Below are 72,089 nucleotides of genomic sequence, written 5' to 3'. Positions count from 1 at the left end.
GTGGCCCATTCCCAATAGTTGACAGTTCACCCCTTCTTGTCCATCAATGGCTATTAGCCAAGGTGGGCAGGGATGCTCTGAAGTGTCCCTAACCTCTGTTTGCCAGAAGCTGGGAAGGGATGACAGGGAATGGATCACTTGATGATTACCTGTTCTGCTCATTCCCTCTGAAGCACCTGGCATTGGCCACTGTTGGAAGACAGGATACTGGGCTAGATGGACCATTGGTCTGACCCCATATTGTCATTCTTATGTTCTTAACAACCTCCTTTGATCTAACTCCATAATAAGTAATGCGTCATATATAAACACACAGAGACATGCTCCTTATTAACAGAAAAAATAAGAGCTATTTCCTAGTTTGTCACACATGTATTGCTCTGTCTTGACTTGTCAAAAACTTAACACTAAATCCTGGATCAGAGTTCCCAGGCCTCTTTCAACACATCTTACCACATGCTCATTGGAAAGCCAGTTGTACTGGTGCCACTACTCATTTCTTGTGAGTCATTTCAAAACTCTCAAATCTCAGCCAGGAACCTTAGGATGTAAAGGGAAGTATCTGAGTCTAAAATAAGACAGTCAGCCATCTGGGCTATTTGTTAGAGACCTTTGAGATTTTAAAAGAGGCAGAAAATACCTTTAGTTCTATTCCTCTTTTCTTAAGCAACTTTTCAAAGTCTACATGTGTTTATTCACCCGAGTTGTTCTATTTGTTTAGTTTGGCTTCTGTATTTGATAATCCTAGCTATTTCCCCCCCTGAGATAACAGACAGATACAATCCATGAGCCTGGTTCTGATATTATCCTCTTGGGGCTTGGCTACACTTGCAAGTTAGAGTGCATTAAAGCAGCCCCGGGTGCCCTAACTCCTGAGGTGTCCACACTAGCAAGGCACATAGAGTGCCTGGACTCTGCAGCTGGAGCGCTCCTGGTAATCCACCTCCACGAGAAGCATAAAGCTTGCTGTGCCCCAGCTGAAACACCCGGACGTCAGTGTGGACGAGGTGTTGCATTACTGCGGTGTGACTGGCCTCCGGAAATGTCCCATAATCCCCTGAAGTCAAGTGGCCACATTGTTTTGAACTCAGCTACAGGCATTTGGATATCCCCTTTCAAAGCTCCGTTTCTGACAGCCGGCATGCTTATCTGCTCCGGGACAAAGCAAACCATTAGTGTGGAATGCTGCTGTTGTGAGTGTGTGTGAGAGAGAGAGGCTGGGGGGAGGGAGGTCTGCTGCTGTCTGAACTTACAAGACAGCATGCTGACACACTCTCAGCCCCCCAAAACACACTGTCTCTCCCCCCCATACACACAACACACTCCCTGTCACACTCCACCCACCCCCGCCATTTGAAAAGCATGTTGCAGCCATTTGCACATGGGGATAGCTACCACAATGCACTGCTCTTTGTGGCATTGCAAGAGCTGCTAATGTGGCCAAGCTAGTGTACTTGCAGCTGACAGTGTAAACACACGGCAGCGTTTTCCCTGCTGCGGTCTCCGAAGGCTGGTTTAATTCCCAGTGCGCTACATCTGCAAGTGTAGCCAAGCCCTTGGTTTCTGAAGGGCCGTCTACATGCAAAATGTCCACATACAACTGTACCTTTTCAAGAAGAAGGCAGTCCACTCAAACCTACAAGTGTGGTTTAAAACAAACACATGGAGGAACTGACTCTGTAGATCAGGCCTGCACAACTCGTAAAGTGTTGAGGGCCATATTACTCCAAAGAAAACAGCTAAGGGTCGAACTCCCCCGGCCCCACCGAAACACCCACCCACCCCCAGCGCCGCCTGCCCTGCGAAAACATCTCCCAAAGTCCATCTGAGCTTTCCTGGGAACATTAAAACTAACATGTGAACAATAGCATCAGCCTGCAGAAAGCTGAATCATTCATGGCAATGTGACTTGCCCAAGTGGCTACAAACTCCATCTTGTTGCTGTGACTTTGTATAGAAGAACAAAAGGGTTTCTGCCCATGAGAGAGAATATAAAAGGCCCTGGAAGTCTCTCCATTTTGTCTTCAGCTGGCTCAAGAGATGACCTCTCCACCCCCCAAGAGATGCCTGAAAAAACTGGAACAAAGGACAGTAACTATGGGGCGGGGGGGGGGTTGGGGGTGAGTGATTGCTGGGCCCAGACTAAGAAGGAGTCCAGTCTGTGAAAGAAGCTTATTGGAACATCTCTGGGGGTGAGATTTCATCTGTAATCAGTTTCTTAATGTATTAGGCTTAGACTTGTGTGTTTTGTTTTACTTTGCTTGGTAACTTACTTTGTTCTGTTTGTTATTACTTGGAACCCTTAAATCCTACTTTTTATACTTAATAAAATCACTTTTGTTTATTAATTAACCTAGAGTAAGTAATTAATACCTGGGGGAACAAACAGCTGTGCATATCTCTCTATCTGTATTATAGAGGGTGGGCAATTTATGAGTTTATCCTGTATAAGCTTTATACAGAGTAAAACAGATTTATTTGGGGTTTGGATCCCATTGGGAACTAGGTGTCTGGGTGCTAGAGACAGGAGCACGTCTTAAGCATTTTCAGTTAAGTCTGCAGCTTTTGGGGCATGGGTCAGTCCCTGGGTCTGTGTTGCAACAGATTAGCATATCTGGCTCAACAAGACAGGGTTCTGGAGGCCCAAACTGGCAGAGAAAACAAGCTCAGAGGTAGTCTCAGCACATCAGGTGACAGTCTCAAAGGGGTTTCTGTGACCGAACCCGTCACACCCGGAAGCTAAAGATCAAAGGGCTAAGCTGTATAAAGGGAAGACTAATGTATGCATGGGTGTGCTTGATTTGAGCTAAAAAGTTATGAACTTGTAATCACAGGGAAAAAAACCTTTTGTGGGGTTTGAAGGACTGACTTCTCCCAGATCCCCTTCTGGAGTTGGGGAAGGAGGCAGGGTTATCTCTGGCAAGCTTAGTAGCATGTGTCTAGGTTCTTTTACTGTTTTGAATGTTTTCTCTGTAGTGCTTTTACCTTAAGAATAAATGTGCTTGCTTAGAAAGACCTGTTTGTGGTAATTTATAACTGTGGGCAGTTACACTGTTTATAGCCTCTGAAGAGAAAGCGAAGGGCAGGCATTCTGGTTTGCTGGGGATATCACAGCACAGGCAGGGAACTCTGCTGCCTGGAAAATTCCATATCTGGAGGTAGAGAGACATGCATCTCTACCCAAGAGGAATGACAGCTGGAAGCCTAGGAAGCCCTTGCAGGATCATGGGGGTGGGAGGGGGGGGGGAAGGAATGCAGTTGCCCTGGACTTTGACACCATCTCAAATCTGTTAAAAACATTGTTGGGGAAGAAAAGTTAGTATCTGATCTTATCGGCTCATTCTTTAACCAATGGGTGTAATGGAGGGCACATTTGGGATCATAATGTCCATAGAGCTAGCAGAGGACCCCTTCTCAGGAGGGATAATCAAGAGACAATAAGTAAAACCACTCTTACATTACCTGGTACTTAGCATGTGTTCATCCCTAAAGCAGTTTGGCCCCAGATCAGACCAGAAAGGTTGGGGGATCTCTCTCTCTCTCTCTCTCTCTGCTCCACCTGCCAGGGCGTGGAAAGTTAGCAAGACGCTCTCTTGCTGCTCCCACTGCGGGAGGGGGTGGAGGAAAACGGGCGAGCAGGTTAGGAGCCCCGTCTAGGGTGAGGTGAGCTGAGCCAGTTCCTAAACCGCCCTGCCGCGCTCCTCCCTCCTAGCTAGTGAGCTTGGCAGCCCAGCCCCGGCACCTTCCGGCATCGTGCAGGCAGCAAGGCGACTGTGCGGGGTCCGAGTCCCCCATTGCCTGCGGGATGAGCTGCGGAGACGGGGCGGCTGCTGCAGGCTGGCTGCTGACGCTGCTCACTCTGGCGGCCGCCCGGGGCGCTGCAGTGCAGCTGCAGGGCAATGGCTACGATGGGCTACTTGTTGCGATCAACCCGCGGGTGCCCGAAGACCAGAAACTCCTCGCAAACATCAAGGTAAGAGGCCCCACGTGAGGTCTCAGTTCCGCTCGAGCTCTTCCTGCAATACAAACCGGCTTCCCTGCAGCTTGAATCGTCCTACAGCTCACCCCCGTGAGTAGCACCAGTTCAATAAGGCAGAAGCAAGCCAGTGCAATGCTGGGCTGGAATAGTCCGTTTGTTGGCACACAGTCTCACTTTGGTTACACCCCCTGTGGCCTTCTCCTTCACCTTCCCTTGTGGGCTGCAGAAATGCTTGAGGGTTTTTTAAAAAGAGTCTGACCCCGCTAGGTTTTCACAAAGTGTTTTTCACTGAAAGCTGCAAGGAATTCCTTGTTGCAAGCTCACGGAATGAAGCAAACTCCTGATATTAATGGCGATGGGTATTTTTTAAAAAGCTATGTGCAGTAACACCCCACTAACTCTGTTTCTATTGATGAAGTTATTGTCAAGATTCAAATAATGAATGTGGGGTGGCCCTGCTGAAGCTGGGCATCTGCCCAAGGACATAGGGTATAACAATTTTTTTAGATAAAGATTGGATATTTTTCTAAGACATCTGCTCTAGGAATCATAGCGGAGAAGTTCTATGGCCTGTGTTTTAGTGGAGGTCAGACTAGATAATCACAATGGTCCCTTCTTGCCTTAGAGACTCTGTGAGTCTACAATGCATTTAGTATTTTGCTAGCATGTTGCTGCTACATTAATATCCAGGTGTTCATCTAAGAAGGTGTGGCCTTCAACAGGCCCAGAGTTTCAACATGAAAGGGAATCTGCAGTAACAGCTCCAAAGCAAGTTGTTCTCCTAGTTCCACTCCTGACTGATATTGTGAAAGTTATTATGGCAATTGTAATTGGCCAGACAAGTCCAGTGCAGTATGTATGTTTAACCTGTCCCATTAAAACTGAGCTTAAGTGAGATTGTTCAAGCATCGTTTATACCAGCAGGTTACACACGTTACGCTTTATTGTTTGCAATTGTATTTATCACCAAAAGATGATTTGACTAGTGGGTGAAGCTGAGGTGCAAGAATCAGATCTCCGTTTCTGGCTCTGACACTGATTCTCTCTCTAGCCTTGTTACGACCCTTATGTGACTCAGCTTATCAGCCTGTAAAGTGACAGTAACAACATTTAGTCGAACCTCACAAAGGTGGTGTGGGAGTTAATTCACATTTGTAAAGCACATTGCAATCCTTGGATGAAAACACTATAAAAAGGTGAAGTATTTTATTTTTTTCTTCTGATTATCCAGTAATTTTTTTTCTACAGCTCTCGCTGCGCATAGTAACATACACCACTAACCTAATGCCCCAGTGACTCCAGTTGGTGTGGCTACTTCCACCTTTTCATGTTTTCTGTATGTATAAATATCTTCTTTCTGTGTGTTCCATTCTATGCATCCGATGAAGTAGGCTGTAGCCCACAAAAGCTTATGCTCAAATAAATGTTAGTCTCTAAGGTGCCACAAGTACTCCTGTTCTTTTTGCGGATACAGACTAACACGGATGCTACTCTGAAACCAGTAAGTTTACTGTAATTTTTTAATTTCATTTTATTACTAGGAAATGATAACTGAAGCTTCTTTTTATTTGTTCAATGCTACACAAAGAAGAGTCTATTTCCAGAATATAAAGATTTTAATACCTGCTACATGGAAAGCAAACGGTTATGGGAAACCACAACATGAGTCATATGAAAAGGTAATATTTAAAGCCTGTCTTAGAAACTGAAGTACCATCATAAGCATGTTTTAAAAACAAATGTTCCTTTTACCCTATGGACATTAAACATCCATTTCCACCACTGAGTCTCTCCCCTCCCCATGCCAGATACACACTCCTCCTCCCCAGTGTACAAAAGCTACGTCACTGCACCAAGGCCCTGCTGTCTGCTCCTCTTCTTGCCCCCTTCTTTCACTCTTGACTATTTGGATGGCAAGAATGAAGACTCATTAAGGCATTTCTGGATTTGACTTCCCCTTGACTATCCTATCTCCAGCTGAGGATGCTGCTTACCTACAAAACCTCTGGACTATATCAGTATTCACAAGTAAAAAGTCACCCAGTGGGCAGGCTTGCTGTTCTGTAAATCCACCTTAAATATGTAGTTTGTGCACATTCCTTCATGCTTCTGGATAGCATTAAACCCAGAGATTCTCTGAATGTTTTTGTTTGAAGTTGCCTGTACCAACTGTTGGGGCAATCTGCCCTACCAGTGTTATACAGCAGTGATTCTCAACCAGGGGTCCAGGGCCCCCTGGGGGTTATGAGCAGATTTCAGGGGGGACCACCAATCAAGGCCAATGTTAGATCTGCTGTGGCCCAGGGAAGAAAGCCAAAGCGCAGGGCCCCAAGGCCCACCACCAGGGGCTGAAGCTGAAGCCTGAGCAACTCTAGCTTCACAGGGCCACCTGTGGCATGGGGCCCTGGGCAGTTGCCATGCTCGCTACCCCCGAATGCTGGCCCTGGCTTTTATATGGAGAAAAACAGTTATTGTGGCACAGGTGTGCCAGGGAGTTTTAATAGCATGTTGGCAGCGCTGAGCGGGGGCTCACAAAGAAAAAGGTTCACTGATCATTACTTTTGGCATATGTTTTCTGACTTGGGAGAAAATATTAGAGAAAAATAAAGAAAAACTTGTTTAGCTAATTATTTGAATGAAGGTTATCAATATTGGGCAAAAATAATGTTAAAATGATTTCCAAAATAAGTTAATGTGTTTCTACTGTCACAGAGCGATAGAATGTGTAAAATAGCACTTTTGAAAGGAAGAAACTGGCTACATACTAGAAAGGAAACAAGTATGAAGGGGGGATATGATAGAAGTCTATAAAATCATGAGTGGTATAGAGAAAGTAAAAAAGGAAGTGTTATTTACTCCTTCTCATAGTACAAGAACAAGGGACCACCAAATTAAATTAATAGGTAACAGGTTTAAAACCAACACAAGACAGTATTTTTTCACGTAACACTCTGTCAACCTCTGGAACTCCTTGTCAGAGGGTGTTGTGAAGGCTAATACTATAACGGGATTCAAAAGGGAGCTAGATAGATTCATGGAAGATAGGACCATCAATGACTATTAGCCAGGATGGACAGGAATGATGTCTCTAGCCTCTGTTTGCCAGAAGCTGGGATTGGGTGACAGGGCATGGATCACTTGATGATAACCTGTTTATTCATTCCCATTGGTCACTGTCAGAGGACGGGATACTGGGCTTGATGGACCTTTGGTCTGACCCAGTATGGCCGTTCTTATGAAAAGAGTATGATCAAGAAAACTGAACATGTTATAAAAGTATTTGCTGGACCATGGTGTCTCTGTTTATTGCTATATGTACAGGGACTGATTCTTATTTACCTTAAGGCCATTTTACACACTTTAGTCACGTAAGGAGGCCGGAGTATGAGTATAAATGTAATTTTCTTCCTCTTTAAGGCCCCTTTATTCTCCAGAAAGGTGTAATGTGGTCTTCGTGTAAATGAAAGTCAGACCCAAAATGTTTTTATGATTTGTATTGTACTAGCACTTAAGGGTCCCAGTCACAGACCGGGACCCCTCTGTGCTAGATGCTGTACTTACATAGAACAAAATATTACGACACTTAATTAATTAAACATGACATTTTTGTAATTTTAGGCAGAGGTCATAGTTGCTGCTCCTTATTGGAAACATGGAGATGAGCCATATACCCTACAATATGGAGAATGTGGAAACATGGGAAAATATATTCATTTCACACCTAACTTCCTAGTAAATGATTATTTGATTGATGTCTATGGATCACGAGGTAAATTTACTAAACCATTCTTAATTTTCTGTTTTTATTCTCCTTTGTGTTCAGCAAAAGAGGTGTATCTATGAGGACTCTCTGTATAATAGTTGCTGTCACTTTCACGCATGTAGAAGTGCAATTACGAAGTATGCCAAGAGTTGTCATAATACTTGGTACTTGTATTGCTCCTTCCATCTGAAGATCTCAAAGTGCTTTACTAATATTAATAAAGCCTCACACCACTGTGAAGTAGGTTATTGGGATCTCAACACTTTGCAGGATTGAGATATTTCTCCCCTGCCCCAAAATACACTTTATGTAGAGTAGCTATACAATAGTCCAAGTTTACCTCTCCTCAAATGTGTGGCCAAAAAAATCATAGAAATGTACATGAGGTCATAGATCTAGTCTATTCTCGCTGCAGCAGGGCATGCTTAAATATACCTGTACTATCCCTATTAAAAATCATATGACATGATGAAATCCAGAGACAAGGTGGGTGAGGAAATTTCTTGTACTGGACCAACTTCTGTTGGTAAAAGAGACAAGCTTTTTAGCTCAGGTCTGAAAAAGAGTTCTGAGGAGCTTGAAAACTTGTCTCTTTCACCAAAAGAAGTTAGTCCAGTAAAAGTTACCTTACTCACTTTGTCTTTCTCATATCCTGGGACTAAGATGGCTACAATAACACAGCAACCACTTGTGATATCTAATTAGAGCCCAAGTTGAACTTGGGTTGTTGTTTTTTGTTTTGTTTGCTTTTTGAGCAATTATTTTCTTAAGAAAGTCTGTCAATTGAATAATGGTGTCTGAAAACTGTGGAAATGATTGAAAACTTTTCTCCATTTCACTTTGGGTAAGACTGCTCCCCAAACACAGACATCACATGATGAGCATGGGGATGAGTGAGTACCCATTGCAGAGAGATTGACTGAGAGATTTAACTTTTCTGTGAGTTTCAGTGACTTTTTTCCATCAAATAATTCAAAAAAATTCAAATCCAAATTATCTCGGCAATGGGCCCATTTTCAGGGGAAAATATGTGCAAAATTTGCATGCAAGTACCATGTCTGAATTCATAATAAAATGAAAAAAATGGAAAATTGCATAGTTGAACCCTTTGCTGCAAATGTTTCACAGATGTCTCTCTAGCAAGGACTACTTGCAAACCCTATGTTAAAATTTTATAGGGATTTGCTTTTGCCCCATTCCCTTGGCATCTAAAGAACTCAGTTCACCTAAAAGAAAATCAAGGAACCAGGAACCTTAAGTCTTTAATTACGGTTCATTGTGCACCTTCCTATAATTTCAATGCATATTAAAAAACAAAAACAAACCTCATTGCCCATCTGTGTCACTATAGGTTTAGTGCAAGCCCAAATATATAGTAAAGTTAGATAGTAATTTTCAAAGAAATAAAAGCCAAGGTTTTCAAGTGAGAGTGTCTAACGTTAGCCATATTTAAGCACCAATATAAATGGCTTGATTTTTATTTATTTATTTATTTTGAAAAATATTGAGCACCCTCTCTTACTGTTCCACAGTGGGATTTGCTGGTCAAAAATTCTGACAGTTACTATACATCTTTGCTGGTTGGTTTTATGTACAGTGATCTGTACAGACAAATAACTAGAATACATCTTACAGTACCCCTTAAGTTTCCATGTACTATTCCCACAGGCAGAGTTTTTGTCCATGAATGGGCCCACCTTCGATGGGGGGTATTTGACGAGTATAATAATGAAAAGCCTTTCTATATAACGGGACAAAATCAAGTTAAAGTTACAAGGTAAGTTATTTTACTCTTTTTTAAATTCCAGTTCTGATCGGCTTTAGAAATATGGGTTTCAGTAGGGTACAAATCTGGTTTGTTTCTGTAAACTTCTCAAGTGTCTCTTTTTTTCTTGGTGCCTATTTCACCCCACATAAAAATATCCTACCTACATTGCAATTAGTTCATATGAATTGCATTAATTATTATCTTTCCTTGCTCCACATTGCATTTTCCTCTCTTAACACTTTTGTGATTAGTGATTTGTCAAAGACACTGAGCCTGATTTTCTCTGCATTGTTCCTGTAGACTCAGAATTGCTCTCAATCTGGAGAGGCAGATGTTCAGCAATTCCCTTTCCTGTCACCCCATCTATTTGGCTGTCTGTCAGCTGCCTGTCCCTTTTCTCTGCTGCCTCCTTTTCCTCTTTTCATTTTCCTAGTTGTCTTCTCTCCTCTAATCCCTCCCAGTATTCTACAGGCCTCATTCTTTCTTCCAGAGCTTCTTTTGCTGGGCTAGTTTTTCCTCACCTTCTCTATCATTTCTGCCTCAGAACTGATACCATCACTGCTACGTGACCTGCTCTCACCCAGTGGGCTTGTCTCTGTTTCATCTTTTTTCTCCATGCTGCCGCTCTTCCCATATGCCAGGGCTGGACATTAGAAAAAACAGCAACATGTTTTTACTTGTTAAAACTAGCACATTTTATCTGCAAGTCATTGAGAGACTATAACCATAAATCCACATGAAGCCATTTTAAGACAGTCACTTTTCAGAATGAAGTATTAACCATGAAATACATGAAAAGCAAGACTAAATTCTGCAAGATTAATATTTTTGATTCATTCAATGGATTAGAATGACTAATTAGAATGAGAAATCAAAAAATAGTAGAACTGGTTCTCCCTTGTGTATGGAATACATTTCTACAAAAAATATCTCTTCAAACACATTAATTGTGTGTAACTCATTAAGGCCATGATCCTGCAATTAGGCTCTGCCCAGTGGACAACTGTGTCATTAAAGTCAGTGCTCCACTCATGCCCATAATTGGGGCCTAATTCCAGTCAGGAAGTTCTAAATTATAAATATTCTTTCATTCCCAGGTGTACATCTGACCTTGCAGGGATCTATGTCTGTGAAAAAAAATCCTGCACTGAAGGAAATTGTGTCCTTAATCAGCTGACGGGACTTTTTAAGGAAGGATGTGCATTTATTCCTGAGAGAACTCAAACTGTAAAGTCATCAATAATGTACATGCAAAGCTTATCATCTGTAAGTATAATCACAGAAAAATAGATTTTTCTACAAGCCACTCTCCAGTTGCAAATATTACACTTTATTCTCCTTTTACAAATGCTAAGTTTGTTTTAACCTTTATCTCAGTAAACAAACTACACCTCTACCTCGATATAACGCTGTCCTCGGGAGCCAAAAAATCTTACTGTGGTATAGGTGAAACTGTGTTATATAGAACTTGCTTTGATCTGCTGGAGTGCGCAGCCCCGCCCCTCCAGAGCACTGCTCTACCGTGTTATATCTGAATTCGTGTTATATCGGGTCACATTATATCAAGGTAGCAGTGTATTAAAAACATTTCTACCAATGAATGCTGAACTGTTTCCTATATAATGATGTCTCAATTATATATGACAGTCCATAATAAAAATCTAGAATATCTTTTGGACCCCTGGTATATTTCACAAATCAGACTCTACTTTTCAAACCATTATAGAAATGTACATTGTATGCATTTGTGGATGTCACTAAACTAGGATCATATAAGCAATATTGTTGTTTCCACAGGGGCAAATTCTGTAATCCTTACTCAAGCAAAAATTCCAGTGACTTTCATTGGAGTTTTGCGTAAATAAGGACTGGGTTCAGATTTTCGTCTTACTCATGATGGGTTAAATTATACTTCTTACATGGCACCTGCATGCTGGACATGAGAGGGAAACACTGCCTAAGCAGTAATATTAGATTAGAGGCCTTTCTATGGGGCTGCAATAGCTTAGTGGATTGGGCATGTGACTGCGAGAGAGAATTTCTAGGTTCTGTGCCTCACTCTGCTGTTAATTTGGGTAGCTCATTTAACCTGTGTCAGTGCCTCAGTTATTGTGTTGGTAAAACAGATATAATAAAATTAACTAACTGAAAGTGCTCCTGGCTCCTGTAGTAAAAGGCACTATATAAGTCCAAATTATTATTTTTCTTACATCAGTATTTGTATTCTTGTGTTGCTGCCTTTATTTATTTGTTTCCCACTTTTAGGTGGTTGAATTTTGTAATGAAAGTAACCATAATAGAGAAGCTCCCAATCTGCAAAACAGAATGTGCGACTATAGAAGTACATGGGATGTAATAATAAGCTCTATGGACTTTAATAACACCCTTCCAAGGACCGACACCAGCCTCCCACCTCCTCCTACCTTCTCATTGCTACAGAAGAGAGACAGAGTGATCTGTTTAGTTCTTGATGTTTCCCACAGCATGAATTGGGTAAATTGTCCCTCAGAAATATTTCTATCTGTTTATTGTAAACACATTTGACTTGTTTACATTATGCATTCAAACACCTTATCGATACTAACCAGGAGTTACTTTTTGCTGACAATTTTCAATCCTGTCATGGGGTGGGTGGGGGCATGTGCACGTGTTTAAAAAACAACAACAAAACATGTATGGTGGTGATTATTAAGGCTAAGATTTAGTCACAGCTATTTTTAGTAAAAGTCAGGGACAGGTCACCGACAATAAACAAAAATTCATGGAGCCCGTGACCTGTCTGTGACTTTACTAAAAGTAGGGGGGAGGAATGGAGTCCTGGGGGGACCCACAGGCCGAGTCCTCCCCCCCCCCCCCCCCCCAACCATAGCGCGGGGCACAGCTCCGGTTCTAGTGGCTGCAGCGGGGGAGCACAGCTACGGAGGGGCGTGCAGGATAGGAGTGTGCAGCCCTGGTGGCAGGCCCCCGGCAGCAGCCCTGGGAAGCTGCGGCCTGTGGACACATGGCTCCCTCTGCAGCTGCCAGCGGGGACATGCAGTTCCAGCTGCAGAATGGTCCCCACTGCAGCTCCCAGCACAAGCCAAGGGCTGGGGCACAGCGGGGGTGGGAGGTGTGCAGTCGGGGGGGGGGGGGGGCACGCAGCCCCTGCTCTAGAGCTGGCTGCAGTTGTGAAACAGGGGTGCGTGGCTGGGGCTGCAGCCCCTGCCAAGCCCCAACTGCAATGGGGGAGGGCACATGGCCCTGGGATGTAGCGAGGGGGCGTGCATGGTCCCCGCTGCAGCCCCTGGTGGAAGCCGTGGGGCTGGGACGTAGCAGGGGACGCAGCCACAGGGAGTGCACAGCTCCTGCTCCCAAGCTGGCTGCAGCTCCTGGACAGGGACTCACAGCCCAGCTGCAGCCCCCTCCCCCCCCCCAAGCCACAGGGTGGGGGCTGCTTCCAGCCCTCCAGCCCCAGTTGAAGGGCAGGGATGCAAAGTCCTAGATGGGAGAATGAAATTCGAAGACTGAAAACTGTTAAAAATTTCAAAGTTAGCCTCTGATTTTGGGTGCCTCAGTGTTTGGGTGTCCGCTTTAGGCAAGATATTGTTAGTCGTGCTGAGAAGTCACAAATTCTCTTGGATTTCAATGGGTGCTTGCCATCTACCAAAACCAGGCCCAAAGTGTCTCAAGTTGGATTCCGGACACTGAGACACTTAAGATCGAAGGTCACTTTTAGAAATGTTTCCTTTTCTCTTTACCCCCCAAATAAACAGGAACCCAAACCAGTACTCTCCTGTATAACCTTCCTGGCCCCAACCCGTTCAAACGTTGGCTATGTTTGGATTTAGAATGTGTGACCCATTGCCTCATTTTCCAGGTTATGGATGTAATTGGATCCAAAAGGTGGGAAAAAATTCTGCTTCAGAAATCTTTTGAAGCAGAAATTAAGCCCCACTTCTAGCCCTCAGGTGGCTCCGCCTGTTAAAATCGCTCAGCTAGGAAGCCCTTTATATATAAGCTATCTGCATATAGCAGTGGTTCTCAACCTATTTATCACTGTGGGCGGCTTTCATTGTATTATGTGGGCCACATCCGATACTACCTGTATAGCCCTGAGGATGTCACATGGGCTGCAGCTGTGGGCTGATTGGGCCGCAGGTTGAGACCGACTGACATAGGCAGATATACATGGCTTTTAGACAGAACTCTTCTAACACATTCTATTCTTTCAGGCTCCCACTTATGGTTGCTGCCATTCTCTTGGGCTCTCTCCTGCCAGTGGGGGGCTGCTGGAACAGGCCACCATTTCTTCCAAGGGTACATCTACACTGGGAGAGTGCTTCCCATCTTAGGTAGAGAGACATGTGCAAGCTCTGCTCCAAATAGCATAATAAACAGAGCAGTGTAGCTGGAAGTACCACATGTGACCGCTCAAGGTTAGTGACTTGAGTGCAAACCTGCCCAGACACTCTGAGTACCTACTTGGGCTGTTAGCCTGACCTGTGCTACCCCTAGGGTTGCCAACTTTCTAATTGCACAAAACCAAACAGCACTGCCCCACCCCTGCTCAGTCTAGCCCCACTCTCTCCATCGCTCATTCTCACTCACTTTCATCAGGCTGGGGCACGGGATTGGGATGCAGGAGGGGGTGAGAACTCTGGCTGGGGGTGTATGCTCTGGGGTGGGGCCAGAAATGAAGGAATCCAGGTGTAAGGGGGATCTCTTGGCTGGGACAGGGTGTTGGAGTGTGGGAGGGGAAGAGGGCTCTGGCTGGGGGTGTGGGCTCTGGAGGTGGGGCCAGGTATGAGGGGTTTGGGGGGGGGCTCTGGGCTGGGGCAGGGAGTTGGGGTGCAGGCTCCAGGGGGGAGTTTGGGTGAGAAGGTGATTCCGACCTGGGGCTGGGGAGTTTGGGTGCAGGAGGGGGTTAGGGTTGTGGACTCCAGCTGGGCAGCGCTTACCTGGAGCAGCTCTTGGAAGTGGCCAGCATGTCCGGCTCCTAAGTGCAGGGGTGGCCAGGTGGCTCTGTGTGCTGCCTATGTCTGCAGGAGCCGCCCCTGCAGCTCCCATTGGCCGTGGTTCCCGGCCAATGGGAGCTGCGGGGATGGTGCTCGCGGTAGGGGCAGTATGCAGATCCTCCCTGGCCGCTCCCTGCACCGAGGAGCCGGACATGCCGGCTGCTTCCGGGAGCCACGTGGAGCCAGGGCCAGCAGGGAGCCTTAGCAGCCCGGTCAGCTATGATGACCAGAGCCACCAGGGTCCCTTTTTAACGGGGGGGTGTTCCAGTCAAAAACCGGACATCTGGCAACCCTAGCTACCCCTGGCTACACTGCTATGTTTAGTGTGCTAGCTCAGCCAGTCTGCCTACTGGAGCTGGGAAACATGCCGCCAGCTGCAGTGTAAATATGCCCTGAGAGCTGTAGCAGTCTGGCCTTCCTGACTGCTAGCACTACCTATACTCCTCTCACCATTACCTTGTGTTCCCACTGTCTGTCTGTTCTATACATCTTTTGTTTCTCATACTATGCTTAGATTGTAAGTTCTGCTGGGGGCAGGAACTGTCTTTGTGTTAGGCATATAGGGTGCGTACTAGCACAGGGCCCTGCTTTCTGACTGGGGCCAATAGACAGTGCCACAATACTCCTATATCACTGCTAATTGTAATAAAGTAGAATTACAAATCCCAGAAAACCTTGCCTGGGAATCTATTCCCCCAGTGTTTGTGTGTGAGGGAGAAGGGTCAGCTGCCATCTTGATAGAAGATGCCCATTGAATTACAAGGAAGTATGGGGTTCTTTTAATCCCTTAGGGTCCCATTTTTTGCTTCCAATCAAGAAAGGAATTCCTTCCCATCTTAACTGATTTTCTCTCTCAGAAACTCTCACAGTTTAACTGGCCTGCTACAGGTAGGAATCCTGAGCTGTAATAGAGCTGTTTTCCTGCAATCAGCCCACTGGTCAGCCCTCTACCGTAACTTCCCTTCCACTGATCAGATATTGCCTTAGCAAGTTTCTTATTCAATCTAACTGACTTTTCTTCATTGAACGTGACAGCCGCTGGCTGGGACCATTTGTAAATACCTAGGCCTGTTCCAGCTGAACCAGGGCTGTTACCAGCTCTGTGATTTCCATTGATTCGGAAGGGGCATTGCCTGTGTAGATGATCCTGTACCAGACTTCATACTGCAGGGCTCATTTGTTTCATCCAGCCTTTGAAGAGAGGTCAAGGAATTTGGAGTATAGGCTCATGTAGGTGGTTTTAGAATTTGACTATGCTACTGCTAGGTAAAGCTGATTGATCTGTACATTTTGGTTTTGTAATTTTAAATAGTTGGTAGGGCATGCAGAGCCTGTCCACGGGCACCTTTTATTCTAAATTGAAACTAGTTTTTGAATATGCAGTATTTTATGCTGTTTTTCTCTAAGATGCTGTTCTTTTCAGCAGAGGTGCCTGGTTTCATTATTGCGAATTATTAATAGCACTGTTTGCTTTGAACTTTTTATATATAGGATGATCGGATCAATCGATTGCGTCAGGCAGCAGAATTGTATCTACTGCAAGTTGTTGAAGATAATTCTTATGTTGGTATTGTCACCTTCAGTAACAAAGGAGAAATCAGAAGTCATTTGCGTCAAATAGTCAACAAGGACATAAGGAAACAGCTTGCTTCTTACTTACCTACTGCTGCACCTAGTGGAGGAACAAACATTTGTGTGGGTCTGCAGCTGGGATTTGAGGTGAATTGTGAAGTCACTAATTATGAACATTTCTGGGTTTTTGTCGCTATATCAAATGGAGTCTGATTATATTGTTTTAAATAATTTTTATTGGTTTTCCACTATACATACAATACATTTACAACCTACTAAATATAACTAATAAAATTGGATATTTCAAGGGAGGGTATTAGTTAAAAAAATAACTTTCCTTTAATTAGTTTACATTGCCTAGTCTTTCTTTCATAGATTTAATGATCTGTATTTTAACATGCAATTTTAGCACTAGAAATCACCCAAAGGAAAAGTTTCTGAACTCTCCAAAACTCTTTCATCTACTATTGAAAGTGCAGTTCTGCTTTGATAAGTGATTAAACAGCAATGGCACTTCTTACTCTGCAGACCTGCTCCGTGTGTGTGTGTGTACTCAGGATCCTATCTGCCAACACTAATGACTAAAATACAGTTTAATTCCTTTTTACTCCTGTTTGACCTACAGGGTCAACACAGCTGGAAGAGTGAGTGGAATTCCGTTATTTCTTGTGCATCAACAGCTCCAATCAGTTGCACCTATGCAAATGCACTGAATGTTGCATGGGGTTAGCCAAGGACATAATTTGGCTAGCAAAATCTTTATTACTGGTGGATGATGAATTAAAAGGAAAGAATCCAGCTTGACATTCAGAGTTAGCAGGGATGATCGATAAAAATAAATATAATAAAAAACAGCTGAGCACATCTGATTTGGAAATACTTTGAGAGACATCAAGCCTAGATGTCTGGATGCTATTTAATGATATTTGTGTCCTGCACAAGTACACTGGGAAGGGGGTAATGTTGAAGGGGTTCCCTGTGCTCTTTCCTTCTGAAGTTTACCTATACAGGACATTCTTAATTTAGTTGATATTATTTCTTCACTCCATCACATAATGGATACGAAATGCAGAGAAATTGATGAATATAAGAGAACTTGCATTATGTTTGCTTTGATATACTTCCTCTTACAATGCCATTTTCCTGTACCTGTATGTGCAGAGCATATAACGTACATTTTTTTCATATTAATACTTAGTGCTTTATTATCAGGTGATTAAAAAACAAGATGGAAGTATATATGGTTCTGAAATTATATTACTGACAGCTGGAGAAGACAGTGGGATAATTGAATGCTTTTCTAACGTAATTAATAGTGGATCAATCATTCACACCATTGCTCTTGGCCCATCTGCTGCTAAAGAAGTTGAACAATTAGCCCATGAGACAGGTAAAAAAATTTTTACAAACCATGTCCCCAATCTTATAAACTCTTGGCTCAAATAGTAAAGTAAACAGAGTAAAGTTAAGTAAATATGTAGATGTTTGCTTGACTGTGGAGCTGTCCCTCTTGTGTTTGGTTAAACAATCTATGGTTGTTTGCAGTGTTGTAGCTGTCTCTCAAACAATCTGTGCTACTATGTAGGTAGTGTCTCTGTACTCTGAAGGAACTACTACTAAAGAATACTGCTTTTGCAGACCTGAGCTGATGATAATTCATAATGAGTAGTTTGTCAATTTTTCCCTCTTTATTTTCTGTTTGAAACGTCCATGAGAAGACTTCAAGACTCTCACATTTAGACATTATTCAAAATTATTTGCGAATTTTGTATTCCTATACAATTGCTCACTAACAGTTCATTCCCAATATTTAACATAGTGATTTTTGTGCTGCATTGGTAAGATACATAAGTCATGTGGTAACGTTTCTGTTCCTTGATTGGATGGCTTATTTAACGAACTTACCTGGCTAGACTCTGAGTATTTTAGCAGAATATAAAAATGAAAATTGAATTTCAGTGAATAGAGAAGCCTCAAGCTTAAAATTCCTTATTCCATCTCAACCATTTAAATGCCCGAGATCAGTGAGACAAACTATGAGTAAGGACCATTTGTCATGGGTGAAATTGACCCTTGTGTGGAGGGCCACTCCAAGGATTGAAATGGGACTTAATGTAGACCTTGTGTTGGCCCTCTTTACAAAGGTGAATTCTATTCTATGTGAATGTATGTTACAAGGTCAGATCCAGGGCCTAAGTTCTAAGTTTCCAAAAGTGAACATTAATTTTTGGAGCCTCATTTTTGCATAGCCATCATTACACGGTTAGGGTTGCATAGTCTAACCCCTACTCACACAAATAGCCTTATTAAAGCCAAGGGGTCTAATTATGTAAGAACTCGCCAGCATGTGTGAGGGCACCAGTATCGCCCTTTGTTTTAAACTGGGCACTCACAAACGGAGGCATGCAAAATCATTAGTCACTTTGAAAGTGCTGATCACCCATACCTCTATTTTAAATCAATAGGACCGTTGGGGGCTGAACACCTTTGACAACTAGGCCAAATATGTTTAAAGCTACTAGGCACTAAAAAATTGTGATGTCCATAAAAATGAGGCCACTTTTGGAAACCTGGCCCTAAATGTCTAAACAGCATCCAGTCCTGTAATGCTTATTCATGCATAAAGCCTTCATCACAAGTTGTCTCATTTAGTAAGGCTTAGAGGATTGGGTTTGTAATGCAGTTGGAATGCGTCCTGTAAATAATGTAAAATGACTACTATGATTTTTAAAATCAAGAGAGTCATTCGGAGATGGTACGTTTAGATTGTCACTGTGATGAGACCTATTTTGAAAGCAGTGGGAGAGCTTTTAGTTACCAACTATTAAAGTCCATGTTTGTTATGTAGCAATCCTCATGTTGCTTTGAAAACATCGGGCTAAGATTCTTGTGGCGAATTCATTCTATATCAGTTAAATCTGGGTTCATATATCAAGTATGTCAAAAGACTGTACAACAGCTAAAATTGAGTTTCTATTACAAAATAACAACTGTACTCTATTTCAGGGGGCTTAGCGTTTTTTGCCTCAGATAGACTGGACTCCAATGACCTAATTGATGGTTTCTGCGCAATTTCATCAGGGAGTGGAGATACTTTCAGTCATTCCATTCAGGTCGGTCTTGTAACCAGTTTTAATGCTTTGGTTTCCCAGTTTATTGACTAGCACTGCAGCATTAGTAAAACTTTTGTATTATGCTGTATACATTTATTTTGAAAGAGGCATGGAAGTAGTAATTAAGGATGGGCAAACCAGTTCAGGCAAAGTAAGAACTGAACCTCCTGTAAGGTTTTGATCAATTCACAAACCCTTCTTTCCCCCCTTTGCATCTTTCCTACCTGTCAGCCCACAGCAAACTTTTCTAACCCTCCCTTTGCTGTGACCACCACTCTCACCTTTACAGGACAGCTGCTGGGCCTAGCTGAGTTTGTGCTAGGCACTGGTCTATCCACTTTGAGTTCTTGTACAATGTGCTGTGCTTTAGCATTTTACCACAAGCTCTGATACATGCTAGAGCACATACACTTCTTCATATGGAGGTGTGTGAAGGTTTGCAGCAGGTTCAGCCGAGCACCATATATCACCTAGTGATACAAACAGAGGCTCAAGAGGAGACAGGAATATCTCCACCACGGGCTTCTTTTGTCGGTGTGCAAAGAAGGGTGTGGAAATAGATTGCCAAGAGTAGGATGTACTAGAACATTGACTCTCAATAAGAAAAGGAGAATATTGTGAATACACAATTTGGCCCAATCCTCGGCTGGTGTAAATTAGCTTAGCTTAATTGGATATGGGCATCTGTACAGATAAAATATGTGCTGCTTTAACTACCCTCCTAGTGTGGATGAAGATATAGCAGTATAAAAGTATTTATACTGATACAGCTATTCCTGCACAGGAAAAGGAATAAGCTATCCCAGTATAAGACCCCTTTATACCAGCATAACTGAGTCTACACTACAATTGTACTGGTATAACTATTTTGGTAAAATATCCCATCCCCTGACTGAAATAGCTATGGTGGTGCAACTTTTTCAAGTAAAAACAACAAGGAGTCCTTGTGGCACCTTAGAGACTAACAAATTTATTAGAGCATAAGCTTTCGTGGACTACAGCCCACTTCTTCGGATGCATATAGAATGGAACATATATTGAGGAGATATATATACACACATACAGAGAGCATAAACAGGTGGGAGTTGTCTTACCAACTCTGAGAGGCCAATTAATTAAGGGAAAAAAAACTTTTGAAGTGATAATCAAGATAGCCCAGTACAGACAGTTTGATAAGAAGTGTGAGCATACTTACAAGGGGAGATAGATTCAATGTTTGTAATGGCTCAGCCATTCCCAGTCCTTATTCAAACCGGAGTTGATTGTGTCTAGTTTGCATATCAATTCCAGCTCAGCAGTCTCTCGTTGGAGTCTGTTTTTGAAGTTTTTCTGTTGTAATATAGCCACCCGCAGGTCTGTCACTGAATGACCAGACAGGTTAAAGTGTTCTCCCATTGGTTTTTGAGTATTTTGATTCCTGATGTCAGATTTGTGTCCATTAATTCTTTGGCCAAACCGGACAGTCTCTACGCAAATGTACATGGCAGAGGGGCATTGCTGGCACTTGATGGCATATATCACATTGGTAGATGTGGAGGTGAACAAGCCCCTGATGGTATGGCTGATGTGATTAGGTCCTATGATGATGTCACTTGAATAGATATGTGGACAGAGTTGGCATCGGGGTTTGTTACAAGGATAGGTTCCTGGGTTAGTGGTTTTGTTCAGTGATGTGTGGTTGCTGGTGAGTATTTGCTTTAGGTTGGGGGGTTGTCTGTAAGCGAGGACAGGTCTGTCTCCCAAGATCTGTGAGAGTAAAGGATCATCTTTCAGGATAGGTTGTAGATCTCTGATGATGCACTGGAGAGGTTTTAGTTGGGGGCTGAAGGTGACAGCTAGTGGTGTTCTGTTATTTTCTTTGTTGGGCCTGTCTTGTAGGAGGTGACTTCTGGGTACTCGTCTGGCTCTGTCAATCTGTTTTTTCACTTCAGCAGGTGGGTATTGTAGTTTTAAGAATGCTTGATAAAGATCTTGTAGGTGCTTGTCTCTATCCGAGGGATTGGAGCAAATGCGGTTATATCTTAGAGCTTGGTTGTAGACGATGGATCGTGTGGTGTGTCCTGGATGGAAGCTGGAGGCATGTAGGTAAGTGTAGCGGTCAGTAGGTTTCCGGTATAGGGTGGTATTTATGTGACCATCGCTTATTAGCACAGTAGTGTCCAGGAAATGGACTGCTTGTGTGGATTGATCTAGGCTGAGGTTGATGGTGGGATGGAAATTATTGAAATCATGGTGAAATTCCTCAAGGGCTTCTTTTCCATGGGTCCAGATGATGAAGATGTCATCAATGTAGCGCAAGTAGAGTAGGGGCATTAGGGGACGAGAGCTAAGGAAGCGTTGTTCTAAGTCAGCCATAAAAATGTTGGCATATTGTGGGGCCATGTGGGTACCCATAGCAGTGCCGCTGACTTGAAGGTATATATTGTCCCCAAATGTGAAATAGTTGTGGGTGAGGACAAAATCACAAAGTTCAGCCACCAGGTTAGCTGTGACATTATCAGGGATACTGTTCCTGATAGCTTGTAGTCCATCTTTGTGTGGAATATTGGTGTAGAGGGCTTCTACGTCCATAGTGGCCAGGATGGTGTTTTCTGGAAGATCACCGATGGATTGTAGTTTCCTCAGGAAGTCAGTGGTGTCTCGAAGGTAGCTGGGAGTGCTGGTAGCGTAGGGTCTGAGGAGAGAGTCTACATAACCAGACAAGCCTGATGTTAGGGTGCCAATGCCTGAGATGATGGGGCGTCCAGGATATCCAGGTTTATGGATCTTGGGTAGCAAATAGAATACCCCTGGTTGGGGTTCTAGGCATGTGTCTGTACAGATTTGTTCCTGTGCTTTGTCAGGGAGTTTTTTTTAGCAGATGGTGTAGTTTCTTTAGGTAATCCTCAGTGGGATCAGAGGATAATGGCCTGTAGAATGTGGTGTTAGAGAGCTGTCTAGCAGCCTCTTGGTCATACTCCAATTTATTCATGATGACGACAGCACCTCCTTTGTCAGCCTTTTTGATTATGATGTCAGGGTTGTTTCTGAGGCTGTAGATGGCGTTGTGTTCAGCATTGCTGAGGTTATGTGGCAAGTGATGTTGCTTTTCCACAATTTCAGCCTTTGCACGGTGACGGAAGCAATCTATGTAGAAATCTAGTCTGTTGTTTCGACCGTCTGGAGGAGTCCACGCAGAATCTCAGAGTTGGTAAGACAACTCCCACGTGTTTATGCTCTCTGTATGTGTGTATATATATCTCCTCAATATATGTTCCATTCTATATGCATCCGAAGAAGTGGGCTGTAGTCCACGAAAGCTTATGCTCTAATAAATTTGTTAGTCTCTAAGGTGCCACAAGTACTCCTGTTCTTCTTTTTGCGGATACAGACTAACACGGCTGCTACTCTGAAAGGAGTCCTTGTGGATCTTAGAGACTAACACATTTATTTGGGCATAAGCTTTAATGGGCTAAAACCCACTTCATCAGATGCATGGGGTGGAAAATACAGTAGAGAGGAATAAATACACAGCATATGAAAAGATGGGAGTTGCCTTACCAAGTGGGGGGTCAATGCTAACGAGCCAATTCAATAAAGGTGGAAGTGGGCTATTCTCAATGGTTCGTTAGCACTGACCCATCCAGGAACTGTGGCTCACCCAAAGAATGGGCTCCTATCTCCTCCCAGCTGTCTTTATTTTTATGCCTTGCACCGCACTGAGCTCTCTGTCAGCACTCAACAAATAATTAATAACACGAGAGGCCTTTTCCAGCTCTAGTACTCACCTTATGTGAAAGATCACATGAGTACACCAACTCCTCCATATTTAGACAGCCACGGAAAGTTTTTTGCAACTTTGGTTCCTATCTTTTAACCAGTTACTAATCCATAAGAGGACCTTCCCTCTTATCCCATGACTACCTACTTTGCTTAAGAGCCTTTGGTGAGGGACCTTTTTCAAAGGCTTACTGAAAATCTAAGTACACTATGTTCACTGGATCATCCCAACATATATTTGAGCTTGTCAGAAATTCCATCTAGTAGAGAGAATTGTGTGCACCATGTTGGGAAGAAAGCCATTGGGCCTGAATATCCTTTCATTTATACCAGTGTAACTTCTCTGATTTCAGTGGAATTACTGCTGAAGTATACTCAGAACAAGAGGAAAATTATGAAGACAAATGTCTTAATATGTATTTTGTCCTATTTAAGCATGAGATTTTATTTTTAAGGGTAAAATGGAAGGTCTTATCTGGGGCAAAATGCGCTTTTTTTTTTTTATCTAGTAATTCTGTTTGGTTTTTTTTTCTCTGATAGATTGAAAGTGCTGGTGAAAGGACTGAGAGCTATAAGCAGTTTAGTAGGACAGTGTCTATTGATAGCACAGTAGGAAAGGATACCTTCTTTGTAGTAACATGGCAGACTGCTGAACCTCCGAGGATCACTCTCCTTGATCCCAATGGAAAAAACTACACCAATAAGGACTTTGAGGTTAATACAGTGTTGCAGGTAGCTCGTCTCCAGATTCCAGGAATTGCAGAGGTAGAAATTAACTTCTCTCTTTTGTCATTTGATCATAACCAATCAGGGCCGCCCAGAGGATTCGGAGGGCCTGGGACAAAGCAATTTCGGGGGCCCCTTCCATTAAAAAAAGTTGCAATACCATGGAATACTATATTATCGTGGGGGCCCCTGAGGGGCCTGGGGCAAATTGCCCCACTTGCCCTCCCCCCCGCCCCCCGGGTGGCCCTGTAACCAGGGCTGGTGCAAGGAAGTTTTGCGTCCTAGGCGAAACTTCCACCTTGCGTCCCCCCCAGCCCTGTAGCAGCTCCCCACCCCCCCTCCACCCTGAGGCGCCCCCCCCCGCGGCAGCTCCCCACCCCAACTCACCTCTGCTCCGCCTCCTCCCTGAGCACGCAGCCCCCCTCTAATTCTCCTCTCCTCCCAGGCTTGTGGCGCCAAACAACTGATTGGCGCCGCAAGCCTGGGAGGCAGGAAAAGTGGAGCAGCGACGGCGGCATGCTTGGGAGGAGGCATAGCAGAGGTGAGCTGGGGTGGGGAGCCCTACGGCAGCTCCTCCCCCGTCCTGAGGCACCCCCACAGCAGCTCCCCACCCCCCCCCCCGGCCCGGGGTGCCGTGTGGCACCTCTCCACCCCAGCTCACCTCTGCTCCGCCTCCTCCCCGAGTACGCTACCCCTGCTCTAATTCTCCTCCCAGGCTTGCGGCGCCAAACAGCTGATTGGCGCTGCAACCCTGGGAGGTGAGAGAAGTGGAGCGGCGACAGTGCGCTCGGGGAGGAACGCTGTAAAAAAAAAAAAAAAAAAAAAAAAAAAAAAAATTGGGGGCACTGCTTTTTGGCACCCCCAAATCTTGGCGTCCTAGGCAACCGCCTAGTTCACCTTAATGGTAGCACCGGCCCTGCCTATAACCAATGTGTGAAACATGAATTATTTAAATTGTAATCACATATGGAATAATTGAACAGAGTGTGATATGATGACTCCGCCACATTGCAATTTCATAACCTTTTGTTTTACCCACTGAGCAGAAAAATGGGTCTCTTTAGATTTAAAAGAGACTTTAAAGCTTATACGCATCTTATTTTCACTTCCTTTACAGTAGAATTCACCTCTACATCTCCCAACCCCTCACTGCTATGCAGGGGGTCCATTTTCTTCCTTTTTATTTCCCTGTCTGATATGTAGCACCAAAAGGATTGAAATGATTTGTTAAAATTTACAAAGCCATAATTGAAAAGAACTTTAAAAACATCAAGTTAAAAGGCTCAGGAATAAAGGAAAAGGAGAGAGACATCTCCAAAGATTAAAAGGAGCATGTGAAGACTGAACTAATCCAGTGTGTGTAATTCCTTTTGAAACACTCACAAAATTAGTGCATATTAAAGCTGCTAACAAGATTTGTTAAAACAGTGACATCCAGTGCATCAGCTTTTTGTTAAAATTTATACATTTCCTAATTATTCTTCTGAGCACTCAGACTCCATGAGACTAGAGGTGCTGAATTTTATACCACTGAAGGGCATGAATCTGTAAACCCTTCTTCACAGGAGAAGCCCTTTCTTGTAAGTAATCCATTGAGGCCAAAGGAGAATACTTCAATGAGTAAAGACGACTCGCATGTGAAAGGCTTTTTAAAATCCCACTCTCTGACAAATTCTGTCACTCTTAGTCACGTAGAATAATATTTACTCAGTGATTTTAAACGAGGCTATAGGAAGAGTAAGGTAGTCAGCACGAGTAAGGATGTCAGAATCAAGCCCAAAATTAAAATCCTTGATCAAAGGGGGGTTCTTTAATTTTAAAATATTATTTTTCAGGTTGGGGAGTGGACCTACGCTCTCATGAATACTCACCTATCCCCTCAAGCTCTAACTATGACAGTGACTTCTCGAGCAGCAAACTCTACTATACCTGCAATAACTGTGAAAGCCCACATCAGTAATGATAGAAACGAATACCCTAGATCGATGGTTGTTTATGCACAAGTCAGTCGAGGGCTTTCACCTATTCTTGGAGCAAATGTAACTGCTATTATCAAACCAGAGACTGGAGATCCACTTATCTTGGAACTTTTAGACAATGGTGCAGGTAAGGAGGCTCTTGTGACACGTTGCAATTTTACAAAATAAAATCAAAGGGCTATCTTAATTGCTAATGCATTGTATGATTTTTAAACAACGTGCTGAGAGATATTGGCCCTGATTTCAATCTCACTTACATGAATGCAACTGACATTAGTAGAATTACTCCTAGTTTAGATCCCTGTTCTGTAAAGCACTTCAGCATGCGCTTAATTAAAAGCGTGTGAATAGTCCCACTGAAGTGTTAACAGAGTTCTGGTGTATACTGTATTTGAGTGAGGGCCCAGTCTTCTACTCCCCTTCAAATGGAGGGACATGGATGGTGTTCTGTATTTGTAGTATAAAGCCAATAACGCCAAACACACATTACTTCTCAGTAATAAGTATTTTGCAGAATCAGGCCCTTAAGTTTCTTGCCCTGAGGAGCTAACAGTTTGAGCCTGATTCTCCAGTGCCTTGCACCCGGTGCAATCATTTGCATCTATGTGAAGTGGTGTAAAACATCACCATTCTGCTTTAGTACCATTTACACCCATTATACATTTGCTTTGCACTGCTTTAAATGACTATGTGAGGTGCAAGGCACTGACAAATCAGTCGTTGTCTATGTATTTTGTGAAGCGATGTGTATCTCTGTGCTGCACTATACCTATTATAAAGGCTTTCTATAGACAGTCGGTAATTATCACTTCATAATTTTATTAACTGACATTTCTGTAAATTGGGAGGTGACTTATACATTGTTTTCTTTTGTATAATTATCTAGCATTTACTGCTATGGTGAATCTAATCCCAGTTACACCACCACTTATTTAATTTACTCATTGCTGTCATCCTTAGAGCTAAGGCCCCTATCAGAATCCAGTTGATGTCACTAGGACTCCATGTGGGAATAAGAGCCCATGCCTGAAAATCCCTTTGTAGGGCTGAGACCTAAGTGTTTTCAGCTTCTCGTCTGGACCTTTATTTATTTCCCTGCCCCCAACCTCCTCAAATCTTCCTCAGTGGAGCTAGCTGTTGCTTCAAAAAGGACACTTAGCTTTTTGCTTCTGCAGTGTGTGGCAACTGAATCTGCTGTAACAGTTTCTGAAAGCACAGATTATATGTGAGAGGCACCCAGGAAATGTAAATATTTTAATGTGAATGGTGCTCTTGACTTGTCATCTGTTATATGCAGTTTGTGTGACTACACTTACTACTGAATCATAAAAAGAACAGGAGTACTTGTGGCACCTTAGAGACTAACAAATTTATTAGAGCATAAGCTTTCGTGGATTACAGCCCACTTCTTCGGATGCATACAGAGTGGAATAAATATTGAGGAGATATATATACACACACATACAGAGAGCATAAACAGGTGGGAGTTGTCTTACCAACTCTGAGAGGCCAATTAAGTAAGAGAAAGAAGGAAAAAAAAAAAAAAACTTTTGAAGTGATAATCAAGATAGCCCAGTACAGACAGTGTGATAAGAAGTGTGAGAATACTTACAAGGGGAGATAGATTCAATGTTTGTAATGGCTCAGCCATTCCCAGTCCTTACTGAATCATACTCGCAGTTGGCTTTTTAGCATCTTCAGCAATTTTAATGGTGTATAGCCAGGGGAACAAATGTGCTGTGGCCTGTCTTTTGCTGGCATGCAAGGCCTTCCAGAACAGGCTGTAACTAGGGTTTTATTTATTGCTTTATACTACAAATACAGAACACCATCCATGTCCTAGTTCACATCAGGTCATAACCTGCCAACGGTGAAGTGCTACCAACAATTAACAAGGGTTCCCATAAAAATTTTACGATGCAACCAACTGCCAAGTGTATATATGCTTACAGGAAGGAAGTATGAGGGAATTACGAATCTATTCTTTCTCATAACCAGTGAGAAAGCAGGCACTACCAATTGCCTCACAACGTCCCTTCAATTTTTGGCAGAATTTTAATAAAGACCTCCCTGGATCTCCCTCCAGCTGCACAACCGTGCCTACCTGTTGAAAGCATAATACTTGCATCATTGTCTTTGTGGTTTGATTCTGTGGCCTTTTTCTTACAGTGGTCTGACTTTGGCTCACATGGCTTTAATGATATAGTTGTATGATCATCTATGCTGGGAATCAGTAGGCCCAAGAGATGAAAATCCATTAACTCTCCCAGGCTGAGAAATCAGCTGCTCGCTCAGTCAGTATCTCTCAGGGTGATAAGCAAGCTTTCTAGTTTCCGATTGCATTCTCTTGGTCACTTTATAAATAGCCTGGGCAAAATTATTTTCTGATTTTGTACAGCACCAAAGTCAATGGAGTTGCATGGGCTATAAGTCCGAGCAGAATTTGTCTCCATCCCTGTCTTTGAGTTTCCTTCTAACAATGAAGAACTAACTAATGCAGTAATTTCTTTGTGCTAATTTTGTTGTTTTTTATGTCTAGGGTCAGACATTGTCAAGAATGACGGTGTCTATTCCAGGTACATCTATTCTTTCTCTGAAAATGGCAGATACAACTTAAAAGTACGTGTTCAACGAGCTAACAAGACTGTCAGACCACACCCCACAGTGCCATGGAGTCATTCTATGTATATACCCGGTTACATAGAAAATGGTAAGATGGAGTAATGCGGGGTGAGGCATGTAAAACAAACTCCATTGTGGATACACTGGAATAAATAACTGCATCACATTCTCTCTGTTAAAGGGCATTAGAGCATTGACATCCTTGCTAAGAGATCTTCATAAGTATAAGGATCTGCCCAGCTGGATGATATTAGTTTTGGATGCTTTTCAGAAATTGTTTTAACTAATTTCTGCCCTTTCTACACAGAAGCAAAAAATGGGTAGCTAAAACCCTGTTTAAAGTAAGTTTAAAATAATTATTTCTTAGAACACTACTTTTGTAATGTAGATAGCAACTTAGAAGGAATAAATCCACACGGATTTATGTTTTGCCTGTGAAAAAAGCAGATGTTGGTAGTTCTCCTGCCTCTACATCTGTAAAGTGCCATGTACCCCAATGGCACTGGAAAATCATAATCAATCAACTTACATTCAGAATTGTTATAAAGGTTTAGCAAATGTCAAACACTTACCATTTTATGCTGAGTACCAACTACTTCACTTAGGTATTATTTTCATTCTCATTAATTCAGTATTCTTGAAGATACAGAGAACATACTATGGAGTGATTCTGGTCTCTCAACACCACTGAGTTCAATGGAAACAACACAGAGTCTGGTGGCACCTTAAAGACTAACAGATTTATTTGGGCATAAGCTTTCGTGGGTAAAAAACACACTTCTTCAGATGCATGAAGTGGGTTTTTTACCCACGAAAGCTTATGCCCAAATAAATCTGTTAGTCTGCAGCCACAAAAACAATGAGGAGTCCGGTGGCACTTAAAGACTAACACGGCTACCCCTCTGATACTTATCAGAGGGGTAGCCATGTTAGTCTGAATCTGTATAAAGCAACAGAGGGTCCTGTGGCACCTTTAAGACTAACAGAAGTATTGGGAGCATAAGCTTTCATGGGTAAGAACCTCACTTCTTCAGATGCAAGAATTCTTGCATCTGAAGAAGTGAGGTTCTTACCCACGAAAGCTTATGCTCCCAATACTTCCGTTAGTCTTAAAGGTGCCACAGGACCCTCTGTTGCTTTCCTCTGATACTTGAGTTCAATGGATTTATTCCTGATTTACAGCAGTATAGGTGAGATCAGAATTGGGGTCATTATATCTTCAGAGCTCCATAATGTGAAAATGTTGAGACAAGTCCAGTTGTGGGTGAGGTTTTATGTTAGTTTTTTTTGTGTGTGGGTATGTGTCTGTAGGTAAGATCCAGATGAACCCACCAAGACCCTCCGTCATCAGTAATGAAGATATTGAAACCAGAGTAGGTGGCTTCAGCAGAACAGCCTCAGGAGGCTCCTTCATAATGTCTGCAGTTCCTACTAGACCCTATACTGATGTGTTTCCACCATGTAAAATTATTGATCTTCATGCCAGAACAGCCAATGATATGATTATTTTATCATGGACAGCATCAGGGGATGATCTTGACCAGGGGCAAGGTATGTTTGATGGTTTGTCGCTTGTCATCTGATTGCAATGAAAGTGCAGTGACTGAAACAAATTTTCACTGGCTCTGCTTAACCGTGCTCACAAAAACTTGCAACCACAAGCGTTTTGTACAGAGAAAACAGACCTTTTTTTAAGTATCAGTACAGGTTTTGCCTGTGCAAACCAACACGCTTCTGAAGCATGAGAGCAAGTGAAGAAACTTTCTGAAATTTTTTACCCAATATTTCTACGGTGTTGGTATGAAAAAAAAGTCATTATGAACCAGTGTGCTACCCATAACTGACCTATATGTGCCATTCCTGTCACTCAGCATGAAACACAGCATACAAAAGATTTTGGAGGAATTCGATCTTATTGAAGTCAATAGGAGTTTGCCATTAACTTCAATGGGGCCAGAATTTCACTCCAGGTTTTGGGGTGATTTTGGACTGATTAGGCCAATGGGTTTTAAAAGAATTTCAAAAGTGGTGCTTGCAATTGTGATGGAGGCTTTACCTTCATAATATTGTGGTATTGGTTTCTGAACAGCCACAGAAGGGAGCCATGTGGTCTCCAAATGTGAAGGGAGAGAGTGGAGTGAAGAGTGAAAGCCTTTGACTCAGTAATTTTACTGTAATTTTACTACTTCATTCTAGGCTGAATTAAGTGAAGTTGGTAGGGCTGTGAGGCTTTGGATGAGGACAGAATTAGCTCATTCTGGCTATTAATTTCAATGTCGTGAATCTTTGTCTTCAGTGAGATTTCAAGTTCACAAGTGCTTCCTCAAGTCTCCCTCAAGTTAGCAGAGCAAGTGTTCTGTTATGGGATCTGTCCAGCATGCAACCTTCACTGTTCAGATGGTTGAATAGGGTGACTGGAATAGACACTCACTTGTGCTGCTAACAATTTGACTGCTTCTAAAGGAACAGATCAACAGTTTTAATTACAGGGTTAAATACATTCGGTATAATCTATGTTGACATATTTCCATTTTCAGCTGCAAGTTACGAAATAAGAACAAGTGAAAGTCCTCTGGAACTAAGAGACAACTTTGATAAAACTATGTTGGTGAATACTTCTGATTTGACACCTCAGCATGCTGGGTACAAGGAAATATTTGTATTTAAACCAGAAGCTTTTGCAACAGAAAATATCACCATCGTCTATGTGGCTGTACGTGCCATTGATAAAGCCTCTCTGCACTCTGATATATCTAATATAGCACAAGCCGTGAAGTTTGTTCCCCCAATGGATTATCTCACTGGTAATATTGAGTACAGTATTTCAAGGAAAGTGTTGCTAGGATTCGGGTTAATAACAGCAGTTTGCCTTATTACAAGTGCAACCATATGTGCTTTAAAAAAAAGGAAGAAAGTGGTTATCGCAGAAACTGCAACAAATCTACTGTAACCTAAGGTGAAAGTTTGGATGACGTCTACTTATTTTTCTAGTAGCTGTTTCGATTGTTTTTTTTTTTCAAAAACTACATAAAAATAATTGCACTAGTACAGAAAAGGGTATATAATTGTAAAGCCATAATGCAGAACTATATGAAACTGCTGTGATTTAGTAGTAGTGTCATACTGCACGTAAACTGCATGCCTGAATGGCCAGGTTAGATTAAAACTACATTGTATGTACTGCATACATACACCCTAAACTTATGCCACTTAAAGCTTTATGCCACTTGGTTACATATTTATTTATTTATATATATATATATATATATATATATATATATATATATATACACAGTATGATGAAAAAGCTGTAATTAAATTATTCATTCCATGTCTTAAATCTATTTGCAAAACAAGACGTACAGTGAGGTTTCCTGCGGCTGCCTGTATGGTGAACATCTGTATAATTAAGTTCTCATGTATGTCATGGCATCTGGAGGGAGCAGTTGTTTAGAAGTGCACCCATTTGGAGGATGTGCTGCGGCAGGAAGGAGCTTCATGCTGGTCCTTGCCTGATTGCTCTCAGTGAACCAGGAAAGTACCATGTTTAGTGGGGACTAAAGCACATGAGTGAAAGAAGTTTCCCAGGAATGCTGCAACCCAAGGAGCTTCTTCACTCAGAAAAAGCAGCTGCAAATCTGTTTTCAGCCATTTGGAGTCAAACTCTCATAAAAATACTTGCAAGAGTTTGGAACCATTGAACCTCAAAGTTAGACATGAGGCAATCTGAACTCAAACGGTAACTTAAACCTAGTCCACACACCACCTTTTGCCTATTTCTACTAGAAATCAAGGCTTATAATGCAAACAATGAACTGTTAACTGTATCACTGTTATGTACATTACCATAATACCGCTGCCAAAATGTCAAAGGGATTTCAAGGCAGCCTCTACCTTTGTGCCCAGTATTTTGCATAAAAACTGTTGTACGTATAAAAAGTGAAGTTTCACACACAAGGAGCACTTGTTCTTGTAAATCTGTTTTTTACCCACTGTTCATAAAGAAACTTGTGCTTTGTGCATGCATAAAATGTGAGGGTGTTAATTTGGAGAAGATTTGAAAATGTTTTAAAAAAAATGTAAATGTTACAGAGTATTGGTCTGCTTGTTCTTGGCACCCTCAAACATCAAACAAATGTAAAGAATGTAGCCTTTCACATAAACAACAAGGAGTCCGGTGGCACCTTAAAGACTAACAAATTTATTTGGGCATAAGCTTTTCGTGCCCAAATAAATCTGTTAGTCTTCAAGGTGCTATTGGACTCCTTGTTGTTTTTGTGGATACAGACTAATATGGCTACCCCCAATACTTGACAGCTTTTCACACACTAAGCCAAATCCACCTCTCCTGCTACTACAATTGAAAACAATTGGCCAAATTCAAATCTAGTGAAACTCCATTGTTGTTAGTTATTTGATTAGTTAGTGACTCCATAGCATGGTGTATGTTGCTGTGCCACTAATGTGGTTTTGTTTTCTATCTGCTGTACCTTTAAAATTTGTTTTTTATGGGGAGATAACAAATGTGGAAGAGGTTCTCTCTCTGTCCTCTCCTATAGCATTTGCCATAAAGTAAGCACTTTACCCCACCTCTGGGTAGAGTAACTCACCCACAGTAAAACTAAAGAGCTTTGCCTCTGCTATGTTTTTACAGTGGGATAGCAAACACACATAAGTTATCCTGTCTTAAACCATACCCTTTTTTTGTCAGTGGAGACACACCCTCAGAGTCAGGTGTTTGCAGAGGCAGAACTGATTCACCATGTAAATCAGAGATGGCAGATACTGTTCTCCCACAGAATTTTTACTTTTGTTTCTTGTTTTGTTGAAGTGGGAGTAGACTGGCTCTCTGCTGACAAGCCCGGTCTGAACTGCATTTAAAAACACTAAACAAGACAAGTATTTTTAGCTTAACCAAAAGAAGGCTGAAGGGATATGTGATTGCTCTCTATAAATACATCAGAGGGATAAATACTAGTTAGTGAGAGGAGTTATTTAAGTTAAGCACCAGTGTGGATAAAGGAACAAATGGATGTAAACTGTCCAGCAAGTTTAGGTTTGAAATTAGACAAAGATTTCTGACCATCCGAGGAGTGAAATTTGGGAACAGCCTTCCAAGGGAAGCAAAGGGGGCAAAAAACCTAATTGGCTTCAAAACTAAGTTTGATAAGTTTATGGAGGAGATGGTATGATGCTACAATGGCATGTAGCTGATCTGTGACTGCTAGCAGTAACTATCCCTGGTGATGGGACACTAGATGGGGAGAATTTAGAGAATTCTTTCTCAGGAGTCTAGTTGGTAGGTCTTCCCAAATACTTGGTCCAACTCAGGGGCGCCGGAATAGGGGGGGCCAAGAGGTCCTGGCCCATCCACTTTTTGCCTGGCCCATCCACTTTTGCTCAGCCCCTTACCTCTCCTCTTACCCCTAGGCCCTTGAGCCCGGGCAGCTATGGGGAGCCTTGGACCCTCCACCGGCTGGGGGTGGGGGTCAAGAGCAGCCCCCAGCCCATGTCCCTGGGCCCCGCAGCCAGGGCAGGTGGAGGGTCCACAGCTGCCCACCAGCTCTTACCACGGCCCGGCTCTGACTCTTTGTCCCCCAAGGCCCAGCCACCAGCCGGAGCTGGGTCAGGATAAGAGCCACACGGGGAGCTGAGGGCTGCTCTCGGGCTTGTCCACGCTGGCTCCAGCTTAGCCAAGGGGTGTTGCCTCGGGGAAGAGGAGGGGTGGGTCACAAAGGGGGTCAGGTTTTATGCCCCCCAACCCCATCTAGGCAGAATCCATCACCCCTGGTCCAACTGATCACCATAAGTGGGGTCAGGAAGGAATTTCCTCGCAAGTCAGATAGGTGAACACCCCCACCCACCAGGGTATTTGCTATCCTGTGCAGCAGGGGACAGGGGCAGGGGCTGTTCTGAACTAGTGTAAATGGTGAATTCTCTGTAACTTCAAGTCTTTAAACCATGATTTGAGGACTTCTGTAACTCAGCCAGAGGTTATGGGTCTATTACAGGAGTGGGTGGGTGAGGTTCTGTGGCCTGCAATATGCAGGAAATCAGACTAGATGATCATGATGGGCTTTTCTGGCCTTACACTCTATGAGTCTAAAAGAGGGAGTTTCATTTGGTGCTTTGGACACTTTGGGGCTAATGCAGATGGGAAAAGGGGCAGAGGAGCAGCAGGAGTGGAATAGGGACCTGAAAGGAGGTGATGGGAAGGAAAGAAAACAAGTGGAGAAATAAGGAGGAAAAGATTAAATGGACAAGAGCAGAGAAGGAGTCTGGAATAAAAGAGCTCAGCTGGAATGGGGAGAAACTAACTCAGAAGCATGCAGGACATGGGGCAGCCAGAGGAGAGGCTGGTGCCCCTTAAGATCTGTTCTCCATGGAGTTGTAGGTCAAGAGAAGGCTGACAGACACTTTGAACAACTGGGAATCCAACCCTAGCTCAGGAAGGCTTTAAGAATTCCCCAACTTTTACTGCACCTGCAGGTAGGATGAGTGGGGAAGAAGAGAAAAAATGGGATTCTGAGTAACTCTGAAGGAGGAGAGGAAAATAGGGAAAAGAGAAAGCAGTTAAGAGAAGAAATGAGGAGGGGTTAAATGAGGGGAGACTCGGAAGGGCAAGCAATGCAAAGGCCGAGGGAGCTGTTTTCATCCTTGCTCCCACCCTGCTGCCAGGGGTACTGCCGGGCATCCCCCACAACACACACCAAGCCACAGAGACTGGGTATTTTTCCCCAGTCCAGCACGCTCCCTAGCGTTGGGGTGGGGCACCCAGGAGAGTTTCCCTTTCGTTCTGTGGCTCGATTAAGCAATGCCTCAACACACCTTTTCCTCCCTGCTCCTCGCTCAACCTGCTTCCACCACAGTGGGGTGGGGGTGGGTCTAGTTGTGCTAAGCTTCCTTCTTGGTGCAAACACCATCATGATGACAGTAGCTGCTGGCTTTCAGACAGAGAGGCAGCCCCAGTGAACACCTCTAGTGGAGGGCTGAGGCTTTCGTGTGCATGATTTAAAGAGAAAAGGCCCATTGCACACAATGAGGAGAATTATTTTAATAGTTTTGCCAGGCTGGGGTCAAGTGCTTTGCATATGATTTCATATTATCGCTGTGAGCCAGTCTGATTGTGTTGGGTAGGGAAGAGATGGGGGAAATACTAGAGGCACCAGAAGATGGGATCCAGAGGAAAGAAGAGAAAGATACAAGGTCACAGAACTGATATAAGGGAGGAGGTCAAAACAGTTAAGGGGGAGGTGGGGTGAAAGAATGGAAGATGAAAAGTGGGGAATGGAAAGGAAAGCCACACCATTTTAAGCTTATGAATCTTTTTTTTACCGTATTTGCTAATGTCACTTGCATGCTTATGGTTGGCCATTTATCTGTCTTGACTTTGTCTCTAAAATGGCTTTGTAAAAGTAATTTCATTCTTTCTAAAGTGCAGTTACATTTGCTATAAGATATAGCTAAATCTGTTTTTATAAGAGCAATATAAGCCTTTTTTGCAGGAGTCCACAACTGAATTCTTTGCAGCCTCATACTTCCTTCTACCACTGTGGTGGAAAATGGAATTCACCAGGTTTTGTACAGTTGGCTTTATGTGCTGTGCTGCAATAAAATTACTTTCTACCTAGGACTGGATGGGGTTCTTAAGTTTAGGGTGGTGCTTCGGAGGGGGATGGCACACCCATGGCTGGAATGCTACCTGGTGAACTGTATTACTGTAAAAAGTGCCAGATACTTCCCTCTGCAGTGGAGAGGGAAGTAAGACTGTGGAAATTGGTAGGTCAGGCTGTGCAGCAGGTCAAAGGAGGTTACAAGGCAATATCTCCCCACGACATCGCTACTTCTTCAGATAGGTCCATGACTCAGAAGCAGTGATGGTCTCTGTTACAAGACTGACTATCCCTTTCAAGACCCAGCACTGCAGCACTCTTCCTCAGTTTCCTCACAATGATTTTCAGCCTGCTCCAGCCATAGAGGTAACTTGGCCCTCTGGCCAAGCCACTTCAAAGCATTCATCCTCTTCCCGGGTAACAGAGTCTCTAAGTCCAGTCCAATATAACATCAACACAACAGTGTCTTCAGTCCACTCTGCTCCGCCTTCAACCCCCTTCCTAACAGGCAGGTTCCCAGCAGCGACAGCCCTCTCACCATCTAACCACCAGCTGCTGGGCTCTGGTCAACACATGTACCCAGGTCAGTACAACCAGGTCAGTACAACCAACACATGTACCCTGCCCTCCTACCAACGGCTTCTGGCAGGCTCCAGTCCTCAGCCAATTTCTAGCTCAAGGCCAGTTTCTCGCCCCACGTCAGAACAGCCTGTTCACTCTCCTCCCATCCAGCCCTTAGCTGCTGGGCTTTCATTCTCAATCACCGAGTTCTGAGCCAGCCCATGAGGTGCTGGCTCCTCTTGGGCTCTGTCTTCACACACCACCCCAGCTTTGGCATTCTAGCCTCCAGACCAGCTTTTTGTCCCACAGTAGAGCAACCTCCCCACTCTCCTTCCAAGCCAGTCCTCAACTGCCAAGTTTTCAGCCCCACACCTTGCACAGATGTGGCCTGGTGGGGATAATTGAACAGGGCTGCCCAAGACCTGTTGTTCCTTGAAGAAGCAGGCTACCTTCCTATACAATTTCACTTTTGAATGACCTCCTTCCTGGCCATTGACTGTGACTGTTAAGCTCAAAGACTTGCAGGAGTGAGTGACAAAGTACTCAAAAGTTTCTGTTCCTTCCTTATATGCCATTGCCTGAGGGTAGAGATAGGGAACATGTGCCTATTCTTTGCCCATCACACTAGGCCTCAGAGTTCATCATCGGAAAGGGCATTTCTCCAGGGTCTTCCAAGGATTTGTTGATCATTGGAGAAGAATCATCAATCTTGATGTAAAGTGGTCTGGAAAGGTCCATGATGCCAGACTCTTTAGACACTCAGGCCTATTTTCTACAGTGAAAAAAGGAGATTTTCCTCCCAGGCCCACTATGGGTATCAATGGCGTTCTGATTCCCCTTGTCGTTCTAGGAGACCCAGCTTCCCCTCTGCTTCCCTGGCATAGGAAACCTTTTACTGCACACTCGGATGGGAGAAAGGAACTGGTTACCTGTACCCTGAGCAGTGACAGAACGCCAGTGGAGTATGTATGTGAAGGCTGAAAGGGAGATAGAGATGGCTCGATGATGAAGTTTGAGGCTGCTGAGCAATATCTGCCACATGTGATAACTGCTCACTGTATTTTGCACCACATCTGTGAGCGCAAGGGATAAAGTCTTACTGATGGCTCTCAGGCAGAGGTGCAGAGACTTTTGAATGTTCTGAACAGCCAGAAAGGCTGCCTTGACAGTCTGCAGCAAATCATCGGGACCACAGGCCCAGGGATGCCTTGTGCTCCTATTTTGAACTTAGGAGCTAAAATGCTGAAATGAAATTGTATTATGCATGGTGTAAGGGTTTCATTAGTCTGTGTGGAAGAGTTTCATTAAATGAATTTTCTTTATGCTTTATGCAACAATTTTATGAAAGGGCATTTCTTATACTTTCTGGCATATGGCATGTTCATAAACCTATACTGAGCCTTTGTCAATAACAACCTTCTGTGAACACAGGTTGATGCTGTTCTGGTCACAAATGCATAGGTGGAAGGTTTCTGACTATTGCCCTTGCCTTTGCATGTAGAATGGCAAGGGAAGAAACCATCACCTGTAGTTGTAGGAGTGAAGCTGGATTCCCATGATCCACTGTTCTCATTGTATTGTAGTGTGGAATGGGAGAGAAGTGCCTTTGTGTGGAAGTTGGGGAAAAGTACTGATGCTCCCAGTATGCATTGTTCTCCAGGGCCTGCAGGACATGGCTGGGTTGAAGTTGGGATGTGGGCCAGGAACATTGTCCCAAGATGTTCTCCAGGAAGTGTGTCTGCTTCAGCATCAACTCCAGAAACTTGTTTCTGTATGTCCCTATCTTTCTCAGTGCCCTCTCTGGTCAATTTTCTATCCTAATCTCTCCTTTCCTCCACTCTTCTATCATTTTACCCCTGTTCCGGGATGCAGACATAAGGTCTCCACACACTTCCTCTCATCTGATCAGCCTGACCCCAGAGCAGCAGAGGACACAGGTAAACAGATGGGTCAATCCAGGTATGAAGCAATGCAGTGTGAGATAGCAGAGGAAGGGCTGCCAGAGGCAGAAAAGTTAATCCAAAATACAGATGTGTCCCAACCAGAAATATATACACTTGGTGCTTTAAAAGGTCTAGTGTCCCCAATCTGAGGAAAATTCTGAATGAAATTGCTTGGGAGTAAAAATTTGGACAGAAGTGAATGAAAATTAGGAGCTATTTAAGAAGAGTTTATTAGATGGCCAAAAAGCCACAATTCTACAATCACAATAGAGGACAACTTTGGTTAAAAGGCCGAGCCTCTTGTGAGGGGAAGTGAAGGCAGAAGTTAGAAATTAAAGAACAAGTCACGGAGGTCCCTGAAACCCAGGGAATCTGTGACTTCTGTGACAAACTCTCAGCCTTAATTATAGGCCAGTTAGTCTAACATCATTCCCTGGCAAATTAATGGAAAAGCTTATGTGAGATTCAATCAATAAAGAATTAAACGATGGGAATATAATGAATGTAAATTGTTGTGATTTCATGGAAAATGGGCCTTGTTAAGCAAACTAGATTTCATTTTTTGATGATTCCAAGTTTGGTAGATAAAGGCAACTGTGTAGATGTAATATACTTACATTTTGTATGGTGATTGACTGCATGACATTCTGATTAAAAATGAGCACTATACATTAACAATAAAGCACACATTAAATGGATTAAGACTTATCTTACTGCTAGCTCTAGTGTGAGTGATAAATCATGGGAACAAACTGCCAAGGGAAGTGGTGGATTCTCCATCAAAGTCTTCAGCTCAGGACTGGGCCTTTCTGGAAGACATGCTTTAGTCATAAAATTCCATTGCCTGTATTATACAGAAGGTCAGACTAGATGATCCGATGGTCCCTTGTGGCTTTAAAATCGATGCATCTGTGAATTGTGACTGCAGTTATATGCACTGTTGAAATAAAACAGCTAAGCCGAATGGAAGTGTTCTCTCTACAAAATGGAAAGCAATTTAAATTACACATATTAGAATGTAAAGTTACATACAGTACATACCAATTGTCCCTATTTTATTTATTTATATAGTATCATTTCTGACCTTCCATTAACCTTTATCTTTCTAATTAATTGAATTAATAGATTTCAAATATTGGGCAGGTATGACAAATTTCTACAGTACTTTTTAAAGCATCTAATGAAAACTAATAGCTCCTCTGATACATTCCATATAGAATTTCTCTCTCAAATCACCTAGATTAGCACTAATCTGCCTTTGCCACTCAATCTGCATTTGTCCCATTCAGTAGTACATAGCTGTGTACTGATCAGAGTTTTCTCATACAAGTCCCGAAGTGCCGTGTTTACAAGTTGACTATTTGCGATACTATATTTTACACGCTTTGCCAAATATTTATAATATATTCATGACAACACGAATGAGTCACTTCAAGATGCATCAGTTGGATAAGGAAATACAGTACATACTATTACAGTCGTCAGGAATTTCCTCATATTAATATGTTACCTGACACTATCAGATTGACCACAGTTATGCAACCTGAATTTACACAGCAGATCTGTATGTACTTGCCATAAAATGTAGAGATACTTTTGTGTAAATAAGCAATTGTATAAATAGTGCTGCTGTGTCACCATATTTATAACAAAAATTGTGGAGAAAGGGACAATGAGGGTATTCAAGAGCTTGGTTCTTTTATTTCTGCTACTTGTAGTGAGAGGTTCTATGGTTCAGCTGAAAAATGGTGGCTATGAAGATATTGTTATTGCAATTAACCCTGAGTTATCAGAAGATCACAATATCATAAGAAACATACAGGTAAGAACTTTGGTATATGTAATGTCCTTCAGTGACTTTCAGACTTCTTAGTTATTTCAACCTCTAGATTAGCAGTGATCTTAAAAGACCAGTTTCAGCCCCCATTAATGTCAATGCAAGATTTTTTCTTTTGATTTTCATGGGAGCTAGATCAAATCCATTATTACCATATTTGTTCTTAGCTTGAATTTTTCTTTCAAGTGCTGGTGTTAATTAAATGAGTGTACTCATCTCTTGAAGTTTAACAGGACTACTATGGTTCAGGGTCAGGCTGATTCTGTGTATCACCTTCTTTCCAAAACTTGAGTATTTTAGACTAGAGAATCATGGATATTTAATTACCATTTACTGCACCTCCATTACAATGTTTGCCATTTGCTTTTATCCCTCCTTTCTCCCGTCCTTGCAGGCATTCACTGACTTCTTAAAAATCCTTGGTATATATAGTGATATTTCTGTTTTTAGTTATTCTTTCATTTCTCAATGTCACCATGTAGATCTTTGCTCCATGTTCACATGATTTGGTCATTGAGCATACAGTTGTTAGAAAGAGAACAATAAACTGAGGCGGGCATAGTCATTAATTAGTGACTCCCAAACTACTCAAGAGAGGTGGGGAAGGAGCAAGGAGGAGTGGAACAGAAAAATAGTGACACAGTAGTGCCCACTGTAGAGGCAGGAAAAAGGTACAATCCTATAGAATGGAGCAAAGAAAGGAGGAATCCCAGGGAGAAGAAAAAGGAAACCACAGGTTATTACTTAAATGTATCATTTTATTTTATACATCATGCACCACAGTACACTTTAGCGATCAATGAAAAAAGACTGATGCAGGCCAGAACCATCCTTCACCACAGGCCCATGTAAATTTTTTGAGGAAATGCCATGTCTGGAAGGTTCTCTGTCAGGTTTTATTTTCAGGGATAGATTGTGGTTTTTATCATAAGCCCTGAGCAACGGGCGGTGTATATTTCTACTGCCCTAGGAGCAATTCAGAGTCTCTCAGCGTTACAATTTAGTCTCTCCTTGCTCCATGAGGGAAATAATCTGTCTCAGCCCTTCCCTTGGCCAAGGTTGGTTTCTTTCTATACCTTCACATATTTAATGTTACTTTATGTACCCTTGTTTCCCGGCAAGGCTAAACTACTCATTGCCTCTACCGTTCAATTCTTAATTCATAAGGCATTTCTTTTCTTTCCCTACCAGGACATGGTCAAAGAGGCTTCTACTTACTTGTTCAATGCTACAAAACAGAGATTTTTTTTCAAGGCTGTAAAAATTATAATTCCTCTGCATTGGCTGCCAAAACCTGAGTATTTAAGTGTGAAAACAGAGTCATATGATAAGGTAAGACTTAGAGCACCCTTACAAATCAAAAGTATTTGTTGTGTTCATATGCTTAACACATAGGGTCTTGTCTACAAGGTGGAGTAATGCACATTATGGAGATATGATTTCTAAACCACACCAACGTGTTGCTCAGTAATTAGTCCTTGTAGACCCTGCTGGTGTGTACTAAATGTTCCCTGATGCACTTTAACGTAGTGCTGCTCCTTAGAAATCACCCCCGTATAGTGCATGTTACCGCACCGTGTAGACAAGCCCTACGTTTTTTCAGTAATGTAGAAATATAAATTGTTCTTTTTAGAATTTTTATTGCCCGCTAGTGCCCAGTCCTGCTGTCCTTACCCAGGGAAACAATCACTGGGAGTGTTGCTGCAGATGAGCCCATTCAACAGAATCATCTGCCAACCTCCATTTCCTGATGTTCTTTAAACAAGGGCCATTTTATTTTCAGGCAGATGTTATCGTGGCTAATCCTTACTTGAAGTACGGAGATGATCCCTACACGCTGCAATATGGAGGATGTGGGGAAAAGGGACGATACATTCATTTCACTCCTGATTTCCTGTTAAATGACAATTTGTATAACATCTATGGATCACGAGGTAGCACCATCTATTGGATCTTAATTTTCTGCTTTTGTTGTTATAAATATGCAATGGCCGAGATTTTCCAAGGTGACTAGTGATTTGAGATGCCTCAGTTTTGGTTGCCCAACCTGCGAAACTTTAAAAGAGCCTGTTTTTTTCACAAAGTGTTGAACATCAGGCTTCCTTGGGGAGTCTTAAGTTGGACACTCAGAAATGGGGGCACCTAAAATGACCAGTCTCTTGAAAATTTTGGCTCATATTTTTACAGTAAATGAAGGTTGTTTTTCCTCTTAAATCATTGCCTTGACTTGGAAATAATCTATATCCTAACATTACAGTGCAGTAAACTAATCTGAGAGTTGAGGGGGGGTGTAACCTGGTAAGCATGCAGGTAAAACCAGTCCCAGAGGATTCTAGAATAGACCAAACTCTCATGAGCAGATCCTGTTCTGAGGATGTGAAGGTGTTTACTGGAACTTCTGAAAGTCACATTTGCCCAACTACGTTTCTTTTAAATGTACATTCACAAGGAATTAACAATATTCCCATTTTGATTTCATCAGCATATTTTTTTGACTGCATGAGCATTGCCTATGCAAGGCAATTAATAAGCAAATAAAAAAGCCCCAGTAGAGACCCCTGAGTTTTGTGCACTGTAATCTGCTGTTATTAACAACTTTCTCCTATGCCCATTAACCAATATATTGTCAAATTTATTTATCTCTGTTCCATACCCAATTAGAATCAATTATTTATGTGAGCTAGATCAAAACCAGCCCCTTGAGTCTGAACCCTGGTAAATGTGCAAGGCTATTTGGATTCAAATCGAAGACAAACCTGCATTAGATTGGATCAAGAATGTATAGATTTTAGGCCTAAAAGAGTGGAAATCTCACAAGAACAGTCTTTCTCATCAAATTTCTGGCATTTGGGGACAAAAATCTCCTTAGAACAATTCACTGGATTCCAGTAAAGTCAAATATAAACCCAAATTCTAGCTGGGGAAGCACTGAACTCAAACCTTGAATTCTGGCTTAAATTTAATCTGATCTGAGCTCTGTTTCCTTGGCCTATCTCTAATTCAAAGCTTTTGGTAGACAACATTATATACGTTCTCCATGTCAATGGCTTTACCAACACCTGCAAGAAAGGGGTTAGATTGTCTTGATGTGATATATTGATTTTCTGGAAAAGTATTCTGGTTGTCTAACCTTTTACACTTTATCTGCCTTCAACTATCTAAGTAATCCTTAGTTTTACCCTGAGCTGAAGTTAAACTAACTTCTCTATGGTTTTCTAATATACAGTACACCTTTTCCTTTGTGTTATATAAGAGCCAAGAATTATTATTTTAAAAGACATCGGTAACATGAGACAGCTTGCTTGATACCAGGAATAGACAGAAGCTACTGTCTGCAGAGGTGTCAGATCTTTACCTAGGTCTGTTAATACTCGGGAAGGGTTAATCTGAACACAGTGATCTGTTTGGGTTTCAAGTCGGATCCCACAGTGAGTCCTGTGTGGGTGCAGGGGTCCATCCAAGCAGAGCTCATTGCAGGATTGTGCCCTAAATTTGTTGAAATGATCTACGGAAATACAAAGTAAACTGTAAAGTGTTGTATTTAGATTTCACATATGCTCCTGCTCTTCCACAGCCAAAGTTTTTGTCCATGAATGGGCTCATCTTCGTTGGGGGGTGTTTGATGAATACAATAATGATGCACCTTTCTATGTGTCTGTAAATTCTGGAAAAGCAAGTGTTGAAGCAACAAGGTACCAGTGTTTTTATATTTTGTCTTCAGTTGATGACATTTTAAATAGTTCAATGACATTTGGCACATAATGGTCTTCTGTCTCCACCCTTCAACCACCACAAACTGGCTGGACACTTTCCAAGTTAATAAGCATCAGTGTGTTATTTATTAGGTCCCTTCCACCAGTCCATCAGCACAGCCTTGGGCAGCAACATACCAGTGTACATAAACTTCACCATAGCCCACTCTCTGGGGTGGCAGAGGGAAAGATCTCCTCATGGTGAGCCCCTGTATCTCATGGCATCCTCCCTCTTGCACTTCTTTCCTGCCTCTTAACTGCTCCCAGCTGCTGGGTTGATTGCTCTCATTAGCACATCAGCCCCATGCCTACACCACAGGTCTACATTACAGCCTAAGTCAAGAAAGCTTCCCCCCCAAGTGATGCAAACTTCACGCTGTCCACTCTGGTGCTATGTGGACGAGAGATGCTCTCCTGTTCACATACCTTCCACTTCTTGCCAAGGTGGAGTAATTATGCCGATGGGAAAGCGCTCTCCCTCTGCATCGCACGTCTTCATCAGACGTGCTACAGCTGCGCAGCTACTCCCATATAGTTCTGTAGTGTAGACTTGTCTTCAGTCAAGTCCATTCCAGGGGGGGAATAACTAGTAACTTAGTGACCACCTGTGTCACAAAGACAATGATTGAACGGGCATGGAGAATGTAATACCAGCTCACCGCTGGAGAGCATTCTTCATGTCTGGATTGAAGCATATTGATGGAATAGTAGAGGCACTTGCATTGTTACTGCTTACACAGATGGTGTTTGATGCACAACCTATACATGATTTCTTGAAGATTCCTCTGGAAAAAAAGTCTACCAGTATTTTATTATTCTGACCACTTGTAAATTATATTGTAAACTCTTTGGGAGCAGAGATAAGTGTCTAAATTTGTGTTTGTGCAATGGCTAATACAATACAATCCCAGTGCTGACTGGAGACTTTGGGTCTTTCATGATTCAAATAATAAATAACAGATTATTATTTGTTGATTATATGCAGCTTGTTAGCTAAGCCTCTTTCTATCTTACCTCCCCTTTAGGTGTTCAGCTGATATCACTGGGAAATACATAGTCCAAAGCTGCACGGGAAACAGCTGCACGACAAGAGAATGCAAATCTGATGAACAGACAAAGCTGTATGAAGCTGGATGTAAATTTGTACCAGAAAAAACACAAAATGCCCCAGCATCTATAATGTATATGCAGAGCCTCCCTTCTGTAAGTACTGTTACCGCTTTTTGACCCAAGTGGATAGCCAGTGTCTTGTAGGTTGTTTCCATTAGGAGAAACTGATGATGGAGTAAAGTATTTCTTTGATGCAATCCTGTTTATTTACAAAGAATATACACAAAGTCCTGTTACTCTAAAGATAGCAGGAATCAAACAACGGGGGATATTTTCTTTACTCACAGTTCCAAGCCTCTTTTTACCCATCACTCTGCCCAAAAAACTTCCCCTCTGCTTTCAGGGCAACATTTCCAGTCCTTCCCTTCCAATGGCTGACATTTGCTGAAGATACAATGAGGTGGGGCCAACTGGATAGACAGGCTCTCATCAACCTTCTCATTACCAGCATGGGGCCTTTTTGCCTCATCACCCCACCTAGGATCTTACCTAGGGCACTGCTCTCCCCTGCTAGCTCCCCTCTACTAAGAGAAAAAGTCTGTATTTCAGTGAGCACACACAGTCCTATGCTGGACACAGAAGGAGAAGATCTGGAGAGACAGATATTACCATGTGAGTTGGGGGTTGATGTCGTTCATAGCATGGAGTCATGATCCATGACCAGGGTGAATTAATTGTCAAGGAGGTAATACTGGAGTGCCTCCATGGCCCATTTCACAGCTAAGTCCTCTTTTTCAATAATGGAATAGGCTCTCTTGGGAACAACTTGCAACTCAGGATGGGATGTTCCTCACCATCAGCTATCTGAGACAAGACAGCCCCCCGTCCAGCTTCAGAAGCATCAGTGTGTAGGAGGAATTCCCCAGTGAAATCCAGTCTGTTTAAAATGGGCTCCCTACAGAGGTTACCCTTTAGTAGCTGAAAGAACTTTTCACAGGCTTCTGTCCAATGGATCTTTCTCAGGCTACTGTTCTTGAGAAGATTACTGAGAAAGGCCTCGATAGATCAGAACTACTGGTAGTAGTATCCCGTCAGCCCCCCAAACTGGAGCATTTGCTTTTTTTGGTTGGGGTGGACAGTCCCTCAAGGTCTGGACCTTGTCTACAAGAGGTTGTACCTGGCCCTTCCTCATGGTGTATCTCAGGTAAGTAGTTTTAGTCTTTGACTGTACAGAACTTTGCAGAGTTCACCATTAGTCTGTCCACTCTGAGGGACCAGATTTCAGCAACCATGTGCTTCAGGAAGTCTTTCCAGCTATAGACCATGACATTATCGAGGGAGAACACAGCATAACTACTGTGGGACTAGAGGGACTGGTCCATTAGCTGTTGGAACATTGCTGGAACCCCATGTAGGCCAAACAATAGGGTCTGGAACTGATATAGGGCATAAGAGGTGACAAAGGCTGTTTTTTCTCAGCACTCCAGAGTGAGTGGGATTTGCCAGTATACCTTTGTGAGATCCAAAGGGTAATACATTTGGCCTCACCTAACCGATCTAGTAGCTTGTCAATGTGTGGCTCGGAGTATGCATCAAACTTTGAGATGGCATAGACTTTTCTAAATATCAGTGCAAAATTGGGTGGTCCATAGGGTTTAAGAACCAACATGCTTGGACTTCTCCAGTCTATGGGTCTCTTCTGTCACCCCCCTCCCCCAAGGTCCAGCATGTACTGGAGTTTCTGCTTCACGATCTCCCTCATCTTCTATGCAAGAGGCTGCGTGATGTCCTGAAGCCTTGTGCAACCTTAGTTTGGATGTGGTAGGAAGTGTAGTAGTTTTTACTCAGCTGGTCAGAAAACACAGTCTGGAGAGTACCAGTTGTTGGGCTTAGATTGTTCCGGTGTTTGATTGTCCCTAGTAAGGACCATCCCAAGGGCCAACATGTTGGCTGCCTGTGGCCCTAACTCTGGTTTTGGAGGGTAGCTGGTGTAAGCTGGGATCTGAATGAACTCTACCTTGCCATTTGGTGATGAACTGGGAGAAAAGACTTCAGGAGCAGTGATTATTTGCATAGACACACCTACTCTGCCATGGCATTCAGCAGACAGAGCTGCTTTGCCAAAGTGATCAATCTTGTCAGTTTTGGGTTAAAATTAACTTTGTTTTCCTTATTGTATGAATAAAGGTCAGCATGCCCTGTTTGAGGGGATCACCGTAAAATCAATCTCACTCTCTACACAGGGGGTAGGGATGCCAAATTCAAGTGAAGAAGGGACGAGTAGGGACAGGTATTGCTATTTGATGGTGTGGACTCTGTTTAAAGCGTCTTTACGAGCATTTAACCCTCCCCTCTCCTGTGTTTAAAGACTCAGTTGAAAGATCTTTTTTCTGTTCAGACCTTAAGGCAGGAAACAGAGGCAAAGGACACTGCCCAGTGTACTGTGGGGTGGGTGTTTACTCATCGTTTACATGCTTTTGAATCACTGTTGCAGTCTTTTCCTGAGGTAATGCTGTGTTCCCTCCCCTTTTTAATAAGTTTTCTTTAGTTATACACAGACTCAGTGCTTGTGCATGGGGAAGTAGTGCTTCTTCGAGGCACCAGGGATGGTGTTTGGTTTTCCTGGATTAGTTGATGGGGGCTTGAGCCAGTTGTTTTGCAATGTGAAGATGAACCCCTAGATTTTGACCTGGCCATTGTTGCTGTCAAGCGGAAGAGTCACGGGCTACATGGCTTTAAGAGATTGAGATTGTGACAGGGCAACATCCTATTCCTGACTTCTGCTCTGTCTACGCTACCTAGGAGGCTGTCAAATGTCAAACACCCTAGTGAGTTTTATTTACATTAGCTTATCCCACCACCTTACTGATCCAGACACCATTATTATATATGGTTTCAGTTTCTCATTTCTGTCAGTAAGAGGAGAGGGACGAGATCTCTCTACCCAGAGATCCTTGCTGGTTCAGGCTCTGCTAGCCTGCCTCTTTCTTCCCTGTCCTGCCTTCCTGTGCTGCCTTCTGCCACCTGTGTTAATGGGTCAATTTGCTCATTAGTCCTCCCCCAGCCCATTCTCATCCACTAATTAGGCCCTGTCAGGTCCACTCTGGAGGGAATTAATTAGTGTTTAGGCATCCAGAGCACTGGCTCAGCTGTTCATTCCCAGCATTGTCACAGACGCCATACATTTGTTTTGTTTCTCTTTTGTCAGGCTGTCTCATTTCATAGTTTACATGGTGAATAATTTTGTAAGGGCCCTGCCAATGGGCCCAAAGTTTTGACTCTCTGAACTCGGGAGCAATAAGAGCACGCAATCCCCACATTTGAATACTTGGAGACGGGCCCATTTGTTGTAGGCAGTCTCTTGGGCACTCGGCATTCAGGAGATTCTCCCTTACAAAGGTGCCTAAAGCTTCTAGTCTCTCGCAAAGGGCAAGGACGTACTGCACAATGTTTGCAGCTCGGGGGCCCTGCTCCTCCCACATTTCTCGTACTAAGTCCAGTAAATTGTTCAAGGGAAACCATTTCAGCCACTTGAACCCCTGTCCTTGTCTCAGTCCTGTAATTTCTGTGCTACCATGCAGGGCCAGGCCCTCAGAGATGGCCAATGAGTCTAAAATGGCCACTTTGCCGCAGACATAAACCTTGCTATCGGAGGCATAATCCCATGCTATTGCTGGGTTTAGCCCACAATAGGCAGTCTGTGGTTCTGTCCTGGTCAAGTAGGTGACTGGTAAGACTGCTCAGTGCTCTGATGTCCAACATGCTCCACAGCCACCCATTGAAAAATGTCAAGAAAAGTCACTGGACCATCTTCATGAATCTGATCAGCACCAGGGCCAGGGCCACGGCCAGGTCCGTGTCCACCAGATCCATGGTGGAAGCCTGACCATTATGGGAGGCTGCAGTGAGGTCACGCCCTGTTGCATCAGCGGTTGTTGTTATTGCTGCTGCTGAGCAGCTAAGTCTCAAGTCAGTTGCGGCTGCAATTGGTGGATGTGCTGCTCCGCCATTGATTTCAGTAGTTGCTCCAGGTCCATACTGCTGGGGAGTCTCTTCTTTAAGTCCTGACCTCTTCCCTTCCCCCAGTGCTAGATCTGTGCCTGCATTCTCCCTCAAGTTTGTTCTGCATGGGCTGCCTCCATAATACCCCTTTGTCACCCCTCAGGGCATGACTCACCTAGCTGCAGGTCTCCGCTGGTATGTTGCTGTATCTACGGGGTCCAAGGTAACATTGATTTTGCCCTCCTGTAAAGGCACAGCTCAGTCCTACCCCTTCCAAAGGAATCAGGAACAACAACAACAACAAAAATACAACTCAAAACAGGGTTGTCCAATGAACTTTGCGTGGGACCGAACGCTTCTATTCAAGGCTTGTCTCCAAACAGTCCATGCTTCTGCTGATCCCCCACATCTGGTTGTCCCTTCTAGCAGGAGCTTTTCAGGCCAGCAAGCTGGCTCAGCCTCTGATCTGTAACCAGGCTTTTCTCTGGAAAAGCGCAGTTCTGCTCTCCTTCCTGGGAAGCCCTGAGTTTAGCTAAGTTTCCTTTTAGCTCCTCTCTCCATGCCTGACATTTGCTGCTGGTGTAGTGGGATGGGGCCAACTGTGTCCATGGGCTCTCATTAACCCTTTAATTGACAGTGTGGGGCCTATCTGTCCCATCACAGGTGTATGGAAATACCCTGACATTGTGGCTAATTTTGCTCCTTTTTGGGTCAGGTAAAAATAAAGTTACCCTGACAGGAGGCATTTTTGGTTGCAACATTGGGTGGGCTTACCCTTTTGTGACAGGCCTAATCCTGCTAAGTTGTAAGCATCTTCAACTCCCACTAAAATGAATGAAAATTGAGCATGCTCAGCCACTTGCTAGAGATGCTCCGCGCCTTACTTCTGGAGCTCCGAAAATATTCTATGGGCTAAATTCTGCCCTGCTGGTAGTAGCAAGGGGGGACAGACACAGCGAGCTGTTCATCCTCTTTACAAGTATTCCTGCCAGCCAGGAAGATCAGAGGGCTTTTGGTTTTGCAAACTTTTCTCTTCCTGCATGATTTTCCACTGGCAGAGTGTGTTGTGTCCCAGGTGAGTTGGGATCCTTATATATAAAAGTACTGGGATTCCATAGTAACTACATGACTGTAAACTTTATTGATGATGTCTGCACTGCCAGGGCATCCTCACACTGTCTCTACAGTGCAATCTGAAATATGATTGAAGTGCAGGTAGGCATCTCCATGCTAGCTTTAATCTAGCTAGTGTGGCTAAAAATAGCAGCAACAACATAATGGCATGGACACTGGGGCAGGCTAGCAATGTGAGTATATATCCAGGGTTCTGGGTGAGCTTGTACAGCCCATGCTGCCAAATCTTCATTGCTATCTGTAGCCACACTAGCTGGACTAAAGCTAATGTGGATATGCCCACTTGAGCTGCAGTGCTATTCTCAGTGTAAACCCTGAGACGTGCTTCTTTGACTTCATCCAGGGTACAGGACATAGACAGATTATATTCTCTGTAGCCTTTAGAGTTGGCAAAAAAAATTTGTATTTGTGGTTGTGGTGAGCAATGGAACAATAGTAGACTGGAATTTGCTATTACAAGTGTTCACTTGTTTCTTCAGTAATTTTTCTTCTCTTTCAATTGGCTTTTTTTTTTAAGGTGGTTGAATTCTGTGATCAAAGTACTCATAATGAAAAGGCTACAAATCTGCAGAACAAAATGTGTAACTACCACAGCACCTGGGAAGTAATTATGAACTCTCCTGACTTCAGTAACACCTCTCCAATAAATAGCGCAAGTCCTCCGTTTGAGACCTCCTTCTCATTGCTGCAGACCAAAGACAGAGCAGTCTGTCTGGTACTTGATGTTTCTGGGAGCATGGCTGGGGTAAGAATAAACATACATGTTCTTTTTTTTAGCAGAAATGCTTAGAAACGGTTAGGCAATTATAAAACAATGTGGTGTGTATATATTACAATATTTTCTTCAGTCAATATTTCAGTTATCATGTTTATTATTTTAGAAAAATTGATGCCACTATTTCTCCCATTATACATATTTAGGGATTGATAAAAGGAAACTCATCAAATTGCTAAAAACGATATGCCAGACTTGGTCTCTCTTGCCTTACAAAATATAACTACTGCTCTTTTTTTAGCTTCAGCTCCAGAATGTCAGAATCACTGTAGTTCCCCAAAATAGAAAATATATCATTCATGCACGTTTCGTGCTATGTGACTCCGAAGTTATTTTCAAAATAAATATGAAAGTCACTGTGTATAGCAAAATAAAAATGAAATACTTTCCTTCATAATCATTCATCCTAATGAGTCAAGAATTTGGGATGTCATAAAGTGATGCTGGATTACCCAGAGGCATTTTTTTTTAATTAAAATTTGTGCTAAATTTAGCACAATTTTCCTCTTGCAGAGGCCCCTGTAGATAACATGAGCCCTTAAAGAGACTCTCAATCTGTTTTGGGCCTCAAATTTATCAATCTTATAGTAAATCCAATATAACCTCCCTGAATAAGCTGTCTGTTCATATGTATAAATATCATAACACGAAGAAGTGATAGCCATGTGATAAGTTGGACACATTTTTGCGGTTTATTTATCCTGTACCTTTACAAGCTTCAGCTGCATTCTTCCTATAAATCCATCTACCCAGGTTTTAGTCTTACATTCCAAACCACTAACCAGCTTCCAAGAGCTATTTTTATATCAATGTATGTTGTATTCTTTCCCCAATATACAGAATATCTTCATCCCTTATTTTTGTTTCAAACATTCAATCCTGAGCCAGTGACAACGTCGGTCCTCAAAAATGTTACAATGTTTAAGTTTGATATTTCACAGATCTTCAAGGCTAGAAATAGAACCTTCCCACCGGTATTTCTCTGGGAGGACAAGATATTTTATGATTGAAAACAAAATTATGTAATTTTTAGAAATCTTCATAAGCCCTGTATGGATTGAATAATGATAAAAAAGGCACCTGGCTTTACAGGTAAAAGGATAAAAAACAGTCCCAATATAAATATGAAACATCTCTTAAGACATTCAAGAATACTTTTTTTCTGTCGTACTGAATATATGTTGGTGTGGTTTTATCACCCTTTCTTTCGAATGGCCTGCCTAGTCTCTCAAAATGTCACCATCAAGGAACAACATTAGTATCCCCAACTCATGCTAGTTAAAACTGTACCATACTATCATGTATTCCATATATACAGTAGAACCTCAGAGTTACGACGAGTTACTGACCAGCCAACCACATGCCTCATTTAGAACTGGAAGTACACAATCAGGCAGCAGCAGAGACAGAAAAAGCAAATACGGTACAGTACTGTATTAAATGTAAACTACTAGAAAATAAAGGGAAAGAAGCATTTTTCTTCTGCATAGTAAAGTTTCAAAGCTGTATTAAGACATTGTTCAGTAGTAAACTTTTGAAAGAACAGCCATAATGTTTTGTTCAGAGTTACGAACATTTCAGAGTTACGAACCTCCATACCCAAGGTGTTAGTAACTCTGAGGTTCTACTGTATTATTATATAGTATAAAGTGTATTAATGTAGCTTTCTTTAAAAAATAAATATTTTGGGTCTTCAGTTCAACAATCAACACAACTCTACTGAGGAGCCAAATGATGATGTTTTGATAAAGTCTGTTAGAAAAATCCTTGGTACATGATACGGAATTTGCCAAGGATGGTGCATGGGATTTATCTTCTCTTTCACAAAGATCATTTGTGAGGCTAAAGCAGGTTGAGCAGATCTCTTAAAATATTTGATAAAGATCCACAATAATGAATTTGATCAAAATGTACAGGAGGGTGCTTAAAATGGCATATGGCTATTTCTTTGGCCTACAGCAGTGGTTCCCAAACTCTGGGGCGGGGACACTGCGGGGACACAGAGGAATGTCCGGGGTGGGGACTGAGCCAGACCCCATGAGGGGACAGGGAGGGAAAGCCACTCAGCTCTGCTCTGTCCCAGGCCCTGGGCTCCTGTCCCGTGGCCGTGGCTCCGCTCGTGGCCCGAGGGGACACAGACATATTCTATTACTGGTAAGGGAGGAGTGCAAGAGGAAAAGTTAGGGGACCACTGACGTATAGGGTACTATATAATGTTTTATATGAGTTCAGTTTTGTAGTTCAGTATTTGTCAATATCAAATACTAACTTCATTGATTTTGTGACAAAGAAAGATATGGATCTCAAGTAAGTAGTGCATCTTGTGATGAACTACAGTTGAGCAGAATGGCATTCAGGGCTCTTGAAAGTAAAGCACTAAACACTGGCTGAAAACAGGTACAGGGAAGGTATACCCTGTGTAAGCATCCCCTATATCAGTGGTTTTCAAACTTTTTTCCTAACAACCCAGTTGAAGAAAATTGTTGATGCCCGCGACCCAACGGAGCTGAGGCAGGAGGTTGGGATGCAGGAGGGGTGAGGGCTCTGGGTTTGAGGTGGACTCAGGGCTGGGGGTTGGGGTGCAGACTTACCTTGGGCAGCTCCCAATCAGCAGTGCAGTGGGGGGTGCTAAGGCAGGCTTCCTGCCTGTCCTGACAGCGCAGACTGTGCTGTGCCCTGGAAGCGGCCAGCCGCAGGTCTGGCTCCTAGGTGGAGGTACACAGGTGGCTCTGCGCGGCTTTCGCCCGCAGGCACCCCCCCACCCAGCTCCCATTGGCTGGTTCCCGGCTAATGGGAGTGCGGAGCCAGTGCTTGGGGCAGGGGCAGTGTGCAGAGGCCCCCCCCGCCTAGGAGCCAGACCCGCTGCTGGCTGCTTCCGGGGCACAGCACAGTGTCAGAACAGGTAGAGACTAGCCTGCCTTAGCCAGGTAGCAATGCCCACGGGACTTTTAATGGCCCAGTCGGCAGTGCTGACCAGAGCCACCATGACCCAGTGCCTTACATTCCGCGACCCAGTATTGGGTCGCGACCCGCAGTTTGAAAACCACTGCCCTATATTGCTGTGCCAACAGATCATCTTCCTGACATGCCACACCAATACAATTCCATTCCTGGAACTGATCTTCAGCAAAGATTGACAATTTGCCCAAATTATCTAGTGAAGTTCTGACAGGATCTGTGTCTATCATACGTGACGTATGCTATGAAATCACCCAACTGGGAACTGAGAGGCACAGGATGTAAATGCACCTATCTTTTCCCTCTAGAGATAATACTTCAGATTTTGGGTCACAAGTGAAAGTGGTACTCTCTAATGATTATCTGTCCCCATCACACTAACAAATCTTTTGACACAGCTGGCATTCCTTCCTCTGGAGAGGTTTCAGATTGGAATAGCAAAGGTTTCAGATTGGAGGTACAGTGAAAGAGCAGTCTGGAAAAGCTTATATAGATTAATATTATGAGTATTTTACTCTCTTTAGTATCAAATTCACCCCAAAGCCATTAAAAGGCAAACAAGTAGTTAACTAAGATCTGCACCTAGATTTCCAGAGATAAAAAGATAGAAATGGGCCCAACCCCTAATCTTAAAAAGATCAAGAATGACGACAGCTGGTTTGACGACGTTCTCTCATGAAAATTAACAAATTTTCGAAGTGCAGTAATATGTAAAATACAGGGGCTATCCTAATGCATAGGTAGGTGGATTAGGTAAAGTGGCTGAAGATTCAGAACTGTAAACAAATTATGTGACACAGAATCTTATTTGTGAGCATGAGATCACATTATTAGAATGCTGTTTGGCTCACACTGTTATATATCTCCTGGCGGTTTCAGTATGCAGATACATTTTCATGATAGCCAAACATGGCACACATCTCCACTCGTCTGGAAAGAATATGGCTGGGGGTAATGTGAGGTAGTTTGGAGTACTCAGATATTGGAAATGTTAAACAACTACCCATATACTCCCTCCAAATCTCTCATCTATTCTATGGCAGGTACATTTCCATTTTTTGGTACAAAATGAACATTAGTAATTGCTGTATTCTTGCTTTTTGCTGTCTCTCCTGTAAAGCCTTGATTGTTCTAAGTATATCCCTTTCTTCACCTGCAGAATAACCGCATTAAACGTCTCAGACAAGCTGCAGAGATATTCCTGCTACAGATTATTGAAACGGGTTCCTGGGTTGGAATTGTCACATTCCATTCTACAGCACAAATTGAAACTTATCTACAACAAATAATCAATGAGAATGTACGCCAGGATCTTACCAAATACCTGCCTATATCAGCTGGTGGAGGAACTAACATCTGCGCAGGAGTACGCAAAGGATTTGAGGTGAAGGAGAACACTGGGGAGAATGTGTCCTGGAATGCTGGGACGCTGAAATGGAATTAGGGATCATGGTGGATATCCAGCTGAACATGAGCTCTGAGTACAGTGATATAGCTAAGAGAGCTAATGTGATCCTTGGATGAATAAGGAGAAGAATAATGAGTAGAAGTAGGGAGGTGATTTCACCTTTGTGTACAGCAGTACTGAGACCATTACTGGAATCCAGGGATTGGTTCTGGTGTCCACACTTCAGGGAGGATGTTGGGGAAACTGGAAGGGGTTCAGAATAGAGCTACAAGAATGATTGAAGGTTTGGAAAATGTGCTTTAGAGTGAGAGACTTAGGAAACTCAATCTATTTGATTCAATAGAAGCAGGTGCAGGGCCTAAGAAATTAACAAGGCCCTGTGATGTTTATACTACAAAAAAATTAAGATTGCATTGACACAAACTTACAAGAATGCTTTGCAGGAATCTCAAGGCATCTTGCAGAAGATCAAAATCATATAAAGTCTGATAAAAATTGCACATTTTGTTTATTTTAACATTGGTTTAAGCATGGTTTCATTCTGAAATGTGATTATGTAAAAATGGCACCAAGATAGGCTGTGATTTCTCAAGCCACTACCCAGAACAGAATTGCATTCATGGTAGCTTTCCATAGCCTTAAAGGACATGTTCAAGCTTCTGGAAGATGCCCTATGCATATGCTGTCATTGGCAGCAGGACCTGGAGTGGGGGCACACATTGCAACTTCTTGGAAGAGATGTAAGGAATATGCTACCCTTAGACACCTCTCCCCTGAACCATCCTGCTCTGTACAGGCAGGATAATTCAGACACCTTCAATTCAGCCATTGCCACATAACACAGCCTCCACCGCTCGCACAATTCACACTTGTAAGGAAAGGATTTTGCCTTACACTTGCACATGTATACATCAAGGAAAATTGTTGTGCTACCTGTGCTAGGGCAGCTAACATTTACAATAAAGTCCTATTGCTAATACCTGAAATTCTCTTATCAATGTAGGTGATTAAACAAAAGTACTCTAATCTCTATGGTTCTGAAATTGTACTGCTGACAGATGGAGAGGATGGGGGTATGAGCAGTTGCCTTACGGAGGTGAAAAACAGTGGCTCGATCATTCACACCATTGCCTTGGGACCAAATGCTGCTCCAGAACTAGAACAATTTTCAAATATGACGGGTGAGTAACTTTCTAAACTAACCCTGCTTTTGGCTTGCATACTTGAAGAATGAAATGTAAAACTAGAGTGGTTTACAGCTTGCAATATGAAAAGAAAGTAAACTTAGTCACCTAATTCCAGTCAGATTTACAGAATGTTTATTTTCACCTGAATAAACACAATAATATTGGGAGCAATTGTTATCTTTATCTGTCCTTGCTTTAAAAAAATTGTAACCTGGTAACACTCTGCTAAATAGCGAGGTTTGATAATTATATTACCTCAGGATGTTTCTCTAAACAAAAATATAAGCTCAGTGTTGAAATGATTAACATTTTATTTCTGATATTTACATGGCAATGGTGTGTAAACTTATTAATGTCCTAAATAATTAAATAATAACCCTCTCACAATTAGTCAGAGCTGGAGGGCTCTAGCTGAGGAGTCAGTCAGCTCTGCTTTGAGTTGGAGCTGCACTGTTCCTTTGAACTTCAGCCATTTGAAGGAAAGCCAGATGGGTGCTGGGTGATGCTGCAGTACAGGGCAATTACCATGGGAATTCCATGTGTTGATTTAGAATGTAGCTTTACTCTGAATAGTGACTATGTATAAATGGCACCTTCTTAGTCAACAGAGATGCTCCGTTTGTGTATTCAGAGTCACATCCGCTTGCTTCAGGGACTTAAATAAGATTGTACTGCTTTTTACTCTGTTAGCATTGTACAGCCAACATGGCTGTGAGAGAACAACCTGAATTCAGTTCTGGTTTGTGTATTATAACAGAATAGTTCACTAAGTTCTGATCACAGAATCTGATTACACTGACACAGAGTGCTAGTGACTGATGTGTGAGCCAGAAAGAGCCCAGCTGGTCTTTCAGGGCCCAGTCTCAGTGGGCAGGACTCACTGTTTGAAACAAATGCCAGATTTCCAAAAACACTGAGCAGCAGAAATTCCCATTGGAGTTATGGGTGCTCAGCAGATATGAAAGTGGCCCAAACATTATAGTGGTAAACGAAGCAGATTTGATCTGAGTAATTGAGAAGCAATAATCATGGAATGCTACAATCTTATTTTTACAGAGGTGTCTTTCAAAAAGGAATTACACTTTACAGGTAGTGCATAGCTCAAAGTCCAGACTTACCAAGAACAGCCTGTAAGTGAATCAGCACAGTGTGCTGGATGAAGTGCTAGATGGGATCAAGCGAGGTGGAGTTAAAATGTGAACAGATGGTAGCATTTCCCAGGTCAGACTAGCTTTTTGCAGGAACTCCTTTAAGTGTTTGTATTAGTTGGTTTCCCCAACACCAGTGGTTCCCTTCCTCTCCCATGAACAAAGGATAGTAAAGGAACAAGATTTAATTTATCAAATTAACACTGTGCTTTATAGCAACAGCCAAACTAGAATAAGGCACATAAGAAAAACCTACTGTTTTACAGTAAATTACTATTCTGATTATTTTAACCATCACATTTCAGGAGGCTTAAGGTTTTATGCCACAGATACAGTCGACTCCAATAGCCTTATTGATGCATTCAGTGGAATTTCATCAGGAAGTGGAAATATTTCTGAACAGTCTATTCAGGTCTGAGTTTCAATTTTGTTTCACATTATTAATCAGTTACTGCTCTATAGTAGTAATTTTAGTAGTCAGTGTTGTGAGATGCTACCGGTGTGGTGCTCTGCTTTCTCCTATGTTGATATCACTCGGCTGCGTGCATGTGTTCCCTCTGTGTGCTGCCCCAGCTCTGCGCAGATAGCTGATCCAGAAGACCTGAAGAGAACCCCCAATAACCACAGAGTCTAGTAAGATGCAAAGTCACGTCGACTAGGTTTATTGCGACCTTGGACACAATTGCAGTTCCCCGTAGATTACTTAGTCTACCGGGCATACTATGAGAAAGTGCCTCTTGGCAATGGACCCGGCTCAGTGGCAGGACTTTCCACTGCCCCCTCGGCCAGACAAAGACACCACCCCAGGGATACATTCTTATACACAGGTACAAACAAGTTACACATCACTCCTGACGTATTGAGGTGCAACCCCTCTACGTAGCAAGGTACAACCCCTCTACATAGTAAAGTGCCGCCTCTCACCTTGTACATGTTGGTTCAATCAAAACAACTCTATCCATCATTTTACCCTTTTGCCCCTGTCATTGGGATGGGTCGGCTTGTTCCTTGAGTGTGGAATGACAAGTATGCGAATGTTCTGATATCTGGTGTCCAGTACCTTTTAGGTATGTCTCTTTTTGCAGCATCAGCCCTTTCCTTGCCAGCTTCTGTGAGCAGGGCCTGCCTCTGGCTCACAGCTTAACTTTGCTTTATGTTAGCAAAGTCTTGACCATTACTTTAGTTCAGGCCTTAGGCCTCATACCAGGCCTCTGATACCAAGGTTTATATCTCAGGGCCTGCTCTTACTACAGTCAGTAATCGTAACTATTGAACTGCCAGTGGCTGATCTTAAAATTGAAGTATAAAGTGATATTTGGAAATGGCCGTGGGAATTTTTGCGGTCTGTTATATTAGCAATGAAATGAAATAGCCAGTGAAACAAAGAAAATTAAAAATTTTCACAATTAGCTATTGAAAAGGGACTTGTAGACAGAGGTAGGCAGAAATACCACAGAGCGTTCAGTCACTCCTATATGGAATGCTGTAAACAAGTCATCTTGTCTTCCAGAGCATCTTACTTAATACCATTATCAATAAAGAGGAAAATACCCTGATTGCTTCTCTTCTAAACAATAGATAACATTTTGATTCCCAGCTTTCCTGACACTATCTCAGCTGAGCAACGATTTCTTCAAAATAATTGAGGCTAGTAGTACTGAGTTTTCCCCTCCTCCTATTTCTATCACAGCTCTTGGGTTGTGCTATCTATAACTTAACAACTCATCCCTCACTTTGTTAAATCTCTACTATGGACACAGTTTTGCACTTTATCTGAATCATGCACAGCAACTAACATAGCGTTGTCCATGGACTACTTAGCTTCTCTACAAATGTATACAGGTCTTGTTAAAAACATAAGAATAGCCATACTGGATCAGACCAATGATGCATCTAGCCCAGTATCCTGTCTTCCAAGAGTGGCCGGCACCAGATGCTTCAGAGGGAATGAATAGTGTGACAGGTTGGATCACAGAAACCCCCTTGGGAACTGTCAACTGATGTGCCAACACTACTTCTGCCCCTGCTTTCCTGCCCTGGTATCTTAGAACTCCAGCACCCGTCATGCTGAGCCAGATACACCCGTCCGCTCCAACACAGACCCAGGGTCTGAACCACGACCCCTAACAGCTGTAGGTTTAACCTGAAAGCAGCTTACAGAAGTGTTCCTGTCTTTAACACTCAGATGCCCAACTCCTAATGTCTAAAACCCAAATAAATCCGTTTTACCCTATATAAAGCTTATACAGGGTAAACTCATAAATTGTTTGCCCTCTATAACACTGATGGAGAGATATGCACAGCTGTTTGCCGCCCCCCCCCCCCCCCAGGTATTAATACATACTCTGGGTTAATTATTAAGTAAAAAGTGATTTTATTACATACAGAAAGTAGGATTTAAGTGGTTTCAAGTAGTAACAGACAGAACAAAGTGAATTACCAAGTAAAATAAAATAGAACACACAAGTCTATGTCTAAGAAACTGAATACAAATAAAACCTCACCAGTTCCAGAAGCTTCCTTTTACAGACTAGTCTCCTGCTAGTCTGGGTCCAGCAATCACTCACACCCCCTGTAGGTACTGTCCTTTGTTCCAGTTTCTTTTGGGGTATCCTTGCGGGTGGAGAGGCTATCTCTTTAGCCAGCTGAAGACAAAATGGAGGGGTCTCCCAGGGGTTTAAGTAGACTTTCTCTTGTGGGTGGAGACTCCCTCCTCTCTCCTATGCAAAATCCAGCTCCAAGATGGAGTTTTGGAGTCAAATGGGCAAGTCACATGTCCATGCATGACTCAGTTTTTACCAGCCAAGCCACATTCCTGGGAAAGCTTAGATATGGATTGGCATCTTCAAGTTCATTGTTGGCTTAAGTGGTTCTTTATTGGGCATTTAATTTGCACATTCCTTTCTCAATAGAAATCAAGCAAGTATACAGCCAATATTCCTAACTTCAAGTACAAAAATGATTCATGCATACAAATAGGAGGAATTTATTCAGTAGGTCATAACCTTTACATAGATATGTTACATGGCATATGTAGCATAAAACATATTCTAGTTATGTTATATATACATTCATAAATGTAACCATTCTGCCCGTCAGACTTGGCAGCAACAAGGATCGGGTTCAGTATCTAGGGGTTCGGTTTCACTAACACAATGCAAAACCGGCTCGAGCCCCCACCCAATGACCTGGGACAATTATATGCCACGCCCCGGGGCACCTCTAAGAGGCAATACTTCCCCTCTCGCAAGCACGAAGTCTCAGTGTAGCAAAAGCCTTTTAATAAAGGAGGGAAACAATGCGGCATTATGTTGGGGAAACACCACAAACAGGATTCATAACACAAACCATGAGCAAAAGACCCACCCCCCAAGTAAGTTTGGCAGTGTCCTTTTCCCCTCAGGGTCTTAAGTCCAACAACCCAACAGTCACCTCACCCACAGTTTCTGACCTTGGTCAGTGCAGCCCCCAGAGTTCAGAAGTTCCTCTGCAGAGTTTACCTCCCAGCCTGGGTGGAAGAGGGGGAGGTATGGGGGCATCTTACATGCTCCGCTGCTTGGGTTGACGGCCATTTGCCATGCCTCTCCATGGGGTTCTGCTGCAGTCTTCACCACCAGCTGCATCTCTCTGCCAGTCACCCTCTTATCCGCTCTGCTCCGCTCGCCACGCCTCTCCGCTATCCGCTCCTCTCCGCTAGCCGTCCTACTAGCCGCTCACCAACTTGTCTTCAGGCCCCTCCCCTACTTATCACAGCTCTCTGTGATCTCAGCTCTTTAGTGATTTCAGCTCTCAGTGATTTTAGCTGGTCATAGGGGAGCCTTGGTGCTAGTGCACCACTAGCTCAAAGCAGATCTAACGCTTAGACCTTGGTATCAGTGATTTCAGCTCTGTAGCATGTAAAAGACTCCTAATGGAGTCAAAATTAGCTCTGTTGTTGCACAATGGAGAGAGGAGGTGACATGTTCAGAGTCCATCTGGAGATAGTTGAAATCCTGAATTATTATTAGGTTTTCTGTTTTAGTAGGTCCACTGTCACATCAGGAGAAAGAAAACAAAATGTTTCTTTATTTTCTGGGATAGTAACATCAGCTATTAAAAGAGAATTTATCACACTTTCTAAGCACTTATACCAATCTCATTACTATAGTACAATCTGAGCACCTGACTCTCAAATGTCCACCCAGGTGATCTCTGAAATTGCCTTCCAGTATCTAATCTCCAATTTTTATTCTAAACAGAAAGATATTTTTATTAAAAGGTACTTTTCTATCTTTAGTTTTTGTAATCTGTAAAACAGGAGTGAGCAAATCTACTTGCAGCCTGGTAGGCCAGTGGGCTGCTATAAAACTTATATTGGTAGCTCATCCGTAAATTCTGGTGGCTCACATGTGCAATACCAATGTTGGTAAAGGACATCCTGTTTCTCTCCTTTCTGTGTGTCTCCCTGTTGTTGATGTTATTTCTGTTTGTGTCTCTCATTACTTCTCTGATGTCCCTACCTGTGGTTGTATGGCTCTCTTTGTGCTGTCTTTCTGGAAACAGGCTGACAGCTGCAGAGGAAATGTAGCACTAATCTCCTGCACAGAAGTGATTTGATAGCTAGGTGGATAGACCACAAAGAGCAGTGGAAGGAGACCCTTGCTTACTATATTTTCACATTCTCAAGCAACTGTACTCTGGAACTGGGCATTACCAAAAATGTGCTCAGGGATTCATCATTCCACTCTCTAATCGCTAGCCCAAGTGGCCCTCGCCCTCCTGCTAGTTCCCCATGCGTGGAGGCACAGTGGCAGGAGGCTTCTACCTCCTTTGCACAGCCCTGAGCTCTGCACAAAACAGCAGAGATCTACTCAGGGTGGTGCCAGCATTAATCCTCCTCTGTCCCATCTTCCAGCAGTGGGCCAGTTGTCCACCAGCAGTCAAAATGCCCTCTGCATATGCAAAATATTGATTTGTTTGGCCCTTTAAGAGGAAAATGAACCACTCTGTAATTACTGGTATTTTAAGTGTTTATCTGCTAACTAGCCATAAAACATATTTTATTTGTCTAATAGCTTGAAAGTACAGCTCAGAGTGTCGCAGTCAAGCAGTGGATGAATGGTACAGTGACTGTAGATAGCACTGTAGGAAATGACACCTTCTTTGTAGTTACATGGGATCGAAGCACATCTTCACCAGACATTTTACTGAGGGACCCCAAAGGAAAAGAATATAGAACGTCAAACTTCACAGTTAGTGATCTAAACCTCCGAACAGCTCGACTGAATATAGCAGGCACTGCAGAGGTAAAAACTAAACTCTTTTATTATCCAAACATGTTAACATTTTCATAATCTAAAATGCCCCTTCTCTTTTAGAAGTTATAAATATATATTCCTAATGAACCAATTTTATCCATGGTGTAACTCCACTGACTTCCAGTGGTTGTCTAACTGTCATTTGTGCTCCTCCTAATTTTTTATTATGCACTATACACATCCCAAGGATACAAGACTCCCAGACAAAACACTAAATTCAGGTTGCGAGTGCATATCAATAATATACGGTTTCCAGTCCTTCCAAGAATGTGATAATTTTCAAACATCCACCACTAAAACTGAGCAAATTCAGACATAAGGTTAAATTTAAAAGAAACCAAACATTTGAGAGCACAAAGAATCCTGAGTAAGGTACCCAGATTACCTTAGCTGTGGTCCCCTAATTGCCCTTTGTGCCCTGGAAAATCTCCCCTGAACTAAGATAATAACTAACTCAGGGAAACACAAAGCTGCCTATAGACTAAAGGAGTCTTATATTATATTTTTATACTCCATATATTTGATTTGCAGGTGGGGGATTGGTATTATTGGATTCAAAATAAGCACACAGAGTCTCAAGTCATATCCATGATAGTAACCTCTCGAGCCGCATCTTTGGCTGTGCCTCCAGTGACTGTGAAAGCCCTCATGAATAAGGATACAAACAGCTTCCCTAATCCAATGGTGATTTATGCAGAAGTTAGTCAAGGATTTTTGCCTGTTCTTGGTGCAACCGTGATGGCCACTGTTGAACCACAGACTGGATCTGCAGTGGAGCTCAAACTCCTTGATGATGGTTCAGGTAATCTTATTACAGGTTTCTGTACCAGGGATTTGGAGGTTGGAGTACTGGTTGGAGTACTTGACTTCCTGCCCCCTGCTTCTGTGGTTGAGGTGCCTCAGTCTTTAAGGCAGGAGTTTAGGGAGACCCGGGCCCTCCCACTCCAATGGATCCCAGCCCAGGGCCCTGTGTAAGTCAATACCTGAGTAGGGGACCTCTCAGCACAGAGTCTATATCCACAGCCCTGGGCTACTTCCCACTGCTGTCCCTTCAGTCTGGGGTGTGACTCCTAAAGTCCAAGTTCCTGTGGTGGCTTGTCTCTAGTAGCACCCCTTGTGGACCCTGGGCGGCATCCTGCTGAGGTTGCAGATTCCTCCATATGGGGCAGTAGTAAGTTTAGCAGGGTCAGAACCCCCACAAGGTGTCTGAGCTTTGTTCCCCTGGGCTCCTCTTAGGCCCCGTGCGCCTAGACCTCTTTCTCCAGCTCCTTTGCCCAGGAAGACAGTATTTGGTTCCTGGTGGCTGCCTCTGCTCGCAGCCTAGTGACCCTTCCCTCAGGTAGAGAGGCAGCGAGCTCCTGTCTCTTCACTAGTCAGCCTCAAACTGAGGCAGGCTCCCTCCTTTTCTCTCCCTTCCAGGCCTGACATTGGCTGCAGGTATACAGGGCAGGGCTAGCTGGGCCCAAAGGCTCTCTTTAACTCCTTCCATGCTGCTGGGTGGTTTCTCTTCTTCACCACTGTTTCCTTACAGTTTGTCTAGAAATTTGTACAATCCCCATTTTGTGGTATGTGTTTTAGAATCGGTCTTTGCATGTTACTTCCAAGCTTATCACTAAGGGTTCAGTCATGCGTATGCCATAAGTGAGGGGAAACTGTGACTCTGGTCTCCCCACTGCTTCAGGATGGGAATAAACTGCACTGGGTCTAAAGTGGTGCAGCACATGTGCCCTGACATGCTGGCACAGCTACATTGTTGGGTGTGTTAGGAAGGAGGAGAGAGAAACTGCACCAAGCAGGAGGGTGTGTAGTGGCTGTGCAGAGTCTTCTTCCTCTCCTGTGCGGTTACCCCGATGCAAATAGCCAGCACAGGGACAGAAGGGAGTCTTGTGGTCCTGATTCAGCCGTACTCACTGTTTGAACTTGTGTATATTTTACAGAGGGGATGCAGGAGGCACAACAAGAGAGTGAGAGTCAGTTTCTAAAACTTGTCACATGCTATATTCTACAGGCAGTACAGCTATGTTAAAAACATCTCCTTCAAAAGGATGAATTACATAGATTATTATTCTCCTTTTTTAAATCTACTGTGCCTGCAGAGGTGATGTGATCATTCTCCAACTTCTCTGTTCTCTGAACCACGTAGTACAGACAGCAGGCTCTTTCCTCCCCATAACCCTACATTCCACCATTGCTTCAATCTCAAAGAGTTTTAGTCTGCACATCACCAAGGAGGGCTCCACAGACCACAGAGAATTATTAAGTAGTTTAGAACTAGTAAACTAGTGGTTATTATTTAAAATAACAGTAAATACACAGCTACATGTTTTAATGCCACATTCAGAGGAGTAGCCGTGTTAGTCTGAATCTGTAAAAAGCAACAGTGGGTCCTGTGGCACCTTTAAGACTAACAGAAGTATTGGGAGCTTAAGCTTTCATGGGTAAGAACCTCACTTCTTGCATCTGAAGAAGTGAGGTTCTTACCCACGAAAGTTTATGCTCCCAATACTTCTGTTAGTCTTAAAGGTGCCACAGGACCCTCTGTTGCTTAATGCCATATTGTTATCTCCTGTTAAATATGTAATGAACTTATGTCACCACAATGGGATCAATCCCATTTTCACCTAGGTCCATCTCAAAACTCTTATTGATTTCACTAGAAGCAGGAGTAGGCCCGATGTATGTTTATGAACTGAACAGCAAGAAAAGATCTTTTGTAACAAAAGGTACCTTGTTTGGATGATTAATTATTAACATTTGTATGTCAAGGTGCTGATATTACCAAGAATGATGGAATCTATTCAAAGTACTTTACATCTTTCAGAGGAAATGGTAGATACAACTTAAAAGTGCGTGTCCAAGGGAAAGATAAGACTGTCAGACTTCGCCGCAGGCAGAGTCGAGCCTTGTATGTTCCAGGCTACATAGAAAATGGTAAGGAACATTCATGAAGTAGAAAACACTTTGTGTGAGTGTGTGTGTAACTTAGTATATTTTTCCTCTTTCCCTTATTTTTGCATTTCTGTTTTGACTAAAAGCCCCAGGGAAATTAAGTGCAAAAACTACAGTTAATTCATCATTCAAATATAGCTTTATTCTGAAGTGACTTTGTAAAAATAGTATTGTCGAATTCTACACTGTTGTGGCTCAATCGCTCCAGAACAAATTTGTGCTAGTTAGAGGTTAACAACACAGCTGTTCTAACTCCCAGCCCTGCAGATGCTGAGGTTCTGAATATCAAGTTGTGTTCTTTCTGGTTTGTGCATTGTCTCCATAATCTGCAGGCCAAATGCCATGCTCATGTACATCTATACAACACTATGGTCAAGAATGGGATTGTACAGGTGTAACTGGGGACATACTTTGAAGAGAACAGTTGGCTCTGCAGATGGAACTTGGTTAACAACTCTGGGGAAAAATAGTAACTTACTTTTCGTCATTTAATCTGATTCTGGGTAGACAGAGTGGCAGCTCTACTGAGTAAGAAGCGCTTTCTAAACTTGAGCTCTAAGGCACCCAAAAAACTCAGGAAGCTCCAACAATTAAGATTTGCACCTCAGTGGTCACTTGGCTACATTGCACAATGTAGTATTTCCTATTCCTGTTTTCCTTGTTAAATATAAACCTTAATGATGTTTTACCAGTACCAAAAAGACCCAGACAAATTGTGCAACAGGACTGGAAAAAATATGGTGATAGAAAACTTAAGTTTCGGAATTTCTTTACTTTTGACTGCCTGATTTCTCAACCTTAAAGGTGGATTGATGTTAGTTTTTGCATGTCATATCCTCTCTCTCTTTCTTCCACACACAGACACGGACACACAGAGAGACAATTTTCTGTATTTCTAGAAGCTTAGAATATATTGAATTTTAAGTCTACATAAAAATGTGTCCAACTATAACCCAGAAAAACAAGGAAATGCCTATGAGGTTGTAATTCTTCCACTGCCTGCAATACCGAGGAAGAGTGGGGTGGAAGCTACCTTATCACAATCACTTCCCACTGACACCTGCTCAATACCTTAAATACCCTAACTGATAATAGGCACTGTTGCTACTTTCAACTACCCTTGAAATCTGGTTTGCTTTTAGGGTCTGCCTTAGTTTTGTGCAAGGATGCAGGTCTTGAAATTCACTTTGTTTTCTGTCTGAGCCTCACTAATTTTTGCACTATGTTTGAATAAGTTAAAGAAAAAAATAGATTAAAGCGAGAAGGAATGCTAGATAAAAAGAAAGTGTGCTATGATTTAGAGTTTTGTAATGGTCAAATATTATGAGCATTTTTTAAATCTTTTTTGGGACAGGTGAAATTAAAATGAATGCACCGAGACCTGAACCTAGTGATGATGAAATTCAAGCAAAGCTAGGAAGTTTCAATAGAGTTGCCTCAGGAGGTTCTTTTGTAATGGAAAATGTTCCTTCAGGAGGAACTACTGATGTGTTCCCACCCTGTAAAATTATTGACCTTGAGGCTCAGTATGAAGAAGATAAAATTCACTTGTCTTGGACAGCTCCCGGGAATGACTTTGATGTGGGACAAGGTAAGTTGGAAGTTTTGTTTTAATCAGCTGGAAGTGATAAACTGTTGTCAGTTATCTGAAATTACATACGATGAGCCAGCCAAGCAGAGGACAAAAGTTATGTCTTTCCCATCTGCAAAAATGTGACCATCACTATGGCCTGGCCTCCGCTAGATTTTCTCTCTAAAATTTCCTAGTGTAGATCAGGCCTTGGCGTAACCAATAAATTACCTGGTCAATATGATATTAACGTTAGTCCCCCTTAATCCTTCAAAAATGTTTGAGAAACATGAAATATTCCCAAACCCTGACACTTTTACAGCAGAAATGCAAAACCTGTATACCAACCAGCCAATGCTAGCTTAAAAAGGCAAACAAATTAAATTAAAAACATACTCACCTGTGACTCTTCCAAGGCTTAGCCCCTGTCTACACTGCAACTATACATAAGTCAGGGGACACAGTTACACCATGGACAGTTCAAGGCTTTAATCCATTTATGGGGACACACCTAGGTCTCCTCTATAATACACATTTTAAGTATGTTGTAGCCAGGTCCCATGACTCAATTGTGTTACAGTGTGTACATCGGTACAAGCCAGAGAGGGGTTGAGATAGAAGTCCTACAGTCACACAGAGAGCAGCCTCAGATTAAAATCTTTACATATGCCTACAGCTCTTGTCAACCAGCTCACCAGAGAATAAACCAACAACTCCATTAAATCCCCAAAGCACTGGTCTAGGTTCTGCTATGTGGCTACTTTGCACTCCTCCTCCTGGTCATAACAACCGTATAGCTAGAGTAGCCACCAATGGGAGAATAACCTCAGTTGGGAGGATCCTCTGATGGTGTAGAGCTGGAATAGCACTCTTTTGCTACCCCATCCCCCGGCTCTGCAGAGATAGAAAAGAAGATGCGGGACAGGAGGTAGAACTCAACTCAAACAAAGACCTGGAAAACACACTAGCAGAACAGAACCAAACAACCTTGAAGTGACAACTGTGGAAGCCAGGCACATTTGCAGCAACATCCCTGATACTCTACTTATGCTGGCAAATGGAGCAGGCATTTTCCTATCTCTGTCTATGCTTTTAGAGAGGGAATGTTGACCAGGATGCAGGGACATATCCCTGTACTGCTGTGTTTTTTAAATGTACTATTTGATCTTATACTTGACCTGGATACTCACCAGAGACAATTGAAGGGTATATGGGTAGGGGAGGGACAGGGGAAGCTGGTGGGGAGGCATGGATGTGGGCAGGACTGGCTCCAGGCACCAGCCCAGCAAGCAGGTGCTTGGGGCAGCCAACGGAGAGGGGCGGCATGTCTGGCTCTTCTGCGGCAATTTGGCGGCGGGTCCTTCGCTCCCAGAGGGAGCCGCGGAATTGCCGCCAAAGACTGAAGCGGCGGCGGTAGAGCAGATCGCGATCGCGGCTTTTTTTTTTTTTCCACTTTTTTTCTTTTTGCTGCTTGGGGCGGCAAAAATCCTGGAGCCGGCCCAGGATGTGGGGCAGTTTAGTGGCAGTTTTCTGCACTGCCATGTGGAAGACTCATCTTGAATTCTTGGGTTTGGTCTCCTGCTGCTCAGCCCAGCAGGAGCTAAGAGTGCTGATAATATAATGCACTTAGTGCTCATAAAGGGAGGGAATGCCCCACATCAGTTAACAGTAGACTATTGACCCAGTTAAACTGTGAAACAGACAAGTTCTAACAGGAATCCTGCCCAGAGCTCTTCAGAGAAAGGATGGGAGTCAATTAAGCAGGCCCATCAATAGTGAGGTTGGGGGAAATGGTAGGGGTGGTAATGGAGTATCATTGGAGTTCTGATAAAGATACAAAACTGTTCTACAAATCCTGTACTGTGCTTGCAGTTACAGATAATATAATAGGCATTACTAACACACTCTTACTTGTATTCCTCGCTTTTTCCAGCTGACAAATACATAATAAAAATGAGTGAAAGTCTTCTGGCCCTGAGAAACACCTTTGAGGATGCTACTTCCGTGAATACTTCTAGTCTGGTACCTAAACCTGCCGGCACCAAAGAATCATTTCAGTTTAAATCAGAAAATGTCACAATAGAAAATGGCACCATAATCTATTTTGCAATACGTGCCATTGATAATGCCTCCCTGACCTCAGAAGTGTCTAATATAGCACAAGCAGCTTTGTTTATCCCTCCAAAGGAATCCTCGCCTGATAGTACTCCTAATGATGATGTTATCAATGAAGGTATTAATGTTTTAACAATAGTGTTAATAGTAGCTGGGTCTATAATAGCTGTATCAATAGCTGTAAGTATGTTTGTTTGCATTTTACACAAGAAAAATAGAAGGGGAGGCCCTGAGCTCAGAATGTAATAAAACTAATTGTAAGATGAAAGTTCAGTAGGAATCTATCTTGATTTGTTCTGTTTGTGATTTTTAAAATACATAAGGGGAGACTTAAATAATTTTGTAATACATTTGAAAATTAAATGAATTGACTTTAAAATAGATGTACATTTATGTGTATTTCTGTTCTGCTTTAAATTACTTTATGCTATGTTACAGTACATGTACATAGACTAAATACTGAATTTAAAAGCATGTACTCAGCAGAGTAAGACACTAATATAAATGACAATCTAGATGTAGAATTTAATTCTAATCTTGCAAGAATTTTGCAACATTATTGTGCTTTATTTTTTAAAAAGTAGCAAAAACTATGTCTTTCTATTTTTGTTTTCCAGTTGCTTAGCTGTCAGAAAGGTGAGATTTAATAAGAAATTAGATAGATCTGTAATCTGTCATTTTCATACATACCTTCACATCCTTTCAGTTATGTTCAGTGAGTAGGAAACAAAGTATATACTTCTGATGGCCTTACAAATGCTTAAGTAATGCACAACTCTACTTATGGGAGGAGAGTTATGCGAGTGTTTAATTATTATCACGATCAGGGCCATACAGTATCCACAAATGAGCATATGGAAAACACTTTCTTCCTGATATAATCACCAATCACACGTGCAACATTTCAACTCTAAACTATTAACGAAAGAACAAAAGCAAAATAGTAGAAGAGAAGACAATATATGCCAAATTAGCAGGAATGCCACCAATCACATCATATGTAGAAGCAATTGCACGCAGCATCAAGGAGGAAAAGCTATTCAGCAGATGGCTTTTCACTCATCTTTCCTATATCCTGCAAGCCCAACTTGCAACATCATGCTGTGTGATGTGACTCTCCAAAAATGGGAAAGGATCATCCATTCTATGGGTAATGAAAACATCCATATTTATATTTGATGGAGTGAAATTATTTTATAAGGGACATAAACCCTCATGCTTCAGGTCATCAGTTTATCACTAATAGGGGCTAGGGAGGAACTTTTCCATGGGTTAATTATTCCATAATTGTCCATGAGACACACCATTTTCCTTTTTGTTCACCACTTTTACAAAATTATGATAAATCTTGTACAAACTATGCTTTGTGAGGTATCATCTGAAAATTCATAATTTGCTGATCATTATTGTTCTGGTAAAATATGTGGCAACATTTTATGTAAAGTCATAAGATTCTGTGTATGATGTTACTAAGGGATATTCCAAGTCTGGGAAAGCAGCCCATACCAGTTCCTCAGAGACAAAAGGCAAACTGAAGCCTCAGCCAGGTGTCAACACAATCAAATGGACTATCAATGGGGTAAGTGGCCATTCTTTGGCAGGAAGAAGGGTGTGAGTAAGAACTTTACATCTTGGAAATGGAGCAGTTGGGGGTTCCTATGTAAACAGACTGGCTTCACCTGAACCCCAGCCTAAGATGATTCTCAAAGAGGAGGAAAAGATAAAAATGTGAAACACATCCCTAAAATCACCTCTCTCCCCTCATCGCTACTCATGGCATCAACAACATTTGAAAGATGAAAGAAGCATCATTGAACTGGGGGGAGGAGTCCTGGCTGAAGGAATCCAACCAGACTGCTGTAAGCATATAGTGAGAGAAACCTTTTGCTTTAAATTTACTTTGTTAACTTAGATATTAGTTTACGTTTTACCTTTTATTTCTTTGAAACCAGTTCTGACTTTTCTGCCTCATTACTTGTAATCACTTAAAATCTATCTTTCTGTAGTTAAATAAACTTGTTTGATCTAAACCAGTGTATGTCTGGATTGAAGTGGTTGAGAGACTTAATTTGAGATAGCAGGATTTGAGCATATCATTTTCCATTTATGAAATGATGGGCTTTCTATAAGCTTGTACAGTACAGAAGGAAAGAGCTGGGCAGTACAAGATGCAAATTTCTGGTGACAAGTCTTGGACTGGGAATTTACTGGTGTCACTCTGCAATACAGTTCAGGAGTGGCTGGCTAGAAGCATGCATATAATTCAGCTGGGAGTGATTTTGCATTCTAGAGGCTGTGTATAAATAGACCAGGAGTGGTTGTTCTCAAAGCGAAGCAGTGTAAAAGGCACCCCAATTGGAGAGTTGAGGAGACACCACTACTCAGCCCTCCAGATTATACCTTGGGGAAATGTCATAGTCCAGTATGGGGTTTCTTGCTGCTTCCACTGAAGTATACTTAGTGATATAGATGTATTGGCAAACATGGGTATGCCTACACTTAGATTTTGTATAAG

The 72,089-nt window shown here is 42.6% G+C and overlaps 2 protein-coding genes across 2 annotated transcripts; both read left to right on the top strand.

Annotated features, from left to right (window-relative positions):
• Positions 1-3,773: 3,773 nt before the first annotated feature.
• Positions 3,774-31,523, top strand: LOC128842051 (calcium-activated chloride channel regulator 2-like). Its single transcript, XM_054037716.1, has 14 exons — positions 3,774-3,973; positions 5,521-5,658; positions 7,598-7,748; positions 9,411-9,519; positions 10,608-10,776; positions 11,776-12,003; positions 15,996-16,223; positions 17,289-17,466; positions 19,083-19,189; positions 23,489-23,713; positions 25,510-25,780; positions 28,193-28,363; positions 29,587-29,826; positions 30,813-31,523. The coding sequence occupies exons 1-14, from the start codon at positions 3,806-3,808 to the stop codon at positions 31,223-31,225; spliced, it is 2,796 nt and encodes a 931-aa protein (XP_053893691.1). The 5' UTR covers positions 3,774-3,805; the 3' UTR covers positions 31,226-31,523.
• Positions 31,524-40,064: 8,541 nt separating this feature from the next.
• On the top strand, positions 40,065-71,598 carry LOC128842498 (calcium-activated chloride channel regulator 1-like). Its single transcript, XM_054038547.1, has 14 exons — positions 40,065-40,214; positions 41,421-41,561; positions 42,013-42,163; positions 43,804-43,921; positions 45,007-45,184; positions 50,685-50,912; positions 55,060-55,284; positions 56,312-56,489; positions 57,949-58,055; positions 62,698-62,928; positions 63,472-63,742; positions 65,707-65,871; positions 67,244-67,480; positions 69,393-71,598. Exons 1-14 carry the CDS (start codon positions 40,065-40,067, stop codon positions 69,818-69,820), a joined length of 2,808 nt encoding a protein of 935 aa, XP_053894522.1. The 3' UTR covers positions 69,821-71,598.
• The last annotated feature ends 491 nt before the right edge of the window (positions 71,599-72,089 follow it).

The sequence above is a fragment of the Malaclemys terrapin genome, chromosome 8 (genome assembly GCF_027887155.1).
Source record: "Malaclemys terrapin pileata isolate rMalTer1 chromosome 8, rMalTer1.hap1, whole genome shotgun sequence".
NCBI classification, from domain to species: domain Eukaryota; kingdom Metazoa; phylum Chordata; order Testudines; family Emydidae; genus Malaclemys; species Malaclemys terrapin.
The sequence above is the reverse complement of the archived record's forward strand: the minus strand, read 5'-3'. Positions and strand labels throughout refer to the sequence as shown.

Bases quoted from the DNA above. Each gene is read 5' to 3' on its own strand.
- LOC128842051 (XM_054037716.1), top strand. From the start codon at position 3,806: ATGAGCTGCGGAGACGGGGCGGCTGCTGCAGGCTGGCTGCTGACGCTG. The intron at 10,777-11,775 runs GTAAGTATAATC...TCCCACTTTTAG, and splicing joins ACATGCAAAGCTTATCATCT to GTGGTTGAATTTTGTAATGA. The intron at 12,004-15,995 runs GTAAATTGTCCC...TTTTATATATAG, and splicing joins TTTCCCACAGCATGAATTGG to GATGATCGGATCAATCGATT.
- LOC128842498 (XM_054038547.1), top strand. From the start codon at position 40,065: ATGAGGGTATTCAAGAGCTTGGTTCTTTTATTTCTGCTACTTGTAGTG. The intron at 42,164-43,803 runs GTAGCACCATCT...GCTCTTCCACAG, and splicing joins TAACATCTATGGATCACGAG to CCAAAGTTTTTGTCCATGAA. The intron at 58,056-62,697 runs GTCTGAGTTTCA...TTTGTCTAATAG, and splicing joins TTTCTGAACAGTCTATTCAG to CTTGAAAGTACAGCTCAGAG.